At 33.9% G+C, this 66,697-nt stretch overlaps 4 protein-coding genes and 1 pseudogene across 8 annotated transcripts; 1 reads left to right on the top strand and 4 right to left on the bottom strand.

Annotated features, from left to right (window-relative positions):
- Positions 1–14,315: 14,315 nt before the first annotated feature.
- On the bottom strand, positions 14,316–24,597 carry LOC133307794 (protein KAKU4-like). 2 transcript variants are annotated; one of them, XM_061508353.1, is made up of 11 exons: positions 24,237–24,597; positions 22,863–22,927; positions 22,559–22,635; positions 18,585–18,697; positions 18,369–18,499; positions 18,034–18,207; positions 15,803–16,070; positions 15,567–15,646; positions 15,406–15,433; positions 14,982–15,063; positions 14,316–14,664 (listed from the first exon to the last, which is right to left on the bottom strand). In XM_061508353.1, exons 1-11 carry the CDS (start codon positions 24,457–24,459, stop codon positions 14,436–14,438), a joined length of 1,470 nt encoding a protein of 489 aa, XP_061364337.1. In that variant the 5' UTR covers positions 24,460–24,597; the 3' UTR covers positions 14,316–14,435. The 2 variants fall into 2 exon arrangements, with proteins under 2 accessions (XP_061364337.1, XP_061364338.1); XM_061508354.1 differs by having other exon boundaries at positions 15,929–16,070.
- Positions 24,598–26,065: 1,468 nt separating this feature from the next.
- On the bottom strand, positions 26,066–27,326 carry LOC133307783 (3-ketoacyl-CoA synthase 15-like; annotated as a pseudogene).
- Positions 27,327–31,441: 4,115 nt separating this feature from the next.
- Positions 31,442–34,209, top strand: LOC133307789 (cytoplasmic 60S subunit biogenesis factor REI1 homolog 1). The gene is made up of 5 exons (XM_061508347.1): positions 31,442–31,672; positions 32,480–33,061; positions 33,146–33,315; positions 33,430–33,648; positions 33,770–34,209. Exons 1-5 carry the CDS (start codon positions 31,568–31,570, stop codon positions 33,927–33,929), a joined length of 1,236 nt encoding a protein of 411 aa, XP_061364331.1. The 5' UTR covers positions 31,442–31,567; the 3' UTR covers positions 33,930–34,209.
- A 2,076-nt stretch (positions 34,210–36,285) lies between these two features.
- On the bottom strand, positions 36,286–39,752 carry LOC133307788 (uncharacterized). 2 transcript variants are annotated; one of them, XM_061508345.1, is made up of 4 exons: positions 39,588–39,752; positions 37,655–38,658; positions 36,724–36,806; positions 36,286–36,618 (listed from the first exon to the last, which is right to left on the bottom strand). In XM_061508345.1, exons 2-3 carry the CDS (start codon positions 38,500–38,502, stop codon positions 36,770–36,772), a joined length of 885 nt encoding a protein of 294 aa, XP_061364329.1. In that variant the 5' UTR covers positions 38,503–38,658; positions 39,588–39,752; the 3' UTR covers positions 36,286–36,618; positions 36,724–36,769. The 2 variants fall into 2 exon arrangements, with proteins under 2 accessions (XP_061364329.1, XP_061364330.1); XM_061508346.1 differs by having other exon boundaries at positions 37,655–38,640.
- Positions 39,753–47,429: 7,677 nt separating this feature from the next.
- LOC133307786 (protein ACTIVITY OF BC1 COMPLEX KINASE 1, chloroplastic) lies at positions 47,430–58,420 on the bottom strand. Of its 3 annotated transcripts, none has more exons than XM_061508342.1 (14): positions 58,055–58,420; positions 56,757–56,963; positions 56,583–56,672; positions 56,301–56,447; positions 54,909–55,073; positions 54,614–54,754; positions 54,329–54,508; positions 51,389–51,584; positions 50,289–50,416; positions 49,940–50,011; positions 48,746–48,858; positions 48,459–48,594; positions 48,305–48,374; positions 47,430–48,209 (listed from the first exon to the last, which is right to left on the bottom strand). In XM_061508342.1, the coding sequence occupies exons 1-14, from the start codon at positions 58,307–58,309 to the stop codon at positions 48,145–48,147; spliced, it is 1,965 nt and encodes a 654-aa protein (XP_061364326.1). In that variant the 5' UTR covers positions 58,310–58,420; the 3' UTR covers positions 47,430–48,144. The 3 variants fall into 3 exon arrangements, with proteins under 3 accessions (XP_061364326.1, XP_061364325.1, XP_061364327.1); XM_061508341.1 differs by having other exon boundaries at positions 47,437–48,209; positions 48,459–48,606; XM_061508343.1 differs by having other exon boundaries at positions 47,437–48,209; positions 48,459–48,606; positions 58,041–58,144.
- Positions 58,421–66,697: the final 8,277 nt, after the last annotated feature.

The following is a 66,697-nucleotide window of genomic DNA, read 5'->3' as shown; positions in this document are numbered from 1 at the left end:
TCCAAATCCAAATGAGCCACAAGCGCCATTATTGTCCTAAAGGAGTCCTTCGTAGAAACCACTAGACGTGCCTTATATCTTTCGATGTTGTCATTTGAATCCCTTTTGGTTTTAAATATCCATTTACAACCAATGGGTTTCACACCTTTAGGCAACTCAATAAGATCCCAAACGTCGTTGTCTTTCATAGATTGCATCTCATCTTTCATGGCATCAATCCATTTATGAGCATTAGAGCTTTCTAAGACTTGTTGGAAGTTGATTGGATCATCTTCAAGCTTAAAATATTTTCATGCTCTTGAAGAAACACAATATAATCATCTGGAATTGCATTTCTCCTTTCTCTAGTGGATCTCCTTAATGACACTTCTTGAGTTTGTTGAGTTTGTTCTATAGGTGGCATAGGGGGTGGTTCATTATTGTCTTGACCCAAAGCAATGTCAGGGACCAAAGCCTGTTCCATAACAATGTCACGAACAGGGACCTGATCATTAATTGCTTGTTCCGTAATTGCATCTTGTATGATGACAATATTAGGAAGAGAAATATAATTTTCTTCCTCATCAAAGACAACATTCCTTATTTTATCTTCCCCCCAAACTCAACATCCTCAAGGAATCTGGCATTTCTCATCTCAAAAAAGGATCTTGTAGTGGGATTATAAAACTTAAAGCCCCGAGAGCGTTCAGCATATCCAACAAAATAGCAGCTGATTGTTCTTGAGTCCAACTTTCTTTCATTTGGCCTATAAGGCCTTGCTTCTGCTGGACAACCCCAAATGTGTAAATGCCTTATGCTAGGTTTCTTTCCATTCCATAGCTCATAAGGGGTTTTTGTCACTACTTTGCTGGGAACCCTATTAAGGATATAAACTGCAGTCTTTAGTGCTTCTCCCCAAAGTGATTTTGGCAATGAAGAATGACTAAGCATACTCCTTAACATGTCTTTAAGAGTCCGATTTTGCCTTTCTGCAACACCATTCATGCTAGGTTTACCTGGCATTGTGTATTGCGGGACGATTCCACACTCTTTTAGGAAGATCGCAAAGGGCCCTGGACGTTGTTCACCTGATCCATCAGATCTACCATAGTATTCACCACCACGATCAGATTTAATGGCCTTAATTTTCTTGCCTAACTGAAGTTCAACTTCAGCTTTAAATTCTTTGAACACATCCAATGATTGTGACTTCTCTCTAATCAAATATAGGTATCCAAATCTTGAATAGTCGTCTATGAATGAGATAAAGTATTGTTGACCATTCCAAAAGGCTATAGAAAATGGTCCACAAATATCCGTATGAATCAATTCTAAGACGTCTGAAGCTCTATTGGAACCTATTTTCCTTATGTTTGTCTGTTTTCCCTTTATGCATTCAATGCACACCTCAAAATCATCCAGATCAAGGGGTTCAAGAATTCCATCAGTCACAAGCCTCTGAATTCTCTGTTTAGAGATATGACCTAAACGCTTGTGCCACAGAATCAGTACCAACAAACTAAAGTGAGAGTCATACCCTTCTTTTCGCGCCATGCCTTATATTTGGAACACTCTTTCTTCATGTGTCCAGATTTCTTACAAAATAAGTAGGTGAATTCCTGGTCCTGCTTCTTTTGCTTCTTTGGCAAAGCATGCGCATTATCCTTAGCTCTCTTTCTTTTCTTGTCTTGGGAGGTTGATGCCAAGTGAGCACTATCATTTTTCTCTCGTTGTAACCTCTCTTCCTCTTGCATGCATTGAGAAATGAGCTCATTAAGAGTCTATTTTTCCGTTTAAGTGTTATAACTCACCACAAATTGACCGTATTGTGCAGGAAGAGAGATAATAACTACGTACATGAGCAACTCAAAGGGTAGCTCTAACTTTAATGCCTTTAGTTTTCTAGCAAGATTAGACATTTTCATAATGTACTCCCTTATGTTTCCCTTTCCTTTACACCTCATGTTTATGAGTTTGGACAAGGTTTGACCAATTTCAGCCTTTTCATTTCGAGCAAAGTATTGCTCGAGTTCCTTCAGAAACAACTTGGCATCAGTAGTCTCAACAATCGAGCCCCTAAACACCTCCGGAACGGAACATTTCATGATCATCAGACACATGCGATTTGAGCGTTCCCACTTCTCAATTTTATCCGTGTTTGGATTTTCCTGAGTGGAAGTGGATTTCTCAGTCCTTAGCGCATTGTCGAGATCCATGCAGCCGAGAAAAATTTTCATATTCTCTTTCCACAGCTTGAAATTTGCCCCATTAAGCATTGGAAGCATATTCATTTGAGCAATATAATTGGCAGCGGTAGCAGAAACAGAAACTATATAGAGAACAAAAAGATAACATACTAATAACATGTCATATCATATATATATTCAAACATACATGATATAGACAAATAATCCGAAGTAAAATGAGTTTATTATAAGATACCTAACACAACATTAATATTTAGTCTGTGGACAAAAATATCAACTTGTAAGTGGTACTCTTAATGTAGTAATCAAACATTGACAATAAGTCATGTCAAATCATAGCCTTCCTGTGGGCCGACTATGAATTACATGGAGAATTCTTGATAATTGTCACATATTTATTACCACAGGTATGTTTGTTACTTGGCCAAATAATAACCTTCCTGTGGGCCGATCACTATCCACATAAGCAATAAACATACACATGATCACACAACATATGTTATTTGGCCAAACAATAACCTTCCTGTGGGCCGATTATTATTTGCATAAATAAAATATATTTATATGACCAACCTATTTGAAATCAAATTAACCTTTATAAATTTGGCCACTGTGGCGGCTAACAAATCTATCATATTCAATTTCAGAAACCTTTAGGGATAATAAACACATTTAAAAATAAAATAACAACAATAAAGAAAATTATTCTTTATCAATTCTCAATGTATATAAATATACATATTGTATCATTATATCATTATATCAATAACAATAAATACCTTTTCATTATAAGGCTTAAAAATTAATGCACAATCGATGCACATGTAAGTCTTTTCAAATGAAAGACTGAAAATGATGCACACAATAAATACCTTTTCATTATAAGGCTTAAGAATTAATGCACAATCGACGCACATGTAAGCCTTTTCAAATGAAAGCTTGAAAATGATGCACAATACCCAAAAATTTAAATTTGACTTTTGACAAAGAATATTAAATCTAAAAGCAAATCCCAAAACCAAAGACCTTAAACATTCGATTTCTTTCAAACTATAAGTCCAAAACATTCTAAGAGAATTCATTGTTTATTCAAAAAATTCAAACAACAAAATCTCATCGATTATAAAGCCAAAATTCTTCCAAACATTCCATCTATTCACAGATTCAAAATTTAAATAATAAACCCTTATTAAACTGTGAATCCTAGTTTTTTTTTTATTTTTAAATGTAGCTTTTGTTCCAAAACCAAAAAGTCACCGTCAGGGAACAAAAATAACACTACATAGTTAATACAAAATACATAAGATTGAACCCACGTTCAAAAAACAATAAACTTTATGCCAAAAGACAATAAAGCAAAACTTTTCATGATTCATCATATATAAAAATCACAAAACTTAATTCCCTCATAATTCAATATGACGATGGCTCTGATACCAATTGTTGGAATTTTTTTAAATTCCTCTAAACCTTATGGTGATAACTATCACCTACAAGCCAAGATCCATCATACCAAATCATAAAGAAAAATAAGAACAACATAAAGGTGGAGGCATACCTGTCTCCATTGCAGCGGAATAACTTTGATCTTGTCTCTTGGGGTTTGTAGTCTTCCTCATTCAAATCACCCTAAAACCTTATTCCTTAGTGTGTCGTCTCTCTCTTGATGGGAAAGAGAAACTAAGGTTGTTCAATTGACGTATTGGGGACCATAACTCTTATATAGTGTTTTTATCTTTATTGTTGGGCCAATAAGCTCCCATTATACCTAGTTGGCCCAACACCGGTATCCACTCATTCAGCCCATACTCACTTAGGAATCTATTTCGGAATATTTAACTGATCACTTTAATTTATCCAATATATATAAATAGCACAATATAATTATTAATATAATATGTGACCCACAATAATTATTAGAAAATATAATTTCCTAACATTTCACTCATATGTCCATGTTTGACTGTTGACCCAAAACTATACTCGAGTATATCAGTATATGGGGGTATACTCGGAGTATTCTATGGAAGAAGAAAAAAACTATAGTCGAGCACACATGTGGGATACTCAGGTATTGCTCATAAACTGAGAATTTCTTTGAATTATTTACTTGTGTATCAAGGGATATACTCGAGTATAATGTGCTGATTGAGTTTTTAAAATCCATCCATTTCATATTCCTTCTCTCACTGCTTTATACTCGGGTATCGCACGAATATGGGAGAGAACCTTGTAATCGACCCGTGATCATCCAACCCAGTCACTGCATTTGGTCGGTAGTATTCCCACAATCATCATCCAGTCATTATTTATCGGATTGATCCTTCGTCTAAGGTATGTATTTCAGTTTATGTTTTTTGGATGAACTCTAACCCTCAAATTATTTTCGGTGGTTAATGTTTGATTGCATTCTCCACGTTTCTTATGTTATTCTAAAACCAAGCATAAAGCCATCTACCTTCCCCCCTCATAAACCCAAATTTACTCACATCACACTACTCACTCCACACTTCCTAATTTCGGTCATAATGGTAGGAGGATATTATTTTTGTGTACTGGTTGCTTATTCATTGAATTTTGTTGAGGAAATGTTGTTAGTTAAGCATGATTCTTGTGTATACATAAATTGCATGCTAGGTGTTTGATAAAATTCCTAGACCATCTCTTCCTACTCAAATCCCACATACAAGGCTCCTAGATGACTTAAGTATCTGTGGAATTCTGATTTTTCTATATATTAAATATCTGTAGAATTATAACTTTAAGGCATCCCAGATATATTCAGAAAATTATTTATAATCAACCTCTAAATTATCTAATATAGCAAAAGTGTAAGATATGATATTTGTTTGTGTTTACAAGACTTCAATTGTTGTGTTTGTCTGTTTTTTCTTGTTATTTTTTTTTTGATTGAACCTTTGTGTTTTTTCAGGTTGAAATTGTGAAAAATGATGGACAGATGTGGTTCAAAGAAAGTCGTGCCCACCGAGCCAATAAAATTATTTCGGAGCCAAAATAATCTGTGGAACAGAAGCTGGATGTCCATTTGCAACAGCTAGATGTCCATAATACAATGCATTATACAAACCATAATACAACACAAAATACAAGACACTAGCTTAATGGTGAGTACATTTTATTATACAATACAATCAAGCTTGTCTAATCCTCATTGGACATATACATATATTATGACCAACTTGCTTGCAATGCCTACATCTTCTCTGACTATTTGAGGGTTGAGACTCAACCCAATCCATCTCGTTGTGTATTCTTGAAGACTTTGATCTTCCCATTGCGTGTATCATGTTTGCATTTGGGATTATAGTTAGGCAATTTCCTGGTGGAATCAACAACTCATTGCTGATCAGAATAAAGTTTGCAGCATATACCTGAGCAATGTATGAGATGGAGAATACAGGGTCAATGTAATCACAGTGGTTCAAGTTTGAAACCTTGCACACTGCTAAGACATGGCTGCAGGGATACCTTATTGCTATAAACTTGCCATATTGACATTTGCGATTGATTAAGTCCACCCGCATTAAGTGACCAACATCATATGTAGATTGGTCATATGAATCCTCAACCTCAAATAATTGTAAATCCCTATCATAAACCCGCACACGTTACGTTGATGTAAATTGGTCAATCTTTTGAATGACTTCCTCAACCTTCTTTGAAATTCTCATACCTTCTGCCATATCTTTCTGAATCTCATAACGTCTACTGACAAAATATTCAACAAGTCTAGAGTATGTCATCTTGACCAATATTGTTATCGGCAGATTACGTGCACCTCTAAGAACCTTATTCACACACTCGGATAAGTTAGTTGTCATGTGACCAAACCTTCGTCCCTCCTCATTGTAAGACCTGCACCATTGCTCTTTTGAGATCCGATCAAGCCATGCTGCAACTTTCGGGGGGGTTATTGTCGATAAATTCCTAAAATCTCATGTCAAAGTGAATCTTCGAACTCGTGTACCCTGCAAAATAAAACCTTTTAATACATTAGCATATTTACTATATAAAGAATCAAAATTCACAAACAACTCATATTAATGAAATTTTATACCTAGTTTCATCAACGTTTTCTTCAATTCGGCATTCTTGAACCTAGTATTAAAGTTGCTTCCGATGTAATGTAGGCAGAATACATGATAGTCATATAGAGGATGCCAACTAGCATGATCTCTGACCGCCCTTATGATGCTGGGGTGATGTTCAGATATTAAACAAACACCTTGCCTATGTGTCATATGGAAAAGTATAAGGCTAAGAAACCATGACCAATCTGCTAACTTCTCACCTAAAGAAACGATAGCAAAGGCAATTGGAAGCATATATCTATCTCCATCCTATGACATCGTAATCAAAATGGTTCCTTTGTATTTCCCATACAGATGAGTACCATCAATTTTAAGTATCCACTTACAGAATTTAAAGGCCTCAATGCACTGGTGAAATGTCCAAAAAACCCCTGTGAAAGACGACCTTATCACTGATAAGCCGATGATTGATAAAATGTTGATCGGTTTCAACTTGGAAGACAGAACCCACCGCACACTGTGTCATATATGTCAGCCAATTGGGCAAGAATGCATACGATATGTCCCAGTCACCAAATAACTTCACAATACCTTTCATTTTTGCCTTCCAAGCCTTCTTGTAGGATATTTTGTAGCCATACAATTGTTGTATCCTCTCTTGAATCCGAATTGGATTCACAGCAGGATCTTCCTTTAACATACCTATCAAAACAAAGTAATAAATATTTTTCACTAAATTAATAACATAGAGAAACAATGTTTAAATGCACATAATACAATACATACCCATAATGGCTGCACATATAACCTCTGAATAAAGCTATCTATGATCCCGGGCAAGAGCCTGGTTCAGGAAGATGTGATCCTTACCCCACTTGTGGACCACCCATTTGTTTCCATTCTTGGGTATGATTGCCCTCATATAACAGGGACAATTGTCACTATAGTGTCAGCACTTCATCACAAATCTATGCTCATAGATTTTTTCAACTATGGTTATACGATGCCCCTTCATACAAAATAATTTCACAGCATGTTGCATTTCATATTTGGAACCGAACTCCTGTTGCACATATAAAAGATCCCTTAATTTCCAACCACCGTGCAAGTCATCGTTACCATTCAACATCTCCATCTCGTCATTAGGGTACGCCCAATTCATGAAGGAATAATGTTGGCTTTCATTCCAAAATGGCTCAATCTTTGGTCCTACATTTAAAGCATATTTTTTTTATCAGAAGCAATAACAACACAAATATGAAATATTCAATAAAAATTGAAATTTACTAACTTACCACTACTAACTGGGTTAACATGAAGTGTTGACATACTCGGAGAACTCAGGCTTACTGGTTTCTTGTCATCGTCAAAATCACACTCCACGTTAGTATCTGACGAATCACCTTGTGAAATAACACTTTCAGGTTCTCCCTCCTCTTCGCAATCCATATCCTCCTCTCCCTCCCCTTCGCAATCTATATCCTCCTCTCCCTCCCCCAATTTTATCTAACTTAACACTTATACAGGTTCAGATAAATCGACAATTGTGTCTTCTTGACCAAAATACTGTGGAGTGCTTGTATGCGTGGGTAAAGATGAACATTGACCAAAATCAACTTCAACATATATCTTAATAAATTTTTGTACTTTTCGGTCATCAAATGCATCTGTGACAAACTTCATATCTTCATCATTATTGATATCGTTACCAATGTAGCATATTGTATCCATATCAACTAGAGTCTCTAACCTGGCTATCAAGCGATGAATGCATTGGCTGCTTTGTAGCCCCAATTTTTGGTGAATTCTCCCCTTGAGTTCATTGTATGTAGTGTACCATTTGATTTTCATTGTTTTCATTTTTTTCTTTAAATTGGACACCATTGGGTCCTTTAAATTGCCTCCCATTGTGGTAGATAATTGTAGGATATGTGTTTGAACTTGAGCTCATCTTTCACCATGAAATTGGGTCTAGGGTTTGGCTTGGATTTATATTTTTGAAAAAATATTAGAATATGTAAGTGTAATGATAATTCTTTCACAAGATACAAGCTTTGGAGACCGTGGGATGAAATACAAACTTGATGGCTTGTAATAGAGATGAGAAACGAGGGAGATTTTGGGGTAAAAAATGGGTAAGTGACAAATGAGGCCTAAACCCACTCATTCACAGGTTTTTGGCTGACACATACTTGAGTATCTACGGTAGATACTCGAGTAGATAATGTGATACTCGAGTATTAGGGTCTATACTCGAGTAAAAAAAACTCAAGAAACGATGAACATCTTCAACCAGGACAATATATTGCAGTATATATGTTACATACTCAAGTATATTTTTTGGTTAACGGTCAAACAAGGGCATATTGATAAGGAAAATGTCAAATTTTTTAAATAGTTTAAAAACGGGGGTGAAGTGATAGTTTTTAATTAATTAAAGGAAAAATGGGTCAAATAGCCTAAAAATTACCCTATTGATGAGTAGCCTGCATAGTTAGATTCTTAGAAATAGTTACAAGGGTATGGATTGACCGATTGAGTTTGCAAATCTACTCAACTTGCCCCATTAACTGGGTGAGGAAAATATTCAAATCTTGAAATAGTGCAAAAAAGATCCTTCCACTCTTATACCAGTCTTGAGTTTAAGACATTTGAAAAACATTACATTTGGAATCACTGCTTGATTTGCTGCAAACTTTAAGTATGATGATGAAGTTCATAACACACTTGATAGCTAAAAATTACTTATGTCCTTACCATCACTTTGGATGTGATGGGTAAATGTATATATTTATATCACAACTCAAAATAGGACAAATCTGACATTTCATTTATCTTATGTGATGAATGTGATGTCCTTGTGTACCATCCTAAGGGCTGAGAAGGTTGGGAGTGATTTTCGATACAAAAAGAGATGAGACACAGGCAATGAGCAGCTCTTGGCAGACTTTCAGTTGGGGGTACATAAATGAATCGAATCAACATCCGAACAAGAGGGATCTAAAAGTTGTGTAGGTACGAGACTGTACAGTTAAAGATAACTTAAAGGAATTAATATGTAGTACATATACTAACGAGATGCATCTACTTTTCGGTAGTCTATAACTTAAGAATTCCATAATTTAGCGTGCTTGACTTGGAGCAAATCCGCGATGGGTGATCTCCTAGGAAGTTTACTAGGAAATGTGTGAGTGAGGATAAAGCATGCTGAAAAGTCTCGTATTGGTTTGTGGAGATAGTCATTGATTCTGCAAGTTGTCGGGTGTTACAAGTGGTATCAAAGCAGAGCCTCTTTCTCAGTACGGTGTGGTTCGAGGACGAACCAAGCGAAAGCTAGTGGGCATGTAACATCCCAAGGGCTGAGAAGGCTGGGAGTGATCGCCAGTTCATAAAGAGATAAGGCATGGACAAAGAGCGACTCATGGCAGGCTTCCAGCTGTGGGGTACATGAATAAATCGAATCAATACCCGAACAAGAGGGATCCAGAGGCTCTGCAGGTAGAGGACTGTACAACTAATGATAACTTAAAGGAATTAATATGTACTACCTATACCAACAAGATGTATTACTTTTCGGTAGCCCATAACTTAAGATCTCCATAATTAAGTGTGCTTTACTTGGAGCAATTATGAGATGAGTGATATCCTGAGAAGTTTAAGTCTTGTGTTGATTTGTGGAGACAGTGATTGATCATATTTGGATTTACTTTGCATTATTATTGCATATAATTTCTGCGCTATATATCTCACCACCCTTTCTAAAATAAAGAAACTTTGAAGTTGTCACTATATATATTATATAGAGCTCCATGACTATTTTTGTTCATCTCATTTTAAGAAAGAAAATTTACTTGAAGATAATGATTAAAGAATGTAAATACAAACTAGTTGTTTCGGACCGATACATTAAAGCTCTATACATAAAAGATCCAATAGACTCACTCTCACATTTTTCACTATGAAGAAAGCATCTTCAAGAAAGTTAAAAAAAAAAAAAAAAAAAACACACACACATGATTCTCGTGCCCTTCTATATCAATAGGGAAACTTTGACACATCACCCACTTATTGAGGATATTCTCATGAACCTTAAAGCAATATCATCTCACATACTATAAATAAGGGGGTTTAAGCCCAAGATGTTTTCCATTATTACTTAAACTTATTAATCAAATACTGATTTGAGCGTCAAATGCTTTGCAAGTATCTTTATATATTTCAGTCAAGTAAAGATCTCTGGCAATAGCATAATCATCACAAGGGGACATTCTGCTACATTTCATCAGATTCTGTTGCAAATTCTCTATAGATTTTAACTGAACCAGATTCAATCGTGTGACTAAACTCAATATTTCTTGGACTGATAATTGGTAAAAAAAAAAAAAAACCCGTAAAAAGAAATTAATAAATTTTTTAAAGTAATTAAGATAATTTAACGAAAGTCATCGAACACTTCTTAAGAAATATTTTTAAAATACTGGTTAGCAACATCCTTGAGATAAAGTTTTCTTTTGCTTTATGATGAGTTAAGGCGTGATTGGAAATAGGACATGAACTCAAGTCTTTTGACAGTGAAAGTTGGATGCATCACGAGAAGAGTAGGATTTTCTCTGTCATGAAAGTCCATAAAGACAATTTGGGTGGTGAATTTCGTGAGGGAGAGTAGTCACAAGAAGGATTAGCACAAGACACGAGACAAATAACAATGTTGAGAAAGTGAAAAAATATTTGTATATTCTGAAAGTTACCCTTCAAATTAGTTGGGCCTTATTTCCAAAAACTTAGCCTTCCATGACATATGATGCATAGATATCATAAAGAGAAAGGATAGGAGTCTCGTGGATGTGGATTAAGTCCCATGTGAGGCTGTCACAGGCACTATTAGATTTACATGCAAACAGATACAGCACCATTAAGATGTGGACCATTTTGCTTGTGAAAAGCGTCCCTTTTATATATCCCTATAAGAATCTGTATCCAAGGCATGCTGATTTGGTGGTGTCAGTGTATGTGTGTGTCTGTGAGAGAGAGAGAGAGAGAGAGAGAGAGAGAGAGAGAGTCATGAGAGTCATAATTTCTATGACAATCCACAAAAGCCCACTAAGGCCTGAAATCCCACTAAAGCTATAAAGAAAGTAGGTGATTTGGTTAGTCCTACTTCACTTGACCTTTTACTCTTTTAGTGGGAGATGAATATGATGGTGGAGAAATATATGTAACCTACGGTTTCACAAAGACCTCTCCTGTTGCCATCTAAATGATTATAATATGAATTATCATGAAAAAAGAAAAAAACTTAGAAATTTATGTCCCATGCATATGCATGTGAAGACCACAAGAAGTGAAGTAGAAAATTAGCCTTCCCTTTAGGTCAAATGGTTTTAGGCATGTTTTCTTATGCCATTTTTTGTCTTCTTGGTTCCTCTTTGTTTATTTATTTTAGAGTAAATATCTTTTCTGGTCTTCAGCAAATTTTACAATACCCGTTTTAGTCTCTAGCAAATAAAAAGGCTCATCATGGTCCTTAAGAAATTCAAAATGGACCCATTTAGTTGAAATTTGGTCCCTCACAAATTCAAAAAATATCCATATTAGTCCCTAAAAGGACTAAAATGAGTCCATTTTGAATTTCTTAGGTACCACGATGGACCTTTTTATTTGTTAGGGACTAAAGCGGGTATCGTAAAATTTGCTGAGGACCAAAAAAAGTATTTAGTCTTAATATTTTATTTGGTGACAGTGCAATTTTCATGGTGTTGAATGTTGATTGCGATAGGACTCCCCCTCCAAAAAGTCACTTTTATTATTATTATTATAAGTTTAATAATATTCTAATCACATTAAAGAAAAAAATAAAAAACAAATATTAGAATTTTCAAAATTATTAAATGCATCGACATTTCACTTTCTTTATGCAAACATTCTTTTTTTTTTTTAATATAATCGTCAATTTAACAATTTATAAAATTTTAATATAAATTGCTACAATACTATATTAAATACTAGATTGTCAGTAGCTTCCAAACACAGTTAAATTATACATACAACAAGTTATTTGACAATGCTTAATAATAATATTATAAAAAAATCGTTTAGTCCAAACCAGTTAAATGCCTATAATCGGTTGCCAAATTTGAGGGGATATATTCAGCGTAGTACCAAAGGCAGTAACATTTTGGGGGAAATTCACTATACTTAAATAAACTGAAGTATAAAATAAATTCTTAGCTGTAACTAAAAGAGTAGCTCTAGCAGAAAGCATTCAAGTTGCATGTTAACCTTTAATTTGCTCTGGCTAACGTTATAACTCGTGTTAGATGAACTAGTCCCTGATGTCAAGAAGGTTCTTAGAAAGAAAACAAGGTTAATAATATTTATGTAACGCAATTTGTAGCATCACCCCAAAACATAAAAGGCTCTAGTAGATGCAAGAATCAGCTTTCAATCATAGGTTCAGGGTAATGTTTCTGGGTGTTATCTGGTTGCTTGATTTAATGAATTTAAAAGGATGTTCTTGATTACCTAAATAGAAAAGGGATATGTGGTAAACATTTCAAAATCCAGAAGAAATTGACCAAACAATATGGTGGGCAAAAACTAACCAAAACCAACTCCAAATTTTCTACTATTTTGTGTGCACTTGCACTAGAACAATAGTACATAAGCATACATACTTCTATCTTTTGATGAAACTTTTCCAAAAGAAAAGGATATGGAATGAAATGATGGCAATTGGCAGGGGATAAATGTACCCATATGTATACTTGTAGAGGTTTAAATTGACTAAGTGAATCTAGGAAGGTAGAGGGAAACCATCAGCAAATTCAGCCGGCGGAAACTCAATTGTCTTCAAAGATAATTAATCATAAAGCACAATTAGTACTCCAGTGATTCATATATCATGTCTCAACCAAAAAGAAACAGACTCCCATTAGAAACAACCTCTTTCGGAATTGCATTTAAATTCAATATAAATTCTTCTAAGTTAAGTATTGATGATTCACCATCTATATGATAAATTATCAATGCTTTCCCAGGGGAAAAAAGGAATTAAAACTGTCAGGATATTAGTTGTGTTACCATCCTGCATGACTTGTGTTACGTTATAGTGTTATTGGGCTAAGTTCGTACTAGTAATAGGACTTTGACCTAGACTATTAGTATAAACAGGAGTTTAAGGTCAGTGTTATGCATAAGAATATTTAGTGTCTTATTAGTATAATATTATATACCTCTTTTCCCTTTACCATCTAATCCCTAATATCAGCATGGTATGATTGGTATCTAATCCCTAAACTGTCAAAACGATATCAGAGTTACCATCCTGCATGACTTGATTCCGTCACTGTTTACACTGCCAAGTTCCTAAAATCAGTTGAGTCTCCATTTGGAATGTGGATTCAAGAAGCACGAATTTCGTACACGTGCCAGAAAAAAGAAGGTCCACGTAAGCCGGCATAGGTGACAAAAAGGAACAAAATTTCCATGTTGCCCATTTATCCAATTTTACATAAAATACATTTAATTTCCTAAGTCTTATTGATACAATCAATTAATGCCAGTAGCAATAAACAGAAAAATATACCGATATATTGATACTGAAAGCTTGTAATCCAATCAACAATAAATAACAACCAGAAGACATAACAAAGTCTGTCGCAGAAAAATGATAAAAATACAGACCAATTCGAGGAGCTCTATATCCTCCCCAAAGAGGTCCCAAATTCCACAATATCCTCCTTCAGAGTGCAATTCCCATATTTATTTACTGAGGGTTCCTTCTTTGCCATCATTCCCAGCAATTCTGTTATCCACGTCACAATGCACGCACCATTCACCACTTTTGTATGATTTGCACAAAGTGAGAGAATATTTCCCCTTAACAAATTAAGTGCTGACTCAGCATTAGGGAGAGATCTGCTGCAGCATCTCCTAGAACAAACTTTTGGGGGCCTATCACTTAATTTCAACAAACACAAGACGAGAAAGAATAGAATAGAAAAATACTGCCTAAGTTGACGTAGATTCGTACTCCTGAATATTGATTTCACAACAAATGGCTTGGAGAATTCCCCCCCCCCCCCCCCCCCCTTTTTTTCTCTCTCCTTTTTTCTAACCTAAAATTAACTTACAATTTAACCTTGGTGTGGCTCCCCAAACCGATTCTGAACCTGCCTGAGAACAGTCCTGTTGAACCTCATGCTGTACTGGAACTGCTCCGCAAGCCAGTGGCAACAGAGTCTTCATTGACAGCAAGATTGTTGTTTCCAATTGCATCAGGCACCTTCATAGAAGTTTCACTGAACAGCTTACAAGTCTCTAGCTCAAGAGCACCTTTAGCTGTTCCCTGCTGACCTGAATCAACTGTATTGTGTTCGATATCCAATCTTTTAGTGTTCTGCTCAATAACATGCCCTGCACAAAAACTAGAAACCAAGCAAATAGCAGAATTTACTATTTTGATAACTGGGGCAAGGAAGGCCAATAAATCTTTGTGAAGTTTAATGATTAAAACAGGGAAATTAAATCCAAAGAAATTTTGAAATATTTAATCCAAACAGTCTAAATGCAATTCATATTAACACCATCCATCAAACAAGAAAAAAAATACAGAAAAAGAAAAGTCGAAGTGGAACAGGGGAGGAGGGTAACATCAGAAAGTAAATTGGGAATAATTTAACCTGTTGAAATCCTAACTGCAAAACTATATTGAAAAGGGCTGTCAACAAGGAGATACTCTAACCTGTGCATCATTGGCGCCACATCATCGGATGATCCATGTTTTTGTCCTGAAGTAGTTATTTCTCTGCAGTCACTTTGTGAACCTGCATGGCATGGTTTTTCATAAGTAAAACTTCTACTGGGGGTTGGGAGAATGAAAACCATGAGCATGAATAAGAGTTTAATCTGATGCTTGTGCTGCAGCAACAAAAAGCAAAAGAGACTTGTACTTTTAAGTAGTAAAATGTATCTTCTCATTGTTAAAATAACAATTAACAATGCTCATGTAGAATTTTCCGATTGTTATCCTCGTGTATTAGATTCACGTATTGTCTTGCTTCTAAAATTTATTTGACTGACAAAATGGCACACTGTCATACTTGAAGTTCAGTGCAGTTGCAATGGATTATTAATGAATTGAATGTGTTAAAATAGCAGTAGCTGACCTATGGTTTGCTGATAAGCTCCAAAGTCCTAAGTGAAAAGTAGAAAAAATGAACCATGTTAGACAAAAAATAGATCCTCAAATAATTCTGAAGATATTACAAATGGCAGGGAAAAAAAAGAAAGATGTGCTTAATATATAAAAGCCAGTTCAGATGAGCACCTGTTTATGTTCAGAAATCATATTAGCTGGATCAGACAACCACGTTTCATGTTGGAAACTTTCCTGCTTCCTCTCCAAATCTGAAAAAGAAAAGAAAATTAAATGTGTTAAATATCTAACAACTTATTTATATTCCAAGGTATACATTGAAAAATGCCATTGAAATCATCTATAATATGACTGACTAGTGACTACCAGAATAAACCAACAGGTTTCCAACAGCAGAAGAATCCTACCTGGAGAGACCTGAGTACTTAATCCGCTATCTAATTTTGAAGATGCATCTACTGCATTAGTAAAATTATGTACTCTCTGTTCTAAACTAGCTTCAATATTTTCAATAGCTGAAGAATTAGCGTTACTTTTATACTCCATAGATAATGCAGACCAATCAACTTTTGAGGAGGGAAGTCTCCTTAGCATCTGCTCTGTAGTTCTGGATTGTACTCTTCGTATTTCATCCTGAATACTCCATGACCCAGCAGCAGGGGAACCCCTTTTCTCCTGCAGTCCAGTATCAGCACAAAAACTATGAAACAATCCATAAACAGAACATTTGGAAGGCATCCAAACGAAAAATCCAGCAATGATTGACAGAAACAATGCATGTAACTTCTTTGACAAATGAGATTCTGAAATATGAGAAATTCAACCAAGGGATGTCAATATAGTCTATCTTCTAGTTATAAAACAGAAGATGTATCTATAATTATAGAATGAAATAAGGCCGCTAACACTTAAAGAAGTAAAATTAGCTTATGGCTTTTTCCAGGACAAATCTTCTTGGGTTGTTTCCTATAGTTGAAGCTTTTGGTGAATTTCAAGATAATACTTTTTAAAATTTTACACACTTTTAGAAGCTAATTAACTTGCTCAACAATATTTCCTTATTTTTTTATAATCCCAAGAATAGAAAAAATTTAGAATGGTAAGCCAGCAAGCATCAAATTTATCCTCTCTTCTCAATAAACATATTTGTTCCCCGAGATCCATGCCATGTCAACTGATGTTGTTTCCCAAAGTTGAAGCTTTTGGGTAATTTCAAGATAATACTTTTTAAAACTTTACACACTTTCAGAAGCTCATTAACTTGCTCAAAATGATTCCTTAATATTTTATAATCCCAAGAAATAGCAAAACTTTAGAATGGTAAGTCAGCATGCATCAAATTTGTCCTCTCTACTGAAAAAACATATTTGTATCCCGAGATCCATACCATGTCAACTCATGTACGTGATCTGATAATAGATAAATACTCAAAACAGATAGATACTCTTGAATGCTGGAAATAAAATGTTCCTACATATGCTAAGAAAAAAAAATATCTTTCATGACACACATGAACCCTTCATAATGGACTCAGAATTGTCAGTTGACTTCCAAGTAAAAAATGCTTTGAAGCAAAGAATCCATTTAAAAACATGCCAGCTTTTGACAATAGCAAACCATATCATGAACTTGGTCAGCATATCCACTTTCAGGCAAGCCAATGGATTGGATTGATTTGATTAGGTACAAAGCATGGCTAAAGCTCCATAATTAATTAACCATCTTATACTTTTTTAATTTTGTCATCTTGTCACATTTCAGTGGTCACTTGCCAGCCCAACTTACAGATTTAATGCTAAAAAAATGAGATTTTCTGATATCCTACTCAGCCTTCAGACAGCCGCTACTCATCCCTTTATCTTGGTTTTTTTTTTTAAAATGTTTTTATACAAGCCTCCACCTACCATCAAATTGGCATCACCCTCAGTCTCTCACTTCATACTTCCACCATCTCTCTTCTTCACTTCCTAACCTAATGACCTCTGCTTCCCCTAAAAAAAAAAAAAGCAGCTCAACATTTATAACAGATTTTGCAGATGCAAGATATGTTCTGCCTTTCCTGATAAAGATCTAGTACTTTGGATCCTCAACTTGTTAGCTTGAATTCAACAGCCTAAGTTCATCGAAGCTGCAATCGTGGCGGAGCCACCGCCGGGGGGAAAATTTGACTGCAAAATAATTTCTTGACAAATAAAGTTATTTTCTCTTGGTTTTGTCATTTCTTTAAACCCTAAATATTTATCTATCAACTCAACCTGCAAACAATGCGCCCTCGTAAATAATTATCTTCAGTATTCACATTTTCTAAAGATAGCCAAACCAATTGCTGCACAACTGTCCTGAAAATAAAATAATCTCTTTCGATTTATTACTTTGGATTCACTTTGTATTCAATTGTCTATTGATGAGTACTCTATCTCCATAAGTGTTCAAAATTTACACTTTCTGAACTTCAGTAATTAATGAATAATTTTCTGGATTAATCATATTCCTCGTCATAGGAAAATCTGTTTAAAAAGAAGGGATATATGACCTGAACTGAAGACAAAATTTGTTATTGCCTTATAAATCATAATAAAAAACAACAAATAGTTATAAACCAGGTTTCCAGAAATAGAAATAACACATGAAATGGGACCTTGAAGTATGATGTAGAGATGCCACCAATTAGATATGGTGTTTCATTTTTGAAGAGTTGTATTCCAATTGGTGATGGAGGCTTATTATGGTCTACGGAGGGAGATACCCATGCAGGGCGTATGCGCATATATGACTTCGCCACATCCACTGGTGATCCTCCATCTTCAAAAGCCTGCAAACCAACCAGGCATGTAGGAAAAAAAACCACACAATCAACATGAAATCATATTGCCATGGTATTAAATATAACAAAGGAGATGGGGAAGGAGACAGCATGTGTAGGCATCATTATATGTTCATCATAAGCCCAGACAGAAAGAAAATATCACTAACTTGAGGCAATTTAACTGAAGTCAAACTATGACTTCCATAACCTAAATCTGAATTTGAATCTAATCCCAACTTCTTTTCCTGCAGCCATTTCTTTGCCTCCATAACAGCAGCACTATAGAGATCAGGTGAATCTGTTTATGAGAAATAAAAAAATAAAAAAAACCAAGGTCATCTAACAGAAATGGGTTAAGTTAGAGTTTTGTATGTAGAGAATACCACTCCCAAGAGTACTATTGGGCATATCCCTTGGCCTCTTATCCCCATCATCCTCGGCAGGATAATCTACCCTTCTTGATCTTATTATACTTATCAACCTATCACCTTCTTCCCTGATCAAATAATAAGCTCTTTCAGAATCTTAGTCCAAACAACTAAAGGAAGGTCTATGAATCCATAAAATTCTACAGAAAGTGAACCACATAAGAAATGCACAGTTGTACTCCTATCGCTCATAGACTACACATTGCTCAAGATCAAGATAACAGGCAGCTATTCTGCACAATTAATACAGGTTGTTGAGATACATTGCAGAGTTCACTAAAGAACCTGTGCAAAACCAGAATATTTATTATTTCCATATATTAGGGATATTGCCAAATCCCTGATTTATAGGAATCAATCACAATCAATTAGGATCAGTTACTTTTCTTCTTAATTAGGATTGATTTGGTTTCCTTATTTTACGCACATGTAATATGTATATATGTTGTAACCTATCATTGTTTGAATAGTTCCAATACACAGAACCCTGTTACAATTTGAACAGAAGCAAATATTGCCATCACAGGCTGATGACAATACTTCTAAGCAATGTTGTCAAACTCGAGTTTCTACGTAGAAACGGATGACAATACTTCTAAGCAATGTTGTCAAACTCGAGTTTCTACGTAGAAACGGAAATGGGTGGTAGAGACGTAAAACGTAGAAACGACACGAAACGTAAAGTTTTACTTTCTACTACTTAAGGTCACGATACAAAATTATATATATATGCATGTAAAAAAAATATCACATAATGAATATGTGTGTTGAGCCACTTATCTATCTAAAAAGGAAACTTTTTTTTGATGACCAAGTATCAAAATTATAAACAGTGATAACTAACAAGTAACAAGTAATGGATAACCAATCTGCTCTAACTGCTTTATACACTTTGCAGATTTTGGATAATCACTAGTCAGGATATAATTGCACTTCTTTCAGTGCACACAATGATCCAAAAATACAAAACGATTCTCATAGCATAACTTATAATAGAATTGCAGCTTTATAAGACATAAAGATATTGTGCATATGATTTGGGGAAAACGAAAAAATTGGGTTTTTTTTTAATTTCTTATTTTGTAAATCTTTTTCTTAAAAAAAAAAATTGTTTTAAGTAAAAACGGTCAAAATGGTAAAATCGTAAGTTTTTACCGTTTTTACACGGCGTTTTTACCAGATTTTACCAAGGACAATTTTTACTTGCGTTTTAACACGCATTACTCTAGGAAAAACGTAAAAACGTAAGTTTTTACGTTTTTAAACTAGTTTTTGACAACAAGCTTCTAAGAGTAAAAAAATATATAAGTAATGCATACCAATGTCAGGCCAGAATTATAAATACAAAACCAATGACATGAAGAGTGCTTACCTATTGGCATACTATTAATTGAATCGGTGCTTTTTAGAATTCAATCTCACTGGTGTAGCATCTTTGTTTTGCCTAAAAAAGTGGTGAGAAATCTAGAGTTAAACTCATATTTGTGTGGAGGTAACCATTCTAGTATATTCTTAGCCAAAGTCACATGCTTCGATTGTTGTAAAAAGAAAATGGCAGGTGGCCTTGGTTTGAAGAATATTGGAGAGTGAGTACACTAAAGCCTGAGTGTTGAAAAATATATGGTCTTTACTTACATGATCTGTGTTGAAATTATCGGGCTTAGGTATAGAGGGAGGAAAATGAATACTAAAAAAATTATTTTTTGGTAGGCATACAAAAATTATTGTGATCTCTTAGGGTTACTAAAAATATTAAATTTATATTGATATTTTTGTGAAGGATGTGATACTAAATACAAACCATTAAACCCTATTTATATTAATGCTAGACTCCTAATCCTAATTACATAAAGAAACAAGTCATGAAATGTAATACAACTTGGAAACCACTCCTACGAGATCATCTGAGATACTCTATTTATTCTAAGACACAATAATGATTTTATGAGATATTTTCTCAATAATCTAATACTTCCCCCTTAAGCTAAAGCTTACTAAGCTTTAAACTTATTGTAATTAAACTAAAAATATAACACAATGGCAGGCAATAACATTTGGGACGGGAGACAAAAACGAGGCAAGAGTGTCTAGGACTGGAGACAAGGGTGGACTCAATCTGGGACTGGAGACGAGATCAGACTGCGTTTGGAACAAAGACAAGGTTGGTTAGTGCAAAAGGAAGACATAGCAAACACCTTGCAACTTTCTCTCCCCTAATGCTATGCTAGCATTGAAAAAGAGCCATACAGTATCCAAAACAATGACAGATCAGCTATAACCACCACATATAATGCCAAGAAACAGCCTAAAAATGTCAAACCTGACGAAGTGGGAGAGAACGCATCATATCTCATCAGTAAAAACCAAGAAACGGCAGCTGAGGGAGCCAAAAAGTCACAGGAAGGTGGTAAACAAAGATGATGGGCACTGCACCTAACTGAAGATGTTGTCAGGTGAGGCAAATGGAAGTGGAGCTGGAACAAAAAGGGACAGGCATGTGCACAAGAAAGGCTGACTGAACAAATTCCATTGATTGATTGGAGGAGGTGAGGTCAGACCTAGAAAAAGGAGAAGGAAACGATGTAGGCAATGATGGCCAAAAAATGTCACCAGATGCGCCCTCACGAACCAGTAGAAGTTGACAGACTCTGGGAGCTTGAGGCAGCGAATGGAGGCTTTAATGATGGCATGATTTCAGGCGTTGGCCAGTCTGGACATGCCAGAGCTGATGATGATGGCAAAGAGGCGAAAGGTGCCTGATGAGAGAGAAGACACGTTTATGGGTGTTATGAAGAGATAGTGTGCTGTAAGGAGATAACAGTGAGAGATGGATAATCAAATGGATAGAAACAATCATGAAAATAAAGTGGAACTCCAGATTTCAGGAAACTCAACAGCAATACAGCGACAGGACAGGTGTGGAGGAGTGTCCCACTCCAATGGCTTCTCCTTCTATGGACCTGAGTCTATTGATGACCTTCCTATTGCTCTCAAGGCTTAGGACCAGTGGCTGTTTGGTAGCTGAACTTCCCTTCTTCTTTCAGCACCGTAAGGACAAGTTGGGACCGTTCAGATAATTTTTTCCATTTAGCCTGTATACAAAATGAATATTCACTAGACTGTTGGGGTCGGGTGTCCCCTGTGGACAGGATTGTGCTTGATATATCTTCTTCAGTTGACATCCTGATTGGTAGATCATGCACTTTCTGCGTCAATGAAGGCCTGAGAGCTCCAGACTTATAGACTCAACAGAGACAACTTGCAGAAGTGGAGGGATGGCAATGAAGGCCAACCAGATGAAGGGAGAAGAGGCTCAAACAGCGGTAACGAAAACAGAGGCAGTCCCAGATCCGAACTGCTCTGATACCATCTCAGAATTTGCAGAATGTATTTTTATTATTGATGATAATACTGATATATACATAGGCTGGATTTATACACAGTCAGTCTTGACAAAAAAGAAGAAGGAAAAATGTCAGAATCCCTGTATTTGGGGATTCCCTATAAGATATAATTAGTCAGCTGAAGATTTCTTCAAGAAATTCATACACAAGAATCCACACTTTCAAGTGGCCTAAAACCAAGATGAACACGTCTAGCTCTTCTTCTTTTTTCTTTTTTATATTAATAACAGGTTAGTATAAATGAAATTACATTGTTAAGAAAAGAGGCAGATCCAAACAAGAAGCAAACTTTCAACATATTAGTATGTGCAAAAAGAAAGGTGTAGAAATCAACATCAATATCACCTTTATCCCAAATTAGTTGGGATCAGCAGTCCTTGAACCCAAATAAAAAGAAAAAAAGATTAAGGGAAAATAAAATTAAATAAATACATATAGAGAAAATAATTATAGGAGGATAAAGGACTAAAAAAGAACTGTATGAAGAAATAACACGCAAAAAATTCCACATATTAAGCATGTTACCTTGAGAATGTTTCCTGCATAAGTAGCTGCTCAATGACATGTTTGTTTGCGCCACTCCCAATCAATGGTTGGAGCCCCTATTCAGAGAAATTGATCACTTCCGATGTCGCACTCTTACATCACAAAAAAATCAATAACTCATGTACAACAATCTCATAAGAAAGCAGGGGATTCATGCAGACACGGTTTCAGATGCATCAACCAATTCATTTTAGGGGGTTTTCGTTTCAATGAGTGAAGTCAGCTAGAACAACCAAAGGCCCATAGATTAAAAAAAAAAAAAAAAAAAAGTAGAGTCGATTACCTTCTTCACCGCATTATCACCTTCAAAAGGGATATCACTGTTATCTTTGACAGTAGCAATTTCCTCTGCAAAATTGGACAGCAGACACGTATTTTAAGAGGGAGTAGAATGGCCAAAAGCCAAAAGGAATTTTGTTACAACGGACTCAGGTTCATGGTCAACCCGATACGTGACAACAAGTAGATAATTCAAAACTATAAATAAAACTACACTACAAAAATTAGCTTAATGATATCTTATTAGCAATTTAGCATGCATAGGGTTGAGTCTATATTACCACAACTCAACCAAGGAATAGCTATATTATTTTATGAATTTTTGAACAAAACCATCAAAAGCATGGCTACAACTACAATAATACTTAGGGTGTGTTTGGTAAGTTTTTGTTGAAGATACCTAGAAAAATGGAAGTGGTATTTTTATATGTCAATATTTGGTACCAGGTTTTAAAAAATTTTGCTAGGAAAGTTATTTGCCCATCATTTGCTTTGTGTGTAAAAAACATTGTTGAATAAAATCACCTACTAAGATGGTATTTGCCAATAGCTGCGGAAATCCAAAAAGGACCGCAAGCAGAGATCAAAATGACCTTGATGTTGGGGAAACTATTCAGCAAACTAAAACCATATTTTCTCATTTTATTTTACTCAAGAGTTGTTGTGGTAATTTAACCATATTTTCGGACCGATATTTTACTTTCAACCAAACATAGACTTAGAAAAATAAAATCAATTTTCTCAGTAATATTTTGGCCTACCAAATAACTTTTTTTAAACTTTCCTACCAAATTCATTTTTCCACCGTATTCTTAGTAATTATATTTCCCTAGTAAAAAAAATTTTCATCCACCAAACGTCTCCTAATTAATGGATTTTGTTGACGTGGCCCTTAACTCAATAAAAACAGAAATTATTCTTATTCATTAAATCATCTTAATTACTTTTAAAAGAAAATAATAAATGCTTTTTAAAATATATAATCCATTCGCTTATTTTGCTCTTTTCTAAATCTGATTAACCATTCATTACCATTGGTAATTTACCAAAAACAAATTTAGATATATATAGAGGAAGTTATACTTACTTTGTATACAAACTATTTTCATTTACCGCCACGTGTTCACTTTGATTTTCGTCAATGTAACAATTATAATTTATTGAATCACATTTATTAATTAATTATTTGAAACTACCATAATTCTCAGACACCGACACTTATTAAGTACACCTAAACTATTTCTAACCACTCCACAAAATCAAAATAAAAAAAAATCCCAATTGATAACTTCATCAGCATAACAAAAACGAAAACGACCAAAACCATACTATTCCAATTACATCAACACTCAAATAGAACTGCATAATATGCACGTACCATCACCGGAATCGCTAGCTGAAGAAGACGTTGGCGAAGATTCGAGATCCAAAACAGAGGAGACGAGCTTTCCGGCAACGAAACGTGTGGGCGAGAGAACGAAACGCGAAAGCCAATTAGGGCTCCGAGGAGGCCGGTCGTAGGGGGTCTTGCCGGCGGTGGCGGCGTTCCGGCGGGATCGGAGTATCTTGCCGCCGGATCGAGATCCGGAAATGGAAGTCATGGCTCAGTGCGTGTGGTTGTAGGAGCATGCACGGGAATTGAAGATTGGTTGCAGAGGCTGGTTTGTGGTGAGGTTCTGCTTCGTCTCTCTCTCTCTCACAACAGAGTCTCTGTGAAGAGTGAGAGAGAGGAACAGAGTGTGTCACTGCATCTTGTACTGAGAATGTTGGGTTTATTGCATGAATATGAGCACCACTGTGAGTTGATGTGACTTTGGCACTAACTCGATGCAGTAATTATTTGATGATATAAATTTAAATTTAAAGGAATAATTTAAAGTATTTATAATTTTAATTATTATAATTTAACACTGATCTACTAATTTCATGACGAAATTAGTTATGAAAAAATTTAACGAAGAAAAATTATGTCCCTAAATACAAATGTATATTTTTAATATTATTATTTAATCTGTCTCTAAATCTGTGACTGTATTATTACTTAGAGGCATTTTCCCATTATTAAAATTCTTCGCTAATATACAAATTTGTAGTTTTGTATGAAGATCTCATCGCAAGCATTATTTAAGGTGTGCATGACGAAATTTATAGAATTTTTTTTTTTTTAGTTTTGTTTCCTGGAACAAAAATGAATAGAAATGGTATTTGACAAAATTAGTTTATCTTTTCTTTTGTTCCCGATTAATTTATGTGCTAAAAAACAGTCAAAAAATAAAAAAAAATCCTTTTTTATTATCACACACAAAATGAGAAATATTTGTCTCTCTCAATTACTCTCTATCATTACCATCATCACCATCACTGCCACCATTCCGACACCACCATAGCCATCATTGTTGCCGCAGTCATTGTACCATCACCATTACCACCATCATCATTGTTGCCGCAGTCATTGTACTATCGCCGCAGCTACTGTCCTCACCATCATCACTACGTCACCTACCACCACCACATCATATGAAAAGAAAAGTGATGATCCGAAAAAAATTTACGCTTAATAGGAATGATTTTTTATTCTATTATTTGTTGTGTTATCAAACATAATTCTCATTCTTAGAATAAAAATAAAATATATTATCAAACATTTTTTTTCAGAAACTGTTCCAAAAATAAAAAAGAAATATTTTTTTGTAAGAATAATAATTAGTTTTCAAAATCATGAAACTATATTAGAATAAAAAGAACAGGTTAGGCGTTGTGTCCTTGGTTAAAATTTGTATTGTGATATTTATGTATTTGCTGCGACTAAAAAATAAAGAGTAAATATCATTTTTCGTCCCTGGCAATTTTCACGAGGCACATTTTGACCCCGAACAATAAAAAGTGCTCATTTTAGTTCCTAATATTTGAAAAAAAGGGGCCATGTTTGGTCCCAACTAACGGAGCACACGTGGATCGTTACTTTGCTGAGTCACCGTTAAGTATGCCAGCGTGGAAGTAATACGACGTCGTTTTGAACATGCCTTGTGTCTTCTTGGAGTTACCCTAGCATCGAAGGCCCTATTTGGTCCCTGACAAATTTATCGAGGCCCTATTTGGTCCTTAACATCACAAACCTTTTTTTATCTGTTTTATTTATTTAATTAATGTCATTTTTCCATTGCTCATAATATGGAAATGTAGGATCCCTAAAAGGTTCTTTACTAGCTAGGTGGTGCAGCATTTATCCTCAATCCAAGGACTCTGCTTGGGTCTCCCAACATTCCTGAGGGCCTTCCAAACAACACTGTTACACATGAACCCAGCACCAAAAGCTATCTGACAAACCCTATCACCCCTCTTGATCCTTGAGTTAAGCTCAAGGTATGTCAGTTCATACCAGATGCTGCTGCTAGATGTGTTGCCAAATCGTTCCAATGTCTTCCTTGATGCTTCCATGTACTCCTCTGTGAGCTCCAAATTCTTCTGAATCTCATCCAACACTTTCTTACTTGTTTCCAGAATGCATACATGCTCAAAAGCCAGCTTGTAATCCGAGATGTATGGCTTTGTTTTCTTTTTATTGAATAGCAAATTGGTGAAGAAGTGAAGCTGTTCTGAAACTAGTAGGACTAGTGGACCTAATGTGGTAATATTGGCCTTTAATGCATGGCCTCCAACCTGACATCTTTGCATACAGAAAGTCCCTTCCTCCCTTCACTATCTTCCCTTTGATGTATGCTTTTGTAGCTTCTATTGTCCATTCCTTTATGAGTTCGGACAAGCTGCAACATGCATTGACCATATCTCAAAAGCAATAAGATAGAGATAATAACATTGTTATCATTGCAAGTTATACAAGAGTAAAGATGTTATGAAGAGGTACCTGTTTGAGTTCAGACTTGGCTCGCCATCTATTTAAGCGGAAATTTGAGAGCATATTTGCTGCAGCACCCATTCTAAAGAAGCAATTGGGAAGCAGCAAGTCAATGTCATTGCCACTGTATCATGAATGGCTCACAGCTTCTGTGCTCACTACAAGTGCATAAGTGCTTGGATATGCATCCAAGAGGTCTTTAGCTAGATCAATGGTTGTGATTCCAGCAGCACAACCTATCCCACCAAGGTTAAAGCTATGTATGTCATGCCTAAGCTTGAAATGGTTTATTATCATTGATGAGAGTGATGGGGTGGTGTTTAATATTCCACAGTTTACTACCAAGATTCTTATATCCTTTAGTTTTACTTTTGTGACAGCAAGAAGGTCCTTAATTGCCCCAAACATCACCATGGATACCTCTTGTCGACCATCTTTCAGAGAGGTTCTGTAACCAAGGCGAAAATCTCCTTTTGGCATGTAGGTCTCATCACCTATGCCAGATTTCTTAAGAACTCGTTCCTGAAACTCAACGGCAGTATCATTGAAATTCCTTGATTTTTTAGCCAACTCAATGAACTCTGCCTTAGAGATCTGCATAAATAGTCCCATTCAATGCATGCAAAAAATTGAATATATATACATAAATAGGCTTAATTAAATAAATATGCAAAAACAGAGTCTTTGAATTGAGGATGAGTGCTGCACCACCTAGCTAGCAAAGAACCTTTTAGGGATCCTACATTTCCATATTATGAGCAATGGAAAAATGACATTAATTAAATAAATAAAACAGATAGAGAAAGGTTTGTGGTGTTAAGGACCAAATAGGGCTTCGATAAATTTGTCAGGGACCAAATAGAGCCTTCGATGCTAGGGTAACTCCAATAAGACATAAGACATGTTCAAAACGACGTCGTATTACTTTCACGCTGGCATACTTAACGGTGACACAGCAAAGTAACGGTCCACGTGTGCTCTGTTAGTTGGGCTATCAGATGCCAACTAACAAAATGACAAATGTGGCCCTTTTTTTCAAATATTAGGGACTGAAATGAGCTTTTTTTATTGTTCGGGACCAAAATGTGCCTTGTGAAAATTGTCAGGGACGAAAATAAGTATTTACTCAAAAATAAAATAGGTTAATATATTTAGTAAAATAAAATAGGTTTAAATCTTAAAAAAATTAAAAAATAAACCATAAGGTTTCTTTTATAAGATTTAATTTATAAGTCTTTATATATCGGTTTATATTATATTTTATTTAAAAATTAAATAAAAATATTATTTAAATAATTTTAAATAGTATTATTTAATTTTTTTTCTAATTCTTATAAATATAATAGATTTAAAAATATTAAACCAAAATTAGATTCAAAATATTTTATATAAATTTAATTTATTTAAACCAAAATCTAGCTAAGGAAACTTCATTTGCATCCCTAATAACATGAAAAATATATTCCATTTTTAATTCTATAAGCTAGCTAGGCATTGCATTTGAGAACACAGGGTTGTTTTTATTTTTTATTTTTATTTTTTATATCCATATTCATAGAGATAAAATTCATGTCAGAATTCATTTTTAATTTTGACTTGTAATGGTAATAAACATGGGACATTGACCTTTTGATGCAATTTTTTAAAAGCTAATACTAATTTAATACAGGAGCCTCACATCCTATTCATGCCCGCACGCCCCATCTAAGGTTGTCACGTGTTGCAAATTGATAAAATTAGAAAGAGAGAAAAAATTATTTAGATAACAGTTGGATACACCATTGTGCTGTTCTACACAAGGGTGTTCAAAATGTTCAAAAGAACCAAATGGATTCATAATCAAATTACTCTATATTTTAAAAATTGGTTATTTTTAAAAACCGATTTCATATGAAACTGCATTTTATTTTATAAACTGGTTATTTACCAAACCATAAAAATAATTGGTTATCTATAGTTATACATAACCAAACTGTTTTACAATTAAAGAACAAATAAGTATTATCTTTTATCATGCCTACTATATTAGTTGATTGACTTAAACTTTCAAACAATAAACTAGCAAAAAAAGTTAAGCAGAACAAGTAGAAAATATTTATTTAAAAAAAAATTACACATAAATTGAAAGGTCACATCCTAATAAAAGCACTTTTTATCTAACGTAACAACTTTTTTCCCAAAAATAAAAATAAAATAACCACATACAGGCCTCCTAGCAAACTCATAACTTAACAAGACGAAGGCTTTGAAATGACAAAGATGAAGTTAAAAAATCATAACAAAAAGGGCAACGAAATTAATCAATTGTCTTAACGTCTTTGAGAGAGTGCCGTTAAAAGGACAACTCACAATGAATTTACTTATTTGTTATTTAATTATAAAGGAGTTTGGTTATGGATAACCAATTATTTTTATGGTTTGGTAAATAACCCGTTTATAAAAATAAAATACAGTTTCATATGAAATCAATTTTTAAAAATAACCGGTTTTTAAAATGTAAAGCACTTGGTTATGGATTGGTTTAGTTCTTTTGGACATTTTGAACACCCTTTGCCCATACCTTCCTCTATTAGTTCAAATGAAACTCTTAGTAACATAAATCTTGACAGAACGAAGAACAAATTTTTTTTTTAATTTTAAAATAATTCAACTATTCTTCTACTAATCACTCTCAAAACAACGTGAAACAGTTTCTATAAGAATCATTTCGTCCTGAGAGTTCCAAAACAATGAAGATTCTTGCAAGAATTAGTTAGTCAACTACCTATAACCGGGAGAAACAAACGACTACTTATAAAAATAGCACAATCCATCAAAAATCGATTTTGAATTTGTTAAAAAACCAATTTTGATCTTTATAACCGGTTTTGATTTAAAACCGATTTTGAATTAAAATCGATTTTGAATTAAAACCGGTTTTAAATCAAAACTTGTTATAAACCATAAACCGGTTTAGAAATTTAAAAACCGGTTTTAAAAGAAGAAAACCGGTTAGGTTTGAAAACCAAACTGTTTAAAACCAGTTTGGTTCGGTTCGGTTTTTGTTAAAATCGGTTATGAACCGCTTCATGCACACCCCTAACTCTACATATGTAATTTTTGCTCTATTTTTTTCCCCTTAGCCCCCTTTATGTACAAAAGAAAAATTAATAAAAATTAGTCACGATTTAAATTGGAATTAATTTTACAATATTAATCCTGCAATTTCTATGCCAGAATAATACAAAATTTGTTATAATTTAGACATGGTTATTTTTTCTTATATGTATGAGAAGACATGTGACTATTCCGCATGAGATATGTGAAAATGGTTTGCATTAGAGTAGTATTATATTTGAAAATAATACTATTTGCAAAATATTTCTTCCATGGTTGTTAAGATCACGTGGAAGATCGTAGTATCGCACGATCCTTCGAACGAGCTGAATCGCATGTAGGATCGCTTTCTTCTCAGGTCTGCTGGGATCGACGGGCAAACACGTAGAATCGGTAAGATCGAACGATTTAACGGTTCCGGCGATTCAAGGGAAGAAACGCAAAGAGTGAGAGGAAAAATACAGTAGACATCCACCAACAACAGAGAACCCAGACCCACTCGGCCTTTGACCCATTTCACTCAACCCTTTACCTTCGATTGAGTTGCTCTTCGGGATTACAACCTTTCTCCTTCGAACCCCATCGAGTTCATGAAAGGAGGCTGGTTTAGTAGGTGCTTCAAACCCATTTTCCTCGTCAGACCTTCAAAGCAAGCCGCTGTTGGAGCTTGCAGAAATCCCTGTTCGTCGTCGGTACAGCTCAACCCTTGCCACCGAGCAAGGAGAAAGACTTGTTCATTTTTTGAAATCTCGGCCTAGTCCCGTCGCGGCTTACTCTGCGTGCATTTGGCAAGAGAAGGAAGACAAATTTTTTTCAGAGAGAGAGAGGAAGAGAAGAGTAATCTTTTTTTTTTTTTTAATCTTACTTTCTTGGAAGTTGGAAGGAAGCTTTACCTTTATCCCTGTTTTAATCTTATCTCTGCATTTTTTTATTTTATATCCATTTTTTTATTTTACTGTCCGAAATTTATAAATTTATCCGAAGTCACTTTCTTATTTTTCTTTTATTTAAATTAGCAAAATAATTTTATTATACAATTAATAAAAATTAATTGTAAAATTTATAATTTAAATTTTTTAATTCAATTTAATAGTTACATGAACAGTCACGATCTTACGATATGTGTCGATCTTACGTTTTACGATTTTTTTATCCTCTTCCGATCTTAGTTAACATCTCGATCTTAACAACATTGATTTCTTCTTCTTTTTTATTTTTTCTTTCACCATAATCTCCTATCTTTCTATCCAAATATTTACTTCAACAATCTTATTTATTCAAATAAAATTAGAAAGAAAAGCTACCGTGAAGGCATAAGAAAATTATAATATATTTTTTAAAATCCTATATAATCAAAATTTTAAGAAAATGTTAAAAAAATTAATCTCATAAATTAAGCAAATTCGCTTATTTCTGAAAAAAAAAGAAAAGAATTGAAGGCTTATTAGGCCCAAATAAATTTGAGGGTGAATTTCCATATCGTTTGAGGAAAACAAAAAGAAAAGGCCCAAAAGAAGAATGTGAAGCGGATCGAAGAACATGAGAACCGGTCCGAGTGACCCAAACAAACCATTGCGTAAGCGCTGACAGCAAAACCTTGTTCACCGTTTCGCCGACACTGAACGACTCGTCGTCGTAGGTTCTTTTTTTTTTCAGTTTTGAGGTTCCTTTTTTATTTTCTCTCTCTCAAATCAATAAACCCAACCCTTCACTACTCCAACAAAATCAAACTTGAAACAAAAAAATAATAATCAACCATGCCGGGATTAACGTGCAACGCTTGCAACACAGAGTTCAAGGATGATTCAGAGCAAAAACTCCATTACAAGTCCGAGTGGCATCGCTACAATCTCAAGCGCAAGGTTCTTCTTGTTTTTTTTTTATCAATTTTCATGATCGATTCATTTGTTCCATTTACGTTGTCAATCAATTTACTTTTGATGTTCTGCAATATTAGGATTAAGGTTTTAATATGGGTTTGTCTTATTTAGTGCTGATCTTAAGTGTTTACGGTTTTTTTTTTTTTTTTTTTGGGTTAAACCCTAATTTTCTTGTCACTTTTTTTTGTCATGGTTCAATCCAGGAAAATTAAAAATTTGAGACTATGCATGTGTTATGATAAATTTATGTTATTTGAGTTTTATGCCCATATAGTTAATATGAGTGTATTTGTAGTCCCCTCAATTTAAATCATAAAGTTTTTATTTTTATTTTCCTTAAGCATGCCCCGCTCAAAGAATGAAAGTTTTCATGGCTAGCTTTGCCATTTTGGCTTGCTTTTCTCTGATATTCACTTACTTAAGTGCCTTACCATTCCTTAATTAAAAATTGTTATAGATTGATTGTGTCAAAATATTGAACGTGTTCCCAGTTAATGATGGCTTAACGGGTAGAATCAAACAACTTCAAAGCAAATTTGTTAAGAACATTGTCACCAAGTAATTGTTGACAATATAGTATTTAGGGAGGTTCTACATTGTTGGGAAGTATTGTCATCAGAGGAGGAATAAGCTTGTTAATGATTAGCTTTGATAGCATGCTCTTAAATCTTAATTTTTTTTAATTTTTTTGAGGGAGGGGGAGGATTTGGTAACTATCTTGTTTGAAAAACTTATTTATGTTCTATAAAGTATTAAAGTAATGTCACTTTTTTTTTTATTAAAAAATAGGTGGCTGGAGTTCCTGGGGTGACCGAAGCACTGTTTCTGGCTAGACAATCTGCACTTGTTCAAGAGAAAGATAAATCGAGTGAAACCCCCATGCTCTATAGCTGTGGCCTTTGTGGAAAGGGGTACAAAAGTTCTAAGGCTCATGCTGAGCATCTTAAATCACGCGGTCATATGATGCGAGCTTCTGAAGGAACTAGTCTTTCAGATGAGAAGGCAATAATTAAGCCACTTCCACAACGTGTTGTGAATAGGCCTCCTCCTAAAAGAGAGGTAGCTAGCTCTGAAAATGAAGAAAGTGAAGATGAATGGGAGGAGGTTGATCCTGAAGATGATTTGGTTAATGATGCTGCAAAGTCCTTGATTGATTTGAAGATGAATGAGCATACCGACAATGGTGATATGGATGAAGATGCTGATGATGATTTTGAGGAGTTAGATCCATCGTGTTGCTTTATGTGTGATCAAGAGCACAATACAATAGAAAGTTGCATGGTTCACATGCACAAGCACCATGGATTCTTCATTCCAGATGTTGAGTATTTGAAGGATCCAAAAGGCCTCCTCACTTATCTTGGCCTTAAGGTATAATGATGTGTCCCCGAAAAATTAAAAGAAAATTAAAAACGGTTTGGTCCCATTGTCACCAACATTTTCCCTTTTTTCTAGGTCAAAAGGGACTGCATGTGTCTGTACTGCAATGATCGATGTTATCCTTTCAGCAGCTTGGAAGCAGTCAGGAAACATATGGCCGCAAAAGGTCACTGTAAAGTGCATTTCGGTGATGGTGATGATGATGAGGAAGTAGAGTTAGAAGAATTCTACGACTATAGCAGCAGGTTAGTTTAGTTCCTATTGTTTTGGTTTGTACTTCTCTTTCTTTATGAACTATTCCTATAATTGGTAATGCATATTGATACATCCAATCTCAAGTGTTCTTAATTTTTGTTCAGTTATGTGGATGAGCAAGGCAAGCAGCTGGTTGCATCCAGTGATGTGGCTAACAATGTAGAACTCAGTAGTGGTGGGTCTGAGCTCATAATCACTAGGAAATCTGGTGATGGTACATCAACCAGAACACTTGGCTCCCGTGAATTTTTGCGTTATTATCGTCAGAAGCCTCGGCCATCACCAGCAAATAATATGGCAATCACTGCTGCATTGGCTTCAAGGTTTGCCTTTTAACCTTATGCTCTATTTTCTTTATAATGCTGAGGGGGATATTTTGGTGTATCAGACTAGCAAAATCACAAAGTCAAATGGTGATAGGGATCATTTTTTCATTATTTTCAGGTACAGGAGCATGGGCTTGGCGACTGTCCAATCAAGGCAGCAAATTGTGAGGATGAAAATCTTGAAGGAAATGAATAGGTCAGGTGTGGAGAATATGCGTAGCAAGATAGGGATGAAGAGTAATGTCATCCGGAACCTGCCAAACAATGTCCCATATTAGTCCTCTTCCTTTCTTCCTGTTGCTACCTGTTTGAAAATCTTAAGTGGTGCTGTGTAATAGTTATTAGCTATTAAGTTTCCTTTTTGAAGTAATTTTAGATTTCTTGATGTCATGGAGAGGCATACACAAAGCATCCGAAGGTACCATTCGGTGTTGAATGGAATGACATGATATTTTCCCGTTTAGAGTTGTTGGACAGTTTACTTATTCCTTTGTTATTGGTGGTATATTCACCATGAGATGATAAAGATTTTTTTGGGTTTATGCAATTTTGAAGAGAAAAAGGAATTACAATATAATTTCACAGGATAACGTATGGAAGTTATTGATGATATAGATGTGAAAATGATGGGACTAATGGAGTGGAAATTTTAATATTAATCCAGAAGGAATACATTTTTGTACGTTTGTCTGTTTGGATTTATTTTTTTTTAAACTAGAAGTTACTTATAAATAGAAGATAAGTCAAATAGATTTTGAGAAAAACTCTTATAATCAAAAACTATTTTTTATAATGAAAAAAAAAAGTTAAAAGTCAAAAGTTTCTAGAAGGAGTTTTTTTTAAGCACTTATCACTAATTATTGAATTGTGTATTTTTTTTTTAAAAACAAAGAGTTATAGAAATAAAGAGAGAATTTTTTTTTGAAATATGTACTTTTAAGCTAAATTTTTTATGTAATTATTAAATAATTTAGTTTTTTTTAATTTTTTTTTTAACTGTAATTTATAAGTAGTTTCTAATTAAAAAAGAAGAAGAACATGACCCTTGTTCTGCTTTGAGAATAATTTGAATCGTGTTTCATTTTCATAAACCATATGGATTTGGTCAAATGGGACAAAAGTAAATGTTAAGATTTCAAATATTAGATGGAAATGTTACCTTACCATAAACTTTCTTTGTGGTTCTGACCAGCTAAAGGGGTTTTTATATTTCCTCTTCTAATAAAACTTAATGAATACGATAAAATTTCCTGGTCGTGGAAAGTAGCAGAAAAAATCAGTATGAGTATCTCTCCATGAATATTCCGATTTCCTAGCAATAGTGGATTGCATGTCCTTTTCACGTATCATAATGGATTATAATGATGTCCTGTCATAAAAATATCTTTGTTTCTTTTTGCATGAACGGAAACGCCATGATCACTGTCCCACTTTCTATGAATTTCAATGGTTTTATTGGTTAACACATGTTTTAATTTTTTTTTATTCCAAATATTCATTTACCTAAGCTTAAGAATGAATGCTGCAAATTTTCTTCTAGATTCCCCATATACAAAAATATATGTCGATAATGTTGTTATTTAGGTGCTTTTCTTTCATCTATCCTTGATCCGTGAATCTCAGATACACAAACAATTTTAACAAAAAATAAAAATAAAATGAAACTGTTCTATCCTCGCTTTCATACTTTGAAAATAAATGAAGTTCAGTTATGGAATGTAAAAGTCAAATTACAACCCAAATGAAAAGTAGATTCTTATTTTCACATCAACTTGTGATAAATTATGAGTGACAATAAATTCACTTATATCAAATTATATATATGATAATAAATTATTCTCACTACACAGAGCACAATACTAGAAACGGAAAAAAGATTTAGACCGTCAAGCACAAATCTTTAAATTGATTGTTATATTAATAGTATTAGTTACTATACAGCAGTATAAATATTATAAAATAAAATATAATTAAAACTTTAAGTATAAAAATTACAAGTAGGGGTGTTAACGGGCCGAGCCGAACTTTGATCTTAAAAGGTTAAGCATGTGTTTAAATGTGTCAGCTTGACTAAGTCTGTTATCTATTATGAATATAATTATTAACCAGTGGAATGACTAATTTACAAAAAATAAAAATCTGATTTAGCCTGTTAGCTTGTTAAAAAAAATAAGATAATAAAAATTTATCCAAACCGAATATACAATCAACAGCACTAGTAATTCCACAAATATAGAACAAAATCAGTCAAATAGTCTGTTTAACCAATAAAATGAATAAAATGGATCGAGGAGAGAGAGGACTATTACAAGTAGTATAAAAAATATAAAATATAAATAAAAATTAATATACTAGGCCAGCTTGAGAGGATCTAAAGCCGAGCTTTTAAATTGGAGCCTGAGGCCTTTTTATTAAACGAGCTTTTATATAAGTCCAAGCCTGGTTCCAACAACCAATTTTAGACATGTAATCTCAAGCCTTTACGAGCCGAGCCAAAGGCCTCCTAATTACGAGCATATTAGGATCTCCCATGCTGATATAAATATTATATTATTCAGTGGCATGGTAACACGCCTTTCCTTAAAGTTATTCTAACATATCACAATCAATTAGGTATATGTACAAGGAAAATAATATCAAAAAAAATCATTATTCCATAATTAAGCAGCAGAATGACTATGATTACCCATGAGGAAATCAACATGCTTCCAATGGCTAGCATACTTTCTAGTTTCTACACTTAAAAATTCAGAAATCAAGAGTTATTTTAAAGCTAAAGCATAAAAGAAACTGAGTATGTAACCACATGGAACTGTCAAATTTATAAAGTGTCCCAATCAAGACATCTCGTTGCAAATGCAACAGATGATGTAAATGTAATCTTTGCATGGTATAACACAATCTGTCACACTGCTTTCCATGTCTTTTGCCTCTGATTCTGCTTTCCTTCAATTCTTATACTACTACCTGAAAACTTACAGAAAATTCATAAGTAATTTAAAGGTAATAATGTGCATACTTTCAAGTTAGAAGGAAATCTACAATCATCATTCAGTTTGTAGTTATCAGGACCTTTGTACAATAACAGAATGGATTTTCTTTGGCAGCTAGCACATTCCTAATTGTCATAAAAGCGGGATCGGCGTCTCTGTGATCTGTGAATAATATTCATAATATTGAAGTACTAAACTGTAACTTAGGTCAAACAAATCATTCTAATTCAAAGTTCAAACACCAAATTACACACTTATATTCAAATACACTGAATCACTCCTGAAATTGATAGCCGATCACATAATTGAATCATTGGAAAATGGTAACGTAAAATCACTTAGATGAAATCTCATCATTAATGGTCATAGAAAGTAACCTTTAAGACCACAACGGAAAAAATAAAAATAAGAGATGAGTAAAAGGAGCATATCATATTCTTAAAATACAATAGCAAGTAGATAACTATTGAATAATAACTTAAAAAAGCTGAATAGCATGGAATTAATAACTATAACTACTTCTCAAGTATGATATACATTCAATGAACCACACTAAATCAGGTTGCTAATAAATGAGTGAGATCATGATTCTTTTTCACATCAGAATACATTAAGAATATGATTAACATTATGTGCTCCTTTGGAGTAATGAAAATGAAACATCATCCTCTAAAAACAGTAATTTTAGATGATTAACATCAGAAGGTACTAAAAAAGAATGATTCTAGTTAGCTGCGCACTGATAAATACATCATGGTGGATTTGAAAAAGAAATGAAAGAAAATAGTAACTCTTTTAGAATGTTTGAAGAAAGCTTCAGAAAAATTCTGCTTTAGTTCTAAATTTTTTTATCATGGTTTCAACAAAACACTGAAAAACTTCTAATGCCAAGTCTTAAACTTAAATTATCAGACTTAACAACCCAGAAAGTAAAGGCATGAGATGTAAAGGAAATTAGTATTACAATATAGAAAAAGCAAAAGGTGAAAAATAAGGAAAAATCTACACACCTGCGATAACCACTGCTACCCCTTGAGGAGCCACTTGTACTAACAAACTCATCATCAGTGTCATCTATCCTATAATCAGCATACTCCACAGATGCTACAGAACCTTCATCAGAATTTGAAGTATCATAACTCAAACGGCGATTACCCCTTCTCGTATTAGCAACTCTTGTCCTTCTTCTATTTCTGGAACTTCTGAAGTTGTCAAAGACCTGATACAAAATACAAGAGGTCCACCAGTTGCCGTCATCTCCAGGGAAGTCCTCAAACTCATCTCTAGCATCATCATCTCCATATTCAATCACATAGTCTCCTAAAACCACCCCCCGTGGGATTTCAGAATGAATAGTGCTCAAAACATCAATGATCTCAGAGGACTGCTGAAAATTCTCCCAATCAAGCTGCCGGGCAGGATCTATTTTCGATGGACGCGCATGAGGGTGCTCAACTTGAGCATGTTTTTGTAGCTCCAAGTAACTTCCCATGAATGCACATTGCAACTCATCGCAACAACGCTTCTTCTCATCAAGATGCAGACGAGCTTTATCAACAACAATCCACCCAGAAACCTCACCTCTACACAAGGGGCAAGTCAGCTTGCATGGACCATCTGATACCACAGGGTCACTATTTTCTGCAGAAGTTGTATCAGACACTGAAGAGGATGGCATGCCACAAGCACTTTTAAAACGGTCCAAACAATTTGAGTGCAAGTGATTTGTGTCACAGACAAACGGCCGACATCCATTATCATAAGATGAACACTGAAGAAGAACACTATTATGAGGAAAATCCAAGCATATGGGACAGAAGACATCTTCCCAACTAATATCCAATTGAATATCCTCCATGCTGTTTATACTAGTTGGACTATACTATCACGAGGTCTGAAACCATGAACAGGTCACTTATACTAAAATTGTATCCTTATTCTTCACATATCAGAATATGTTGATGAAAACTTGGAAATGTATCAAGCAAACTGTGTCCTGGATTTTAGAACAACCCTAATATAATAAGTAACCAAAAAAAAAAAATTAGAATTATATAGCAAAGGTACTTAGGAATTTAAATAACTATGAATATTTAACTACAACTGCAAACAAAACATAAAACCATTTAGAATTCATAAAATCACTCTACTGATGCTTTTCTCTTATAGACTGAGCAATGCAAATTATCAACAAAAAAACGTTAAAGGGTCAAAACCTGAACCTATTCTATCTTAAAAGATGGATATATTTTCCCTCAAATTCCTTAAAGAAATAAGTGCAAAATCGAAATTCAGAGTAAACAAAGGTCAACAGGAGTCCTAATACTGATTGATCAACCAATAGACACATACAGACGCAATCCAAAAGCCATAGAACAGTGTCACCTAAGAGATCTCATCAGTAAAATTCCATAATCAATATACCACCCAAATCTGAAATTTTACAAAAAAAGAAAAGAAAAGAAGAACACCTGTGTACACCTAAAATAGCACAAACCCACCATCAAAATAAAGGACCCTAACACACAGTTTACCGGATAACAAAATGGAAATTCAAATAAAATAACCCATCAATCAAATATAATGAATTATACAACACAAGAAGAACTTAGCAAACGTTAAAAATCCTTCCTTTAACATAAAAACGTAAAAAATAAAAATAAAAATTGACAACCCAATTTTCATTATATTGCATAAAAACGACCAAGTTTGACCAATCCAAAATAATGGGTATTCCCTACAGAACGAGTAGGGAGGAAAAAAAAAAAAGAAACTGGTAAAACACCAACCACAGGTAGGTAAACATAAATTGAAACGGACCCAGAAAATAAACCAACACCAAAACGATAAAAAAAACAGAAAAGAGACAAACTTTTGAGATGAGCCACAAAAGTGATCAACTACATTAAAAAACAGGTCCAGGGCAAAGCCAAAGTCACCAACCTTAAACACGAAAATTGATGACTCAACAGGGAAACCTCGTATGGAGGAGGAACTGGGGTGTCTAGTGTCGTTGTTGCGATCTTCGTGCAAATGGGTGATGCCAGTTTGAGGACTACTGAAGTCTCTCTCTCTCTCTCTCTTCCCTTTGCAAAGTGCAATTGCTCTTTTTCTATTTTCTATTATTTTCTAATTTGCGAAATGGAAAAGATAATAAAGGGCAATGAAGGTCCTCGTAGACTTTTTGAATCCCAATGACATTAATGCCCTTTTCTTTGGTCTCTCTCTCTCTCTCTCTCTCTACGTACTAAGGTTTCATTAACAGTCAAATTTTGATACCATTTTTGTTTTGTAATCTTATACAAAGAAAACTTGAATGAAACTTATGAAAATTCATTACGTGACTCCAGAGGCATGAGTCAAACTACTGTTTTTCTTTTTTTAAATAATTATTAGTAATTAGTAATTTCAATAACAGTAAGGTTTCATTCAATTTATGGTTCCAATTGACATTCTCGGATATAAGGTTCCATTCAATTTACGTTATCCTTTCAAAGGAGTTACTTGGTCAATTTCTTCCAGCTTTTTTGTTTTTTAATCAATTCAAAGAAAATTTAAGGGGAAAAAAAACATCAAATTTTTATGAAACTTCGTTAGGTGACTCAAGAGTCAAGAGTCAATCTACTTTTTATGTTTTAAAAAAAAAAAATATTGTATTCTGTACGGTAAGTACACCTTTTTTTACTGAATGGGTTGGGTAAATACACTCTATAATTATGCACATTTGTGTATCTCTTTTTTTTAAATAAAAAAATATGTCGCTTAAAAAAAATTTAATTCATGTATTACTCTAGAAAATTATCAACATTTAGTTATTTTGTTCTAACTTTATTCTTATATTTTTTGAGTTGACTTTATTCTTATATTTTTCTACATTGAGTTTCGTGTCTCGGTTCTCTAGTTTTATTTTCAATACCATAAAGTGGTAGATGCAGTGGCCAATGGAGTTTCTTTTATCTTTGTTGATGAGCAATTTTGAAATATAATAATTCACATTTTAACTCAAATAAAATGATAGTTTATTAGACTACCAAAAAAAAAAAAAAGATAGTTTATTAAGTTTTGCTAAGGTGCATTTAGTGCCGTCTATACTTAAATAAACGATTATTAAATGATTTGTTTGTGCTTTTAATATAATTAATACTTTATTTTTCATTTAATATTTTTTACTTTTGTTTTCTTAACTAGTGTCATAGTCAGCAAATCCTAATCTATTTAAAATTTGTTATATCCATTCGTATGATTCGTATCTATTTTAGTCATTTCATTTATCTTTGGATGCGATTTAATTTTTTATACGAGTCTATCTCTCTCTCTCTCCCATTAACATATTATTTTCTCAAAAATAAAAATAAAAAATACAACCCTTTCTTAATTTATCTATTTTCAAATTTCAATCTCATTTCTATGTTCGAGTTTTTCCACTTCGATTTCAAATATCTTCACTTTTTTTTATTAGAAAATGGTCACATAAAACAACCCAAAAAAAAAATTAAACTGATCAAATATCTTCAATCTTAAAAGCTACTTACCGATTTCAAACGGAATCAATAGGTTTCACTGCAATTCTAGCGAGTAAAATGCACAAAACATTGATGGGTAAATTTAAATTTCATATAAGATTGAGATTGGTTGGGTTAGGTATTCTGTCTATTATATATTGTCGGAAAAATACATAGAAAATAGAGCTTAAGATTAGTGGCTTGAATATTCTTTTTTGCAGGAAGAGTACAGTTCTATTCTATCATTTTTTTATTTTCCATTTTTAGACACGTGGTAATTACATGCCATGGGCGTGGGGAATGAAAATACCTATTTTTTTTTTTATATATATTCTGTGAGTACCCGAAGGCTGAAAGCATGTATTTTCTTATTTTAAAGTAAATTCCAAAATTTGTCTCTAAGAAGCCATAGGCATATAAATTCTGCATACTGAAATTTCACAAAAGTTCAAATACCTCATATCATATGTGTTTGAATCACTTATGCTTTATATTTTATTATATATTTCCTGGTGCTTTTTTCATCCAAGTCTCTTCTTAATAGTATTAAAGTTTTTAATTAATACCTAATGGTGCAGCTCAGTTGGTAACTTGGCGCTAAGTTCGTGGGGTTGGATATGTGTTCGATTCCCGCTGAATGCATTCTTGGGGAGGGGGCTGAACCTTTAGCCATCACTGTTCCCCCGCACTCCGGATTAGTCCCATAGCCGGCTCAAAGAGTCGAAGCTCGTGGGGATACCGGAGGGAGTCAACTCGTCTCAAAGAGATAATTACGGTTGGGTAGCTCAAAAAAAAAAAGTTTTTAATAAATATGACTACTCTACCTCTTTATAAAAATACACTTGAGCTACCTTGTAATATTCTACCCCCAAACTTTGCAAGAGTGTTTTACTATATAAAATTTCTCTAATTTTTGATAAAAATTTGTGAAGTTCCTGTAATAAGACAATATTATAAAATTTGTGATATATCCCAATATTAAGGGCATGTTTTTTTTTTTCTACGTATAAAAAATACATTCGGCTGTGATAATTCGCTAAAGAGGGCATCATGCCAATTTTAAGGGTAGTCTTAACATCATTGGCATTTGGATTCACATGATGTATGCTTAACATAAATTATTCACAAATAAAATATATATCCAATAAAAATTATTCTAATAATTACTTGTGAGAATTTATCAGTATAATTATAGTACATATTGTGACACTCTGTCCTATATTAATGTTACTTATCTTATTAACTTTTTATAATTGTTTAAATAATACTTTTCCTTTTATTTTACTTGCTTCTTAGAAACATAAAAGAAAATTTATTCATTTGTTACATGAACTTCATAAATTTTATCTTAAACTGGAGAAATTTTATATCGTAAAAAATCCTTGCAAAGTTTGGGAAAAAAGACAACACAAGACACTTGAAGTACATTTTCGTAAAAAAAAGATAGAATAGTTATAATAAATAGAAATACTAACACTGTTAAAGGTGGAATTTGGATGGAAAAAAATAGAGGATTAAATAATAAAAAATAATCAAGGAGTTATTTGAACTTTTCCGTATTTATTAACAAATCACGAATTTTAATTATATTAGTGTTTATTGTGTCTGTTGTTATCCACAATTTTGGAGATTTATTATTATTTGATAATTTTTTTAAATTATATTTTTAAAAATAATATAACAATCATTGTTTGAAAATGAAGTATTTTAGTAACTTAGTCTGTAATAAAAAAAGGGTTTTATAAGAGTTATGTTGTAGGAAAAGTGATTGTGTTATGTTATAGAGATTCGTTTTGCGTGCCAGAGTTTTTTTTTTTTTTTTTTGGTTTCAAAAATTGCGGGTCCCACAAAATGTTGTGTGTGTAGAAAAGTTGTTGTGGTCATGTTAAATGATAGATGCAAAACCCATAAAAAAATATTGAAAAAACGTAAACCATTCAAATAATAACTTTTTTCATGTGGATTTATTATTACAAAATATAATTAAACTTTATATGTTACTTAATATTTATGAATTTTATATATATATATATATATATATATATATATATATATATATGGGTAGGATCCTTTGACACCGGTGTCAGATTTGAAATTTGACACCTCATCTGATAGCCGTTAGATCAAAAAAGATCAACGACTCTGATTTGTAAGCATGTGACACCATTGATCTTTTTTTATCTAACCACAATAAGATGAGGTGTCAAACTTCAAATTTGACACTGGTGTCAAAGGATATATAACGACTCTGATTTGTAAGCATGTGACACCATTGATCTTTTTTTATCTAACCACAATCAGATGAGGTGTCAAACTTCAAATTTGACACTGGTGTCAAAGGATCCTACCTCAAATTTAAAGTTTGACACCTCATCTGATTGTGGTTAGATAAAAAAATATCAATGATGTCACATGCTTACAAATCAGAGTCGTTGATCTTTTTTGATCTAACGGCTATCAGATGAGGTGTCAAATTTTAAATTTGACACTGGTGTCAAAGGATCCTACCCCTATATATATATATATATATATATATATATATATATATATATAGGGTCAGGATCATTTTACACAAGTGTAAGTTACACTCTCAATCTTGACCATTGATCTCATTTATATCTAGGGACTCTAATTTTTTAGTAATGTGAGCCATTGAATACAAGTGGATCAATGTTCAAGATTGAATGTAAGACTTCTAACTCTTACATTGGTTTAAGAATATATTGCCTCACATATATATATATATATGTGCGTGTGTGTGTGTTTCGTAAAGATCATGTAACATGAAAATTGGTACATCATGGTACAGAGACTTGTTTTTGTAGGCTCCACCAAATATTAGACAAAAAAATGAAGAAAAAAAGCTTGCACGGAGAACGAACTCAGAGCATGAGGAAACAAAAATTGTATGTAACATGACATTTGTTTTTCCTTATGTATATATACGAGGCATGATCCTTTGATATCGGTGTCAAATTTGAAGTTTGACACTTCATATACGAGCTGTTAGATCAAGAAAGATCAACGACTGTAATTTGTAACCATGTGATACCATTGATCTTTTTTTATCTATCAGCACTCAAATGAAGTGTCAAACTTCAAATGTGACACCAGTGTCAAAAGATCTTACTTATATATATATATATAGATACACGATTATTATTAGACAACGTTTTATATATAATATTCTGTTCTATATTTCTATCCATATATATACTTCTAAAAAAATTTCAAAACTTGATTTATTTATTTTTTTGGTAAGCTTCAAAACTTCGTTTTTAGTCATTGAATACGTGCCCATAGAAATCCCCACTTCTTTACAAATAACTTCAAATTGAATTAATTATTTATTCAATTTATTTATTTTAATTTATTCTCAGAATGACACGTGTCATTCTAAATTCTTCTTAAATCTTTTATATTAAATACGTATATCTCCTTTGTAACTAAAATATTTTATCTTTTAATATATATATATATATATATATATATATATATATATATATATATGAGGTTTAATGTTAATCATTTTAAATGACATAAGATATGTCATTTTAGGAGAGAAATAGACACAAGAAATAGAAATCATGGGAAAGAGAAAGTGAGAGATTTTTTTTAATTTAAATTTTTAATAAAAAATTTATTTTGTGTCTATTTCTCTTAAAATGATATAATTTTATGTCATTTAAAATAACAAACACTTTCCTATATTAAATGTTACTTAAATTAATTATGTATATTTTTCTTATAATTTCAGTATTTTTTCTTAAATATTTTTTTCTTTCTGTGAAAAGTGGGGGCAGAAGCCCAAAACAAAACAGAGGACATCTAGGAAAAAGTCAAATAAGAAAGCTCACAAATAGACTTCCCCCATGCGTGCTAAACAAATCAGGGTCTTTCAGGATTTTTGGCTCGGTTCGTAAAGGTCTGACTTTATATATCTAAAATTAGTTGTTGGCACAAGGCTTGAACTTGTATAAAAGCTCGTTTAATAAAAAGGTCGTTTAATAAAAAGGTCTTAGACTCCAATTCAAAAGCTCGGTCTTAGAGTCTTTCAAGCTTGCATAGTAATTATTTTATTTTATTTTTAATTTTTTATACTACTTGTAATAATCATCTCTTTCTCCTCAATCTATTTCACCATATTTTATTGGTTAAACAGATTTTTTGAATGATTTTATTCTATATTATGTTGTTTGGATATACATTGAATTTATGAATATTTATGAAATTGCTAGTGTTGTAGATTGTATATTCTATTTGTATAAATTTTTGTTGTTTTATTTTTTTTTAACAGGCTAAATCAGGCTTTTATTTTTTGTAAATAAGCCAAGACACAGATCGATAATTATATTTATGGGTTTGCTTTTTCTACAGTTAATGTAGATAACTTATCTACATTGAGCTCAAAACGACGTAATTTTGAGGCAAAAATCAAGGTATTTTTGTAATTATAATTTATTTCAGGGTTATAATAGTCTTTTTCATTATAATTTTTTAATTTTTCAACTCAAAACGACGTCGTTTTAGCAGCGAATGTAGATAATTTATATACATTCACTTTAGAAACATTACCGCCTATATTTATCAGGCTGACACATTTAAACACAAACTTAATCTTTTAAGACCAAAGCTCGACTCGTTAACACCTCTATCCCCTACCGTCACAGGACAATAAATAACAACAAAAACAATAACAATAGTAGTTACGCTAAATGAAGATATTTTATCAAATCAACTCTGTTAAATATTTCTCTGCAATTTCCTTTAAAATGTTTCTCTTTTTATATTTTACAAACTTTTTAGCTTTCCACCGTCAAATCAGTCTTTTCGATTACGTTATGTCTTCAACATATATTTCAAAATACCATAAGCATAATTCAAGATAGTAAGACAAATCATAATAACTAAAACCTAAATTTTTGTTATACCAATTAATCTGGAATTGTTTCCCAGCTCTGAACTTCAAATTAGATAAAAATAAATAGAAAAAACTTTAAAAATTTTCTTTATGAATTTTCTTAATTATCACTTACGCCCTTCAAAAAAAATTTAAATCATTTAAATTCTTATTTAAATTTATTTTATCACTTATCTCCTAACTTAAAGTTTTTTTTTTACTTATTCCCCTCACTTAAGGAGGTAAATGATAAAAAACTTTAAGTCAAAGAAATAAATGATTCAAAATTTTGAGGAGAGAATAAATAATTATAAGTAAAGTTACAGGAGAATTTTTGAAGTTTTCCGAAATAAATACTTGTATATTTAGTTTGACAAAATTTTATCTTATGCTACTCAATATTAACGTGACTTGAATAGCATATTTTAACCACCATTTAACCAACAATACCTAAAGTAAAACTACTTTTTTTATTTTTTAAATCTCAAACGAAATATTTTATTAAATAAGCTTTAAACTCTATCATTAATAAATTTAGCAATAATCACATTAAATTTTGAGAAATTAAATCTACTCTCTCTTTTTTGGTACACAAAAATCTCAACTCTGTGTCTCAAAAGAAACATGAATATTGGCCATATTGTCGTTAAGTTGAAAGATCCAAATAGGATTTCAACTTTTTTTAAAAAATAAATAAATAAATAATAAAACTATTGACAAAAGTTCTACCTTTATAATTGAACTGGATTATTTAAAAGAATATACTTAAAATGTAATATTTATATAAATTTTTTATATTATTACATAATCATATGATCATGTTAGAAAATTTTAACTAATTTTGACAACATGATATTGCTTAAATTTGCTCATCCATTTATCTCTTAAAACCCAGGTTGGCCGGTTATATTTATACTCAAAATTAAAAAAATTAATAGATCTCTATTCCCCCCTCCTCCCCTCTTTCATGAGAATATTATTTTTCATATTACACGAGATAGTTTTTTTCATACAAAACATAAAAAAGTGGATAAAATCTATTTATTTTCTTTCTCTCTCTTTTCCTCAGTGAATCTCACACGTTTTTTCATGTTACATAAAACAAATATTATCTCATACAATATGGAAACAATACCATCCCTTTCTTCTTCGTTCAACTACCAAGTGCGAACAACAGGAGGACAATGTAAAACGGAACGAGAGTCGGGAAGCTAACTTTGCTTTTTCACACTTTTTTTTTTTTTTAGTAAAATCTTTTTCACACTTTAATTGCGAACTTTCGCCATTTAGGAGTAAATGAATAAACAAGCTCAATTGCACAACTTGAACAAAAGGTGAAAAAAACAATATCGACAACAATAACCACTTAAAGATATTATAGAATTATACACACATATTAGTCACGTGAATTTTCAGTTTGTAACAGATAAACAGAAGGTGATACAGAAGATCAACCAAAGGATTTTATTAGCGATTTCACAAAATACAGACGTGTAACCTATCAATGAGCAGAAACAGAAGTTTACATAACTAAATGAGTTAGATGTAAAGAAGTAATTCAATCCAAAAACTTAAACTATTAAATGAGGTTACATTACTGATTTATTTTATATATCTCTAACACGTCTCCTCAAATAGAGACCAATAGACTTGAAGGATAAATAATGCACCAGGCCCACTACCTATGCTAAAAAACTTTACAATATTAAATTAATTATTAATCAAATAGGGGGCAATGAGGATTAAACCTGTGACACCTAGGCTCTCTACCATGTAAAGAATTAATTCAACTCAAAAACTTAAACTAGTAGGTGAGGTTACATTAATAAGTACAATAAATAAAATGAAGGTAGCTGAACGATTATATGAATTTTTTGAACTTTTCGAAACCACAATTTCATATTTACTGAGCAAAAAAAAATTCCCTATACAAATGTAGTAGTTATTTCCTTGTGTTACAAAAGTGTTGGCAGCAGTAATTTATATAATAAACCTTCTGCAATTAAAAAGAAAAAGGGAAAATATAGGATATGTGTAAAGTATACTTACTGACTGAAACAATATCTGTATTTGCTATGCAGGTCGTCCAAAGATTTAGCTATCTATCAGACAAAACTGACTCACTCCATGAAAGAAGGAGATCCCTGACAACCGTTGGAAAGTCTAGAACAAAAAGATATTTATGTTTAGTTTGCCTCATGGCATCTTGGCAAATAACAATTGAACCGCGTTAAATTCAGGGTTCACAAGAGCTTTACCTCGAGCTACTTCCACAGCCACTGAGGGTATGTCTATCTGATCTTCAACCAACCTGTACACATCGACAAGCTGTAGAGAACACAAGTCAGGATTCTCCAGCACAAGGTTATGGGCTTTTAAGAGGGTGGAAAGGGTTATATCATCAGGACAAACCTCTTCAATATGAAGCTTTGAGTCCTCGGTCAAAGCAAGAAGAAGCTGTCTACGTATTCCTTCATCAATAAAGAAAAGGCGAGCTCCGTCTTTGATTGTGTCCGTGAGGTCCAATTTTTTTTCTACTTTCAAGTCTCTCAGGCTTTGCCTGTATAGATGAGTCTCTGGTGAATATTATTGGATGACTGAAAGGAAGTAACCAAACATGCAGTGCTATTTTTGTGTGTGTGTTGTTGTTTTTTTGGGAGGGGGGGTTATATGCAATGCTATTTTAATAAAATACAGACGTGTTTTTCACTTGCAGTGCTGGATTGCTGCTCATCTTGGCCACATTTTCCTTTGCAAGAATAATAAGGTTTTCAAGCCGTTTCCACTGGAAAAGACCATCTTTGAATAGAACCTAAACCAAGTAGTAAAGTATATCAAACGAGGAGCAATTTAGTTTAATATAGCAAGTATAACTAAGTTAGGATTCAAAGTAAATACAAAAAAAGAATAAAAAAGATTCTTCCGATTAATTATTGATTGCTAAGATATCTCTCGGGCATTGTACTGAAAATTTCATCTAAGGACCACTTGGATTCAGTGCTTTGACCTAGGTGACAGGGTGAAGGAAGAAAATGGAAGGACCTTTCCTGCAAAGACATCTGACTGAATTGTGCACCCACAAGTTTAGGAAAGGGATGAGAAAAAGATAGAATTTATAGCTTCCATTCCAATATAAAGAATCACCTTCCACTACTATAACAGGACTACATGAGTGAAGTAAGATACAAGTCAAGACTTAGTGACACCAAAAGACATATGCTTCAAAGTTAAACTATTGACTTCTGATTAGCTTTATCTCCAATAACCATGACAATGCAGTATCCTTGGCATATGAATTTAAATAAAGAAGGTAAAATAGTGGCAGTGCGGCACCATGGAACCCCTTCGTCATCCTTCATCCCCCACCCTTCCTGCAAATTTTCTTCTTGAGAAACCTACCACCATAAAATTCTTCCCCAACATATGATAGTATGATACTCAACATTGATTTAAAATTCTTAAATATAGGTCACCAAGAAGGTCACAGGTTCGAGTCTGGGAAACAGCTTATTTGCAAAAACGCATGGAAAAGGCTGCGTATAATTGACCCTCACCCCTACTTTCGCAAGTTAAGGAGCCTTGTGCACTAGGTTTTGCCTTTATAGGTCACCAAGAATAAGCCTCTTTCAATTTGAGGATTGTAAATTAGACAGAATATAAGTTATATGTGTAGGAAATTAGAATTAAAAATATTTCGATTTTTATTTTTCTATTAATTAGTGGATAGGACTAATGACTCGTTGCTGAGTCATCCTTATCAATTCTTTCTCATTCTCTCTTGTATAAATCTCCCTACCAGTGTAAAATCATTTGTATCAATTTAGAAAAAACAATTCTTTTCATATTTCAATAATATGCATAAAAGCTTATGCTTTTCGAACAGCATTACTAACCTGTATGAGGCGTTCACGTAGAGCTGGATTTGGGTCTGTTAGTAATCGCTTAGCCACATATGGATAGGCAACCTATTTGACATACAGGTCTTAATATTATATTGACAAATAAGGTATGATAGAAAAGGAACAGTTGACAGTGGCTCAAACATCTTTATTTACAATAATGAAGTATTTGTTCTATAGCAAACTATGTAAAAGTTTTTCATTTCTAACATATATTATGATACAGTTTTCATTCTTCTAATGCAGGATTATAATTATTTTACAAAAAAGGGAAAAAATTCTTTTTTAAAATAAGTTGCATGCAGTCTTGAAATCTGGACAAGTCAGAAAAACAAGCTTTTACCTCAAGAAATTTGAAGTCAGGCTTCAGAGTAAAACAGATGCCTTCTTGAGTCAACAAAGAACGGATTACAAGTGAAAACCTTTCAGGGATTCGAATGGGATAATTGTAAACCAACTGGTTAAACTTTCCTGCAGTATATTTCATTAAAATATCAGTTGAGAATATATGAAATAGGGTAGGGTAAAAAGGTTCTCCCCCCTACCCCACATTTTTTTCTCTATAATGCGGAAAATAAATTGCATCATTACAAATAAATGATTTGAGAAAACATGATAAAGTCTTTATCCACACATTCAATCATTCCAAGATTACCATGAATTCAGAACACCAAACTAAATCATTATTGAGATATTAAGAGGTAAACTATAGTTTCTCCAGAAACATAAATAAAGCAAATTAGTTTTTGGTCCCTGTATAAGACAACAGATTTGTTCCTTCCATACAATATCATTGAAGAAAAATATATGGGATTATGATAAATACCTCCATTTAGAGTATATTCTAGAAAAAGGAGTGGGGCCAGTGTTGGAAACAATATAACTGCTCAGAGAAGTTGTTACAGGATGAGAAGGATGAGTAAATCTGTTAGCAATTCTGTTAGAGGAAATGAAGGGCAAGAGAATGTGGGAATACACATCATTATAAATAGGGAGGTTAATTTTAGAAGAGACAGGCTGGGATACTGGACTTGGGAGAAAGGTTTGTTTTTCTACAATTGTTCTTTTGAATCTTTACTATTTTTCCACATTGTAACCTTTGTAATGTCTTCTTGATATCATACTGATGTCAATAGAATTAATACAAATATTCAGTTCTGTCTTTTCGTCCATTTCTTTTCCTTCTTTGATTGGGTTCTTAACATAGTAAGAATAAGATGGAACAACAGAGTCACACAACCTGTAACTAAGAGTCGTTAACTTGTTTGGATTTCTTCCTTTCGGATTCAGACAGTATGCATAGTGACTTGTTTCTTTAAGTCATCCATTTGACAATAGTAACAAAATTCAACCCAAAATTACTTTCAAGAAACAATAGTGTTTAGATCAAATGGTCACATAGCAACTGCTTTTTATATTAAATAATGAGGGGAAAGTGCCTACCAGTGACACTACGAAAATTAAAATCTGACAGTCCTTTTCCAGAAGAGTTCTGCCAAATTGCTTCTAAAGCAGGAATTATTGGAGTGACATCGGTCCCCGGTGTCAGGAAGCCTAATCTGGTGAAATCATTAGCCATCTCAGCATAGTCCTCATTCACAGCATGCACAACAGCATCAGTTAAAATCTGTTTATTTTGCTGAAGAAGCAGATCAAAATGTCAGCAACAAAAAGCCTACTTAAAACTATGAACCATGCTCTAGATTATAATGGAAGCTGTAGTGAAAGCAAAATATTTTTCCATTTCTATAATAGATCCTTAAAAGAGGACAAGCCATGAGCAGTGGTAAAGCCATACTTTCTAATTAAAAGGTCACGGCCTTGAATCTAGGAAACAACCTCTTTGTTAATGTGTAAGGGTAAAGTTGCATATAAGGATTGTCTTCACCCCTACCGTCGCTAGTTGGGGTTTATAGGGCAGTGATTTTTTTTTCTATAATAGATCCTTAAATGTGCACCCATTAGGGGTATTTAAGAGAGTTCACTTGGACATCATAAACATGCCACACAAACTCTTATCTAACCAAAACAGAAGGTACTAACTTGACAAAATAGGAAAGCATATCATGAAAGGCACATCTATGAACATTATGCACTACACATGTCAAACACCGAGGGTATAGTTGAATTTGGTTAAAATCTACAATGTTGATTGGCAGGGATCTTCAATTGTCTTCAGTTTTTGCTTCTGGGGTTAATACGTTTGAACTTGCAGCATTCTCAAGACAGAACCATCCAATTAATATGATTGTTACATAACAAGATAGCAAATATTTGAGCAGAAATTATTGTCTATTTTTTTTTATGAAATAAAGTTGTCTATTTTACTTCTTAGTGGTACTTGACTAATGGTCATTTGACTCATTTCTAAGAAATGTTCCTGTAATTTATTCAACAGGATTTATTAGATGTAATGATGTATTATGTTCTTTATCTTTTCTTTTGCCTTCACAAAATAACATTTAATACCTAGACTTTAATCTTTTTCTTTCTCGAATAACATTTCTTCATTTATTAAAAAAAGAAAAAGAATGTCAACCTCAATGGATAACAAGTGTGCACCCTGTTGCACTGACTTGATGGAAATTTAGGCTTTAATTAGGATTTATGTTGTTAAGAGTGTTAGTGTTAATAGTGTAGAAGTCCCACATTGAGTGTGTCTCTTTGTATTCTTCAATTGGTTTGCTATATAATAGCACCAATGTTGTGTAGTTTAATACAACAAGGATTACTATCATTTCCTCTTGTATCTATGATATTCAACATGGTATCAGAGCCTAACAAGAGGAATCTTAATACGTTTAACTTAGTTCTATTTTCCATAATTTCAATATGGTTATAGAGAGATATCACCCTCCTTGAGGGATTCCCGTTGCTATTTCTTTTTCATGTTTTTCTTAGTATGCTCTGTGACTGCAGCTTAGACTGATCTGTCACATCAGAAAAGAATGATCCTTGGGAAGTTGTTGGGTTGACCACCGTTGTCGTTGACCAACCACCGTTGACCGCGTCGTCCACCGTTGACAGCCGTCTCCGGTGACTTTTCCGATGACTTTCTGGCGACTTTTTCGGTGATCCACCACCGTCTCCGACGACTTTCCCGACCACCCACCGCCGTCTCCGGCGACTTTTCCGATTCCGCGAAGCTTTGTTTTTCTTTAATCTTCTTTCTTCCCAAGATGGAGTATTTATACTATTCATCATCCATCTTGAGGGGGAGCACTGTCCAAGTTGCTGATGTTAATTCCGACACCGAAGTTCCTCTTGAGGGGGAGCACTGTCCATGTTGCTGATGGTCATTCCAGTACAATTGTCTTTGCCGATGATAATTCTGGCACTGTTTGGAAGTTTCTCTTAAGGGGGAGCACTGTCCATGTTGCTGATGGTCATTCCAGCACAATTGTCTTTGCCGATGATAATTCCGGCACTGTTTAGAAATTCCTCTTAAGGGGGAGCACTGTCCATGTTGCTGATGGTCATTCCAGCACAATTGTCTTTGCCGATGATAATTCTGGCACTGTTTAGAAGTTCGTCTTGAGGGGGAGCACTGTCCATGTTGCTGATGGTCATTCCAGCACAATTGTCTTTGCCAATGATAATTCCGGCATCTTCCATGTTGATGTTCATTTCGACGCCATTTTTAGCACATTGTTGATTTTTGGTTTCTCATTTAGGAGATTTATTTTGATGTTATGTTACTTGGTCTTTCTTGTAATAAGCTTGTAGCATAGTCAAGGGGAAACCACAGCTGCTCACCAACTGTTAAATGAAATGTCTGAGAGGGATCATGATGCTGATGTCCTGGTCAGCTCAGTTGTCTTTGCCGATGATAATTCTGGCACCATCCATGCTCTGATGTCCATTCCAGCTCTGTCTCTTTATCAGCTCTTCAGACTGATGGTCATTCCAGTTGATTTGTTGTACTTAGTCATTTCATTTCGTTGATGTAGCATTGTTGTTTTTGGTTCCTAATGGGAGTATTATTTACGTATCAAGCTTGTAGCATATGATCTATATGCTACAGCTTGAGGGGGAGTGTTAAAAGTGTTAGTGTTAATAGTGTAGAAGTCCCACATTGAGTGTGTCTTTTTGTATTCTTCAATTGGTTTGCTATATAATAGCACCAATGTTGTGTAGTTTAATACAACAAGGATTACTATCATTTCCTCTTGTATCTATGATATTCAACATATGTTTTATGATTTATTGCCTTATTTAATTATGATTTGGAGTATAATACCAAACTAAATAATAATTAGTGCTCTATGGTTTATATTGCACCATAACACATCCTTCAGAATAATACCAATATAATTATTATTTTGAGTATTAGTTTTCCTCCATCTACACCAAAATCCATATAAATTCAACATGAAGAATTACCTGACTAAGAACAGCAACATTGCCGAAGTCCACATATGCAATCCGTCCATCTCGCATGGCAAAAACATTTCCAGGGTGAGGATCTCCATGAAATAATCCGAATTCCAACAATTGTCGCAGGGCAGCACTCACACCAATTGTTAGAAACCCATCTACATCAATACCAGCTTCTTTGATCGCCTGATTCACAAGAAGGATAATTATTAATCCACAAGACTACAAACCATGTTGCTTGACAATAGATACAGTATATAGTAATAGCATCACCAATCCAAATAAACAAACCTTGGGATTGGTGCACCTAATACCATCAATCCATTCCATTACTAACACACGTGGACCAGAAAGTTGTTTGTAAACCCGAGGAATTTTGACAGTTGGGTCGTTTTTAAAATTCTCAAGAAAGTCTTCAAGATTGCGTGCTTCCTGAATTAAAGATAGAGAAATCAGTACATTTGTTTAAAACAAATATACACAGAAAAAACACACTCAATATGCCAAGAGACATTCTTATTTGGTGCTTTGACAAGTTAAAAGCATTCATTAAACTACAATGACAAAAGGCAGTTCTGAAAGTTACCAAGGTATAATCAAGCTCTTCCAAAAGCTTTTCACCAAATTCATCAACAATCAGCTCAGCATTACACCCTAATTTCTGAATACTAATGCCATTTAAGAATGAAGCCAATGTGCGGAATAGGAAAAGATCTCGATATATTATGGGCTCTATCTCAGGCCTTTGTACCTGCAAGTATACCAAAGCATGTCTTTAGAAGTGGATTTAACCTTGTTCTAAAACTTTGCTTTTTCCGCTTTGTTTATATTTAAGCAATACATATGCAGCACTTTAATGGCACAAAACCATACAGTATGAAAAATTAAAGCCATAATTTCCATTGATAATCAGGAAAAAAGCAAAACGAGTACAAACTAAAGAGAAGGGAAGAAAAAGTCAAAATTTATATGCCAACAAATATAAACAAATTTAAAAAGGCATGAAAACATTGATTTGGAACAGTATGTACAAGCAAATATCAATGAATGATCTCATCATAAAATTACGTAACATATAAAACTTAGGGCTTGTTTGATGTGATGTATAAGGCCTAATAGTATAAACTTATACTATACGTTATGATATTTTAAGCTGTTTGGTATGAACATAGTATGGTATAAGCTTATACAGCATAACCCCATAATATATCAAAACGATGAATAACTTAATCAAGCCTAAGGGGGTGGGATTAGGCCAAATAAGAGGTTGATGTATTAACATTGTTGACTAGTATAATTCTCAAAAATTAATATATTATTTCAATATTAATATATTAAAATAAAAAGTAACTTTTTAATATATTAATTTTTAAAATATTGAAAACTTTTATTTTTATAAAAATTAATATATTTTTTGGACACGCTGATCAATATATTTTTATAAAAATTAATATCATATGATATATTTGGAAGAATTATATAAATTCTTTATTCAAGGTATTTTTGTTAAAATATTTATTTTTATTATATCTAGTATTATACAGTGTATTACCAAATAATAGATGATATTATCTTATACAATACATTGTAATATACAATACCATGCCAAACGCTGGATAGTATTAAAATTTAATCAGGTCTTATACTATCAGGTCTTATCCTATAATGTGCACCAAACATGCCCTTCGAGTCTTAGGTACATATAGAACTTAAGAGTCTTAGCCACAAAATGCTCTTAGCAAGAGATGTAGGTCACAGCAGGATTATAAACTAATATGTATGTAAAGCTGATTACTCAAATGCTGCAAAAAGAAGAGTAAGAGAAATAGTTAAGCGGATTATGTAAAGACTATAGCTAATCAAGCTATGGAAAGTGCGATATAAACTGATACCATGTCAGAACTTCTTAACATCATGTAATAAGAGCTATATTTGGAAATGAAATCAGAAATATGACACAAGGGGAGCATAATGAGACCTTGATAGCAACATCCTCGCCAGTGGCACGTAAAGTAGCCCGGTAAACTTGACCTAAACTTGCAGCTGCTATTGTCTTTGATGAGATTCTGCTGAAAACAGCTTCAAGGGGCTGACCCAGTTCCTCCTCTATGATACTGAAGGCAATCTACAACATAAATCATTGCTTAGCATAAATAATTTTAGGCCATAAATCATAATTATAATATCCTGGTGATTAATGATAAGATAATTGCTTAGAATAAACAGAATCAAAAAATTAAGGCTTGGTAATAAGTAATACTTGATTGGGAAATGAAGGAACATCATCTTGAAGAATGCATAGTTCATTCATATAATCTTCTCTAATGATATCTGGCCTATTTGCAAGGACCTGTCCAATAAAAGAAAACTCATTATCAATTGGAAAACAGAAAACTAAAACTTGCTTAGCAGAGTATAAGACTAAACAACATACCTGACCAGCTTTAATAAAGGAAGGCCCCAGATCACACAAGAGGTTCCTAAGTTGTCGGGCACGATATGGAACAACCTCTTCATCCCTTCCAACTAGGAAATCATACATCAAGGTAGACCAGTAGAAGCCCAGACTCCAAACTATCTCCACTCCCCGCAACATAAGTGACAAAATAGCCCCTCTTGATTCTAATACCTTATTCCTCACCTAATAACCAAAAAGAAAAAAAGAAATAGTTAAACAAAAGTTGCTTCAAGTTTGAAATAATCATCCAGATGATTGAAATAAATTTGTTTATTTCACTACCCTCCCATTGCGAAAGGATACTCTTCCTTCTACCAACAAGGATAATGAACAACATTTACAATGACAATTATATCCATCTTATACTAGCAGTTTAACATATTTATCATTCAGAATAATGTGGAGTCTAGCATGTTGGACAGTAAAGTATAATCTAAAACAAATTACTTAAATATCTTCTCTCCATTTGGCAATACCCTTTTCATTTGCATTTGAATTCTCAAAAGTGAGACGAGTGCCCAACAGAGGGTAAAGTGCAGAATTGATAGTCGTTTATATATATTTTACATAATACAATCACTTGAATTACATATGATAGATACGTAAAAAAACACTCCCTTGATCTTCACAAGAGAGGCTATCATTTCCATCTTATTCTCTGAAGTACGATCAAAATTCTTTTGATATATCCAATGGTTTATCGATTACCCAACTACTCCGGTTTGAGCACTATTGGAACCATTATAGTGACGACTCTTCCAAGACCATTTTCTTCATTCCTAGGGCTCAAACACAAGACCTCTACAATCAAATTTTCAGCACTTTGTAGTACATACTCCCTCACTAAAATTATAAATTTATAATTTTAGAAGGTTTAGTTGGTCTCCTATTCCGGCCTAAAGTACACCGCTAACTTAAAAATATCTAAACCCTTGTCCTCAAAGCACCAAATTAAATAAATCAAGTAGCACCATAAATAAATAAAGAGTTACATAGCTGTTCATGAAAACAGGTTATTTCTTAAGCAATGGCAACTCATTCATGGATTGTAAACTATGTCTACTTTAAAAGACACAAAAGTAATATCAAGTTCACACCACTAAAGATACAACTCCAGTTGTATGGAAGAAATAAATAAATAAAGAGCCTGAACCAGTCGTTTCTCGTGCAAGATTTAACAACAATTGATAATTGCTTCAAGATAAGACTACAAGAAAGCATGTAAAACGCAAACAGAGAAATTGAAACGCAGCGAGTAACTGTTGAAGCCGTACGATCTCGGGAGAGTACTTGCGGAAAGGGATGCAGACGCCACGCTCGAAGTCAAGCTGTTCCAGCGCACTGCTCGATTTGCTCGGTTGCTTCAAGGCCCTCGAAACGCTGCCGTTTGAAGCAGAACTTCCCGTCGCTGCGGAACTCGAAATTCGAGCTCGCCATGCCTTCTTGCCTCTTCCTCCGCTTCTCTGAAGCAACAACGGTTGAAACGAAGAAGGAACAGTGCATAAGTAGTTCGCGCAGATGAACTCCATGGATGTACGGAATTGAGCTAAAACCCTAAATTGAGAATGAAATTGGGAGCATTTTGAAAATGACTTGGAAGATCAAGTAACTGAATAACCAACCACTCCTTCGAATATTAATTGTTTTATTTGAAATTTTCATTTAAATATGGCACGTAAGAAGGTCATGGTGAAGGCGAGGTTGAGAATGGACAGCCACACGGTGAACTTTGCATGCTTGATCCACGTGGCTGAAATGAATAACAGCCACATCCATTTTTGCTTTGGATAATTATGTGGATACATTTTTGTTATGATATGGTTGGATTGGATACTTAGTTGACAATATTTTTTGACTTTTAATTTCATAACCTTCCGTGTGTAATAAAAATTCATGGATGTTGAAATGTCATTTGAAAACTTTGATCATATATCATTTGATGCAAATATGAAACTTTTCAATTTAGCTTTGATCCACTCTTATTCTTAAAAATTTTATACTATTAACGTTTTATTTAATTTTAAAGCCTTAATTATCGAACATTTTTTTGGAAAAAAAATGATTTAATTCATTAATATGATAACGAATACTACTATCTCCGGTCATGTCCGGAAGTTTTTGTGGTTGAAAACAAAATTAGTCACAAAACGATAAATTGATTGCAGTATCTAAAAAATAATATGTTCATTGTCATATAAGATGTTAAATTCGTTAAATAACATATTATTGAATACAAGCTAAAAAGCATGGACACGCACTTTTTTAAAATTTGTGGGTGTCGGACACCGACAGACATCGACATGTTCTGACACGCATCCGACACGTGGTCAATATTTTAGGACACGCGGTCAACGTTTTGACACGCTTTTCGGCACATAGACAACTTTTTTCGACACGCGGTGAACGATCTGACACGTTTCCGACACTTTTTTTTTAAGTCTAAATTTTTTATTTTTTATTTTTTGGTTTCCTATTTTATTTTATAAACTAAACATAAAAAAATAATTTATAAATCAATTTTTTCGGTTATGAAATTTGACGTAAAAAATTAACAAAGTATGAAAGATTATTTTTGTTTATATTTAGAATAAATACCCTTTTTGATCCTCAGCAAATTTTACGATGTCCGCTTTTGTTGTAAATAATAATTATTTAGTTATTAGTTATTATTTATTTATTTATTTGTTGTATTGGGCCAAGCCCATTAGGTCAAAATTAGGTCAAGTATTCTCTATAAATAGAGAACCCTTTGTACAGATTATTTACAATTCAATAATATTTCAAATACCCTTTTCTTTCAAGTTGGTATCAGAGCTCTCGATCTTGAGGGCTCTGCTTCCGCGCCTATTGTCTTTAGAACAAGAACCTTTTATTCTTTTTGTCTCTCGCTGCCATCAGCCGCCAACGAATTTTTTCTGGGGACCTCTTGGACCGAGAAGATCTCTATTATACTGGATCTCTGTTTCTGTTCATCGTCTCCATTATTCTTCATCAAAAGACAGCATCTGTTCATCACGATTTGACCCTTTCCCGGTGGTTTTTCAACTCCGAACAGACCCAGAAAGAACCGTGCTCACCGAACGACGTTGCTCCAGAAATTTCAGACCGGACGGCCACCGAACGCGCCCACACGCGCCGCCCCTTCAACCGCGAGTGAAGCCCACGCGCAGCCAATCTCACCGGCGCGTGGCGGCGCGTGAGACCATTTTTCCGGATCGGACCACCGCGATCTTGATCGTCCTTTCATCCTCTTTCTGGATCTGTGCTCCTCTCTTTGATCGGACATCGTTTGGTATTTATTTGTGATTTTTTGGCTTCTTGGAGCTTTTCTTTAACCATTTTCTGTGCAGTATGGCCTCTTCTCAAAGGAGTTCTTTTTCAAAATTTTATGATGGTACCTCTTCTAGACCTAAGAGAGATGATCGATGGTGTTCTTATTGTAAAAGAACAGGTCATATCAAGGATTTATGCTTTCGCCTTTATGGAAAGCAAACTGTCTTAGAAAAGATGGCAAGGATGTGTGGTCAAGCGCATTTTACTTCTTCTGAAATAACCCCTGCACCTAATGAGACCCAATCTGCATTTCGTCCAGATGAGTTGGAACGACTCCGAACCATTCTTGATTATCTGAGTAAGCCATCTGATATTAGTGCTTTGGCTATGACTGGTATGAGCTCCAAAACTCATTCTTTCATTTCTTCATGTAACGATTTTAAACATTCTTGGGTTGTTGATTCTTGTGCTACTGATCATTTGGCTTGTTGTGCTGACTCCTTTATTTCTTATCATCCTACCATTGGAACTCATACAATATCCATAGCTGATGGCTCACATACAGCAGTTGCGGGTTCTGGTGACATAAACTTACAGCAGTCCTTACATCTTAAGGATGTTCTTCATATTCCTAAACTCTCCACGAATCTTCTTTCTATTCACAAAATTACAAAAGATTTGAATTGTACTGTAACCTTCTTCCCTACCCATTGTGTTTTTCAGGATCTCGCCACGAGGAAGACGATTGGTAGTGCTAAAGAGCAAGGTGGGTTGTACTATCTGGTGTCACAATCTCCCGCAAATAAAGTAACAGATCACACCTTCATGTCTCATGGTCAATCAACTGTTGATTCTTTAATTTGGCTGCATCATAAGCGTTTGGGTCATCCTCCATTTAGTTTACTCAAATCTTTATTTCCGTCATTGTTTTTGTCTAAGTCTGTTGAGTCTTTTCATTGTGATATTTGTGAATTTGCTAAGCATCATCGTGTGTCTTTTCCTTCTAGTATTACTAAGAGTGTTGAACCTTTTGATCTTATTCATTCTGATGTTTGGGGTCCTTCTAAGGTCCTTCATTCTTCTGGAAATAAATGGTTTTTTCTTTTATTGATGATTGCACTCGTGTAACTTGGGTTTACTTAATGCGTGAAAAGTCTGAGGTACCACAATTGTTCTTTCAATTTTATAAAATGATTGAGACTCAATTTTGTAAAAAAATCAAAAGACTAAGGACAGATAATGGTACTGAATATGTCAATCACTCTTTTTCCCAATTTATACAAAATCAAGGTATGATTCATGAACTTACTTGTGTAGACACCCCTCAACAAAATGGGGTTGCTGAAAGGAAAAATCGTCACCTTCTTGAAGTTGCTCGTGCCTTACTGTTTCAAACACATGTACCCAAATGCTATTGGGGAGATGTCATTCTTACTGCAGCGTTCTTGATCAATCGTCTACCCACTCGGGTTCTCGATCATGTAAGTCTTATTCACTCCATGACTTCTTTTTTTCCTTCTTTTCCAACTTTGCAAAGTCTTCCTCCTCGAGTGTTTGGGTGTGTTGTCTTTGTTCATATTCATAAACAGCATCGCAATAAGTTGGATCCTAGGGCTCTTAAATGTGTCTTCCTTGGATATGCTCCTGATAAGAAGGGCTACAAGTGTTATCACCCTGGAAGTCGGAAATTTTTTGTTTCTATGGATGTTACATTTCAGGAATCTGAGTCCTTTTTCCAAGGTCCTCATCTTCAGGGGGAGAATAATTCATCAGAAGACTCATCACCTTCCTTCTTTGAATCTTCAGTGTCTACTCCTTCACCTGTGTCAGTGTCTCTTCCTCTTGTTCCTGTTCCTAATGTGTTTATGTCTGATCCTCCTGTGACTGATCCTCTTATGACTGATACATCAAGTACACCAGAGATACGGAAGATTGTAACACCTGAATCGTCTGAACAGCCCACATTGCCTCAACAGCAACCTCAATCGTCTGAACCACTGGTAAGTCCTGAATCTCATATTTCTGATCATGATGTTAATACTTCTGATGACTTACCCATTACTACTGCTTCTGATGATTTACCCATTGCTTTAAGAAAAGGAAAAAGATCTTGTTCCAAGAAAACTTGTTCTTCCTGTCCCTCTTGTACTCAATACCATATCTCCCATTTTGTTTCCTCCGCTAATCTTTCTGTGCAGCACAAAAGCTTTGTTTCAGCACTAGACTCTATTGCAATCCCAAAATCAGTACATGAAGCTTTGAAAGATGGGAATTGGGCTCAAGCCCTGCAAGAGGAGATGAATGCATTGGAGAAAAATAAAACATGGGAGGTTATTGATAGACCCAACGGAAAGAAAGCAGTAGGGTACAGATGGGTTTATGCCCTGAAATATAATTCTGATGGCACTCTTGAGAGATACAAGGCTCGATTAGTGGCCAAATGTTACACTCAAACCTATGGAATTGATTATGAAGAAACCTTTGCTCCAGTTGCAAAGATGAATACAGTGAGAATCTTGTTATCCCTTGCTTCCCATTACAATTGGGATATAAATCAATTTGATGTGAAAAATGCTTTCCTCAATGGTGAGTTAGAAGAAGAAGTCTACATGGAAATCCCGCCTGATTTTGATTCTGTGAAGGGGAAATAAAGTTTGTAGATTAAAAAAGGCCTTGTATGGATTGAAGCAGTCACCTCGTGCTTGGTTTGGAAGGTTTACTAAGGTTATGATGACCTTAGGATACAGACAGAGTCAAGGAGATCACACTCTTTTCTTCAAGCACTCCCAAAATGGGAAGCTTACTGTGCTCCTTGTATATATTGATGATATTATTATCACAGGTGATGATTTTGTGGAGAGACAGATTCTGCAAACACGACTTGCCTCTGAGTTTGAAATCAAAGACCTTGGGAAACTGAGATATTTCCTAGGGATAGAAGTAGCTCATTCAAGCAAAGGAATTTTTATCAGCCAGAGGAAATATGTTTTGGATCTTCTCAAAGAAGCAGGAAAGCTCGAGTGTAAACCCTCTAATACTCCTATTGAGCAGAATCACAAGATGGGCTATGAAGAAGAGAGTCCTCCAGTTGATAAAGGACAATATCAACGGCTAGTTGGGCAATTGATATATCTGGCCCATACTAGACCAGACCTAGCTTATGCTGTTAGTGTTGTCAGTCAGTTTATGCACGATCCAAAGGAAAAACACATGCAGGCAGTAGAGAGAATTCTTCAGTATCTTAAAGGTACTCATGGTAAAGGATTGTTATTCCGACGTGATGGCAATCTATCTTTAGAAGTCTACACAGATGCTGATTATGTTGGATCCGTGACTGACCGTCGTTCTACCACTGGTTATTGCATGTTTCTTTGCGGTAACTTGGTGACATGGAGAAGTAAGAAACAAGATGTGGTTGCCAGATCAAGTGCAGAAGCTGAATTTCGAGCTATGGCTCAAGGCATTTGTGAGTTACTGTGGCTGAAAATTGTACTTGATGATCTCAAAATAAAATGTGAGGGACCTATGAAGTTGCTATGTGATAATAAGTCCTCTATTTGTATAGCTCATAATCCAGTTCAACATGATCGGACTAAACATATTGAAGTCGACCGCCATTTCATCAAAGAGAAACTTGATAGCGGGTTGATTACCACTCTATACATTCCCACTGGGCGTCAATTAGCTGATCTATTAACAAAGGGGCTTCCTTCAGACAGATTTCAAGAACTTACTAGCAAGCTGGGAATGATAAATATCTATTCCTCAGCTTGAGGGGGAGTGTTGTAAATAATAATTATTTAGTTATTATTTATTCATTTATTTGTTGTATTGGGCCAAGCCCATTAGGTCAAAATTATGTCAAGTATTCTCTATAAATAGAGAACCCTTTGTACAGATTATTTACAATTCAATAATATTTCAAATACTCTTTTCTTTCAAGTGCTTTAGTCCTTAGCAAATAAAAATGTCCATCGTGGTCCCTAAGAAATTCAAAATGGACCCATTTGAGTCCTTTTGAGGACTAATATAGGTCTTTTTTGAATTTGTGATGGACCACAATATCAACTAAAGGGATCCATTTTGAATTTCGTAAGGATCACGATGAGCCTTTTTATTTGCTAGGGACTAAAGCGTGCATCGTGAAATTTGCTGAGGACCAAAAATGGTATTTACTCTTATATTTATCTTATGAAATTTGAATATTTGATTGTTTATATGACTTATTATGGGATGTTATATGCAATGTTATTAGAACCGGACCGGTCATTGACTCGATCGAGGTGCCGGATCACTGGGTCAATGGTTCAACCGGTGGGTCACTGGTTGAACCGCATGAACCGGATATGTATATATAAATTTATATTTTATACTTAATTATATAATAAATATTTTAAATGGTGCCATTTAAATAATAACCTGATGTAGTTTAGTGGTATTTGCTATGGTGCACAACCTCAATGGAAGGGGTTCGAACCCCATTAGATGTAATTTTTAAAATAATTCTCTTGACTTAATAGTTATATAATAAATATATTAAATGGTGTGTATTATTCAACCAGTGATGGTGGCTTAGTGGCTGCAAAAAATATTTTGTAACTAATTTTAAAAAATGGGTACCGGTTGAACCGGAGTTTATCCCTAAAAAATTCAAAATGGACCCATTTAATTGAAATCGTGGTCCCTCACAAATTCAAAAAATACCCATATTAGTCCCTCAAAAAGACTAAAATGGGTCCAATTTGAATTTTTTAGGGACCACAAATAACATTTTTATTTGTTAGGGACTAAAGCGGGTATCGTAAAATTTACTGAGGACCGAAAGAGGTATTTGCTTTAAATATAAATTATATTATATATACTAAAATTTTATTTAATATCAAAACGTGTCCCAACGTGTCGAAATATGACATTTTTTAGAATTAACGTATCGACGTATCATGTCGTGTCTCGTATCCCGTATCAGTATCGGTGCATCATAGAATACAAGTATAAAACTTTTTTATCCTTTGTCAAAGGATTCTACAAATAAATATCATATTAATGAAATTATTGGAATATCTAAAAAAAAATATTAAATAATATAATAATATATTATTGAATACAAGTATAAAACTTTTTTATGTTTTGTCAAAAGATTCTACAAATAAATATCATAAAGTTACTTGTCATAAAAAATAATTTAACGGTAGAAATCTCGTGACATGTCCTCTCATACAATAAAAAAAAAAAAACTTAAAGCCATGCTGTTTAGTTAAATAAATATTTTAATTTTTAAGAAAAAAATTTCAAAGAAAAATTTAAATAAAATTTATAATTGCACAAAGCCAATATAACATGAGTATACGAAACTTTATAATAGTGCAAGACTTAGAAGATAACATATCATTGTAAAATGGCTTTTTGACCCTTTTGTCCCTAATTAATTAATTAATAATCAATTTGTCCTTCACCCAAAACTATTCACCAACCTGCCCCTCTTTAATCGATTAACTTGAAGATTTAATCGATTAAAAAGTTAAAATTCAGGAATTACATTGGCCCGAAATTTAATCGATTAAATATCCCTCTTAATCGATTAAATTTAAGAACATTTAATCGATTAAACGTGTTATTTGATCGATTAAATTGCAACAAAATCATTTTTAACCCCCCCATTTTGCAGAGGGGGTTATTTCAAACCCTAATCGATTAAGGGTAGCTCCCAAACCCCAAATCCGAACCTCCTCCAGAAGAGCAACCCAAACCCCTCCCCCAGGCGTATGGATTGCACCATAAAAACGCTCTACCTTGTGAAACATAAAGGCTAGGTAATATTTTCATGTTACTTTGATTTATTTTTTTTGGTACACATGTTATTGATATTTTGTCAATGAAAGAAAGCATGAAGATAAGATTTTTGTTGGTTGTACTAGATCTCTTGAGTTATTGATATTGTTTCATGTTACTTTGATTTGATTTTTTTTTTTTGTACATATGTTATTGATGTATCAATGAAAAAAAATATGAAGATAAGAATTTTGTTGTTTTTACTGGGTCTCTTGTGTTGTTGATATTGTTTCAAGTTACTTTGATAATATGACTCTTATGCATTTGTAATTTAATCATAGTAGGGTTCCAATTTATAAACATTGGGGATTCGGAGATTTTCGCTCTTGTCATGATTTTGATTTTTTTTAAACCACTAACAGCATAATCATAGTGGTCAGAATTAGAGAGTTTCAACTAAAATAGGTATTTTAATATTCTTGTCCATTTATTTTCTATGAGTGTGAGTGTTTGACTTACCTTTCTTGTCTTTTGTTTCTACTTTCATTGTAGGTATTTTTTTACCATGGCGGGCCGCAAAAGAACAAGCAATGTCGAAGAAGAGAGAAGTACGAAGCAACGACAAGATCGGCCTTCTTCCTCAAGGCCTCAAGACGAAGATCCTGATACTGTCGACCTCTCATTTGGATACCAATTTGAGGATGACCCCTTGGTTCACGCTGCATTTGTACGTGACCATGCCAACCGACCCTTATGTCCTCCAAAATCATTGGATACAACATTCTTTACGGCGGAGGGATTTCAGATTGTGGCGGTGTTGGAGGCAGCACATCTGAGGGTGTTGGCTGAGATACTTTGTCCGTATTTAGAGGTGA

Source organism: Gastrolobium bilobum, unplaced genomic scaffold (genome assembly GCF_033153095.1).
Source record: "Gastrolobium bilobum isolate Gb01-03AN ecotype WA unplaced genomic scaffold, APGP_CSIRO_Gbil_v1 utg2535, whole genome shotgun sequence".
Lineage (NCBI taxonomy): Eukaryota > Viridiplantae > Streptophyta > Magnoliopsida > Fabales > Fabaceae > Gastrolobium > Gastrolobium bilobum.
This window is presented reverse-complemented; position numbering and strand designations above follow the sequence as displayed.

Bases quoted from the DNA above. Each gene is read 5' to 3' on its own strand.
- LOC133307788 (XM_061508345.1), bottom strand. From the start codon at position 38,502: ATGGAGGATATTCAATTGGATATTAGTTGGGAAGATGTCTTCTGTCCC. The intron at 36,807-37,654 runs GTGTGTAGATTT...TATTATTCACAG, and splicing joins GGTAGCAGTGGTTATCGCAG to ATCACAGAGACGCCGATCCC.
- LOC133307786 (XM_061508341.1), bottom strand. From the start codon at position 58,309: ATGGAGTTCATCTGCGCGAACTACTTATGCACTGTTCCTTCTTCGTTT. The intron at 51,585-54,328 runs GTAATTCTTCAT...CTGCTTCTTCAG, and splicing joins ATGTTGCTGTTCTTAGTCAG to CAAAATAAACAGATTTTAAC. The intron at 48,210-48,304 runs GTAAAGCTCTTG...TTTTTGTTCTAG, and splicing joins GGCTGTGGAAGTAGCTCGAG to ACTTTCCAACGGTTGTCAGG.
- LOC133307794 (XM_061508353.1), bottom strand. From the start codon at position 24,459: ATGACTTCCATTTCCGGATCTCGATCCGGCGGCAAGATACTCCGATCC. The intron at 18,208-18,368 runs GTTAGTGATATT...GTTGGTTTGCAG, and splicing joins CTTCAGTTAAATTGCCTCAA to GCTTTTGAAGATGGAGGATC. The intron at 15,434-15,566 runs GTGCTCATCTGA...CTTTTCACTTAG, and splicing joins TGATTTCTGAACATAAACAG to GACTTTGGAGCTTATCAGCA.
- LOC133307789 (XM_061508347.1), top strand. From the start codon at position 31,568: ATGCCGGGATTAACGTGCAACGCTTGCAACACAGAGTTCAAGGATGAT. The intron at 31,673-32,479 runs GTTCTTCTTGTT...ATTAAAAAATAG, and splicing joins GCTACAATCTCAAGCGCAAG to GTGGCTGGAGTTCCTGGGGT. The intron at 33,649-33,769 runs GTTTGCCTTTTA...CATTATTTTCAG, and splicing joins ACTGCTGCATTGGCTTCAAG to GTACAGGAGCATGGGCTTGG.